The sequence below is a fragment of the Diabrotica virgifera genome, chromosome 2 (assembly GCF_917563875.1).
Source record: "Diabrotica virgifera virgifera chromosome 2, PGI_DIABVI_V3a".
Classification (NCBI taxonomy): domain Eukaryota; kingdom Metazoa; phylum Arthropoda; class Insecta; order Coleoptera; family Chrysomelidae; genus Diabrotica; species Diabrotica virgifera.
Genome location: NC_065444.1, coordinates 280,242,643 through 280,312,930, shown reverse-complemented (window position 1 = coordinate 280,312,930; position 70,288 = coordinate 280,242,643). Strand labels below are relative to the sequence as shown.

The 70,288-nt window shown below is 32.4% G+C and overlaps 2 protein-coding genes and 1 non-coding gene across 4 annotated transcripts; 1 reads left to right on the top strand and 2 right to left on the bottom strand.

Annotated features, from left to right (window-relative positions):
* The first annotated feature begins 4,386 nt into the window (after positions 1 to 4,386).
* On the top strand, positions 4,387 to 23,103 carry LOC114332104 (homeobox protein goosecoid-like). Its single transcript, XM_050644707.1, has 3 exons — positions 4,387 to 4,811; positions 22,391 to 22,635; positions 22,838 to 23,103. The coding sequence occupies exons 1-3, from the start codon at positions 4,472 to 4,474 to the stop codon at positions 22,955 to 22,957; spliced, it is 705 nt and encodes a 234-aa protein (XP_050500664.1). The 5' UTR covers positions 4,387 to 4,471; the 3' UTR covers positions 22,958 to 23,103.
* On the bottom strand, positions 13,103 to 13,174 carry Trnam-cau (transfer RNA methionine (anticodon CAU)). Its single transcript has one exon. It is a non-coding gene; the product is annotated as a tRNA-Met (tRNA).
* A 14,267-nt stretch (positions 23,104 to 37,370) lies between the features above and the next one.
* Positions 37,371 to 64,905, bottom strand: LOC114332105 (elongin-B). Of its 2 annotated transcripts, XM_028281829.2 has the most exons (4): positions 64,742 to 64,905; positions 64,514 to 64,607; positions 59,965 to 60,109; positions 37,371 to 37,990 (listed from the first exon to the last, which is right to left on the bottom strand). In XM_028281829.2, the coding sequence occupies exons 1-4, from the start codon at positions 64,742 to 64,744 to the stop codon at positions 37,879 to 37,881; spliced, it is 354 nt and encodes a 117-aa protein (XP_028137630.1). In that variant the 5' UTR covers positions 64,745 to 64,905; the 3' UTR covers positions 37,371 to 37,878. The 2 variants fall into 2 exon arrangements, with proteins under 2 accessions (XP_028137630.1, XP_050500663.1); XM_050644706.1 differs by lacking the exons at positions 64,514 to 64,607; positions 64,742 to 64,905 and adding an exon at positions 63,642 to 63,769.
* Between the last annotated feature and the right edge of the window lie 5,383 nt (positions 64,906 to 70,288).

The window sequence follows — 70,288 nt, the reverse complement described above, 5'->3', positions numbered from 1 at the left end:
TTCGCATATGATGACACATGGTCTCCGTGGGTAAAAGTTTAAGGTGAATGAATTTCAATACTAACTGTGCTGATAAGCGGGTTCGAACCCCAATGGAAACTTTTATTTTTTTATTTTTTTTTAAATTATACTTCTTTACGATCGGGGGTAAAATTTTATAATTCCCTGGCGCATGCGCAGACACACAGGGTCAGGGACAGGGACAGGGACAGACGCGTTGCTAATCTTTCAAATTATGTATGTATCAGCGCAAATAAGTCATTAAAAGAATATATTAGTGTTATTAATCTTCTTCTTCCTTCTTTTTGGTAAAACCCCCAAATCACTTAAACCCCCCAAACTTTTGTGTACGTTCCAATTAATTCATTATTGTGGTACCATTAGTTAAACACAACTTTTTTAAAACTTTTTTGCCTCTCAGTATTTTTTCGATAAGCGAGTTTTTATCGAGGTGTGGCTTCTTTTTTAATATATTTACATACAAATTTTATGGGAGTTTTGTTCCTTTAAATCCCCCAATGTTTGTGTACGTTCCAATTAAACTATTATTGTGTTACCATTAGTTAAACACAGTGTTTTTAAAACTTCTTTGCCTCTTAGTCTTTTTTTGATAAGTCACCTTTTATCGAGATGTGGCTTCTTTTTCAAAAAATATACCTAAAAATGTAAATTATAAATACATTTTCAGATTATTAACAGGTCTCTATAATCGTACATACAAAATGTGGTGGATTCGACAAATATTCAAAATATCTCGATAAACACTGGCTTATCGAAAAAGTCCTAAGAGGCAAAAATGTTTTAAAAACAGTGTGTTTAACTAATGGTGCCACACTAATAATTAAATTGGAACGTACACAAAAGTTTGGAGGGTTTAAGGGAACAAAATTCCCATAAATTTTTTATGGGGTACACAAATTTCACTTTAATTTTTATTTAAGATGCTGCTGCCATAAGAATACTACATGTCGATTTTCAATGAAAAATATCTAAGATTTTTCGATATATAAAAAAAAATTGATTTTCATTTTGTAACTTCAAAGGGCTGTAACTTTTTTGTGTGCATTATTGTATATAGGTAAGTGAGGTTCAATCAACCTATTTTTGACCCCAGAATCTGTGGTATAATTTATGATCAATCTTTTCGGTATACCCTGTATATGGGGTCCATAGTGTTGATTACTAGCGTTGATTAGTAGTATATTAGGGGCAGTGGCGTAGCTGAAGATTGGGAGCCCCCCCGCGGCAATTTTTGTGGGGCCCCGTATTATAAACAAAACAACTACTAATAACAGTATAATTACCAAAATATGTGAAAATGGCACTATTTGGCCTTTCTTTAATAAGTCTTCATCAATTAGTGTTAATAGATTTTTTGGGAATATACATGAAAACCTATACATGTGTCTTAATCCGACAAACCTATTAGTAAGTTGTTGAAATATTATATCTAAATTTACATTGAAAACATTAAGAGGATGGGTACGTATTTTCGGCTGCAATGCTATTCAAATGAGGATTCATTTTTTTCGAATCCTGAGAAAACTGATAAGTATTTTTGAAAAACTTAAACGAAGAATGAAAGATTACGTTATTAGTGACGGCCGAAAGTCCCTGAGAACTTCTATAATGTTTATTTTAATAAGTTACAGAAGTGAAAAACTAAGAGAAAATTTAGTGTGATTTTTAATTTCAAATATCTCATTCAAAATAAACTTTTTATTTATTCTAAGGGACTTTCGGCCCTCGGTAATAATTTAGTCTTTCATTCTGCGTTTAAATTTTTTTAAAGTATTTATTACTTTTTTCAGGATTCGAAAAAAATGTACACCATGTCCGTGGTAATATTTTCCAAATCTATCTTTGTCTTACAACGCACTCAGTCGAATAGAATATTGTCAGCATATTGTCAGTCAGACAGTGACGATCAGTGACAATTTTAAATATTTGACATTACATCGGGAATATTTTGAGTAGTTGATTAAATAATATTGATATATAGTGTATTTGATAAATAAATGATTTAAGACGTGAACTTAATAAAAAGTTATTTATTGTGTATTATTTGTGGAAGATCCAAGCAGAGAATACATCAGGATAATATATTCTGTGATCCAAGTATTTTGTTGTTAAATATGTTCAAAATTGTAAGCGTTCCATAGTAACAATATATTATTAAAAAATCACTTTAACACTTTTCCTCTTTTCTCGATTGAGTATTAGTTTTTTTTTTGTACTTATAAATTATTACAATCACTGAATACATAGTTAGTGAAAAATTATCACATTTATTAACTGAATTAATAATTTGCAATTATACAAATAACAGTTATCCAAGAACATTCAAAAGCCATCTCTTTAAGTTAATGATGACATTTTCAAGTAGAGTGACATTCTAGTAATGTTTACATTTCCATACCAGTGTGAATTTTACTACACGTAATTTGCCGTGTAAAGACAGAAAAAGTAGGGATAGCCGTAAAATATTTGCGAATTATGTCCCCATAGCCTTAACTTTAAAACTTTTCTAAAGTTATTTTTTCGTCGCAACTGAGCTCATCGTAAATTTTTTTTATACTTACGTTTTATCCGTTTATTTTTAAATTCTGGTATAATACCCCACTACGCTGCTATTCCTGCTGATTCTGCTAAAGTTTCGGAAAATAAATATCTCATTTCTCGAAGATTATCACGAGTTTTTTCAAAAAGTTAAAGAGCGAGCGTTAACTCTGCCGTTTCAGATTACAAATGTTTTGATGTTAGATTAATAAAGTTAAGTATTTTAGATTGAATACTATTGAATAGTAATGTTAACGACAAATTCAAAATTATTCATATGCTCTAATAATGCATTACTAGCTTCTAAATTTTCATCGTTTTTTAGATAGCAATGAAAAGCTCGATGCAAAGTCATAATAGCTTCATGTCTGGATGACCACCGGGTTTCACATATCGTTTTAAGTGTTGGCAAACGCGATGAATTCAAAGTCATAATAGTACCTATATCAAAGACATAGTACCTATATCCCATCTTTTAATACTTGCACTAAAAAACATATAATCTCTTAATTATATCGTAAAAAAACAACTCCTTTACACCAGCAACGGCATTATTCAGCACTAGGTTCAGCTTATGGGATACACAATGAACATAGGAAGCTGTTTTTTCAATGTCAGTTATGCGCCTTTGTACGCCTGAATATACACCACTCATAACGCTTGCCCCTTCATATCCCTTTCTTCTGCAGTTGTGTACGGAAAGGTGCTTTGATTGTATAAGTTTTAAAATTTCATATACAAGACCTTCTGCACTTTGGTCTAATATGTGAATAAATCCCAATAAACTTTCAACAACTTTTGCTTTGTTGAATTAGTTTTATCGCACGTTATTTTTACATACATACCGGAAAATAAAACTAAGCTGATCGTGTTTTGAAATATCTTGAGTAGTATCAAGAATTATTGAATATAACGTTGTGTATTTGGGGGCTCAAGTAATTTGTTTTTAAGTAAGGTAGTTTTTGTCGGTTAATTTGGCTAGAAAATGAACCGCCGCCAAAAAATTACCTTTTTATATTCACTTTCATCCAAACTACCATCACGCCCCGGAAAGAGTAAGAGTTATGGCAATTACCCACTTCATTACTTCCTTCCAAATTCCCTATTTTAATGCTTATTAGGAAAATATGTTTTGGTCCCCAATTTAAAGAACGTAGAAGTATTAAGCTTGAAGGTTTTAAGGGGCCCCTTCTAACGTCGCCCCCCTCCCCACCTTGCGGGCCCTAATATGTTTTGGTTCCCAATTTAAAGAACGTAGAAGTATTAAGCTTTAAGCTAGAAGGCTTTAAGGGGCCCCTCCTAACGTCGCCCCCCTCCGCCATGCGGGACCTGCGGGCCTGTCAGCTACGCCACTGATTAGGGGAAGTCTAGGAGTGGCTCCAATATTGATGCCAAAATGAGAGAGCATAGATTAAGATAACTTAGTCATGTTCAATGTCGAGTGTTAATCATCCAATACGAAGAATTATTGTATTAAGGAAGGAAAAAGTAGGCGAGGAAGACAGAAAATCTGGGGAGAGACGCTTAAGCAGGGCATGCTAGTAAAGGGAATTGTTGCAAAGGCAAAGGGAATTATGAAGATGGATGTAAGTATATCTAATACTTCTGATAAATTGTGCAACAAAAAATAATTAAAATTAAACAATATTGATTGTGATATTATTATTTTGGAAAATTGAAATACCTTTTAAAAATCAAAATTTTATGAAATTATTAAAATAATTTTTTAAGCCCCCCCTGTATAAATTTCTTTAACCACAACAAATAGTTAATTAAAATACCAACTCAACTAATATTTTTCCTATCAAAAAGATAAATCTCCACAATATCGCACACAGGAATACGTCCGTGCCACCGCAAACATGCTTTTAAAGGTTTAGTCGTTGCCCGGACACAATCTAAAGCATCAACCATGTCTTTTTTCATAGACGACATTTTGAGAACCAAAGATTCCTTGGAAAGACTAGATAATAATCATAATAATCATAGTATACATCAAACTAGTGATAGTAGGCAGAATGTACCCTTAAGTTATGAACATAGTTCAAGTTTTACCCCTGTGGAGAAAAGAAGTGATACGGTAAATCTAGGATTTAGTGACCAAAGAAGTATTTTGCATCAGACTCTTATAAACAGACTGAATTCGCCTTATTATAGAACCAGTGACCATAGAGGCCCCCCTATGGAAAACTATCAACATTTTTGCTACGATCCAGGATACCTTAATTACTACAGAACACTTTATGATAGAGGTAAGACATTAATTCTAAATTTCGAAATCTTAGGTATAATATATTATTCTCCATTGGATACTTATGACAGGTTTTGAGTTCAATAGAAAATCTTTTCTTAAGTTATAGAGCAGTCAATGAGGGTATTTGGCTCCGAATTCCATCCTACTACATCGATTTACTTGATACTTTCACAGTAAGTAGGGAATAGCTCAAGAAACAAAGTCTACCCTATGCCGATGTGTGCTTTTATCTTGGGGATGGTTTCCACCCCTTCTCGGGGGTGGAAAATTTTTTGGTTAAAATAAGCACGGAACTTGCTAGATAACCTAATTCTAAGCAAAAACTGTTCCATAATTTTTTTTTGAAAACTCAATACTTTTTGAGTTATTCGTGGTTGAAAATTTACCATTTTCATTGAAAAAATGACAACTTTTCGGACGGTTTTTTGCGAATACCTTAAAAACTATGCATCTAACGAAAAAAATTATATAAAATATTTTTTCCACCTACCTCCACCGAAAGTATACTTTTCCTGACCTGATTGTAGGGAGCAAAGTTGTACTTTTCCTCCCTAGGGAGGAAAATATTTTTCCTCCCTAGGGAGGAAAAGTAAAAGTGACGTCATGATATTTCATTCATGAAATATAACTTATTGACGCCCTGTACAATATTTACTTTCTATTACGTAAGTATTTATACATTTTAACGTTTATTTATAAAACACCCTGTATTTTGCAGAATGGTAACTTTTTATTTTGATTTAATGTTTACATTAATAATTTGACTTATATTTGACAGTTGACAGTTATATTGTACCTACTTGTTAGTTTTAGTTCTAATAAAGTTTGTTGGTTAGTTACATAAATAAATTAAGTAAAAATGAAAAAATGACTTGTTATTTGAGGAAGGTGGAAAAACCATATGTATAACATGGGAGTAAAGTGCCTTTTCCTCCCTTGAATGATTACTGCCCTCCGCTACGCGTCGGGCAGTAAACTTCATTCTCGGGAGGAAAAGTAGCACTTTCCTCCCTTGTTATACAAATAACTATTGTAGCTTATAAAATAACAAAGAGATTCATTCCATCATGAATCTTTTAGTTATAATACAAAACGAGATATGGTAGGTGAGAAAAGTTTGTTTTTTGATGCATGCTCAAATCGGTGCATTTTAGGTGCATAATGCTGAACATACATTTTGTAGTGCTTGAAAAGACCTTTAAAATGAGCAATATTAAATGTCGATTACATTCAAACTAAACGACATATGCTGCAAAAAAATTGATGACTAATGTATTTTAAGAAAAATTGAGAAGTGTATTTAACCCCTCATCCATCAGAATTTTAATGCATCTTTTCCTTCTACAGTACTTTTTATCATAGTGTTATATCTATGTTCAAAAAGTTGGACTGGTTTAAAATGAATATTTATGGAAAAAAATAAGATCAAATTATAGAGCGCATTTTTAAATTTTCTTAAAAATGTTCCTTTTTCTCCATGTAACTCGAAAATGATAAGAGATACGAAAAAAGATACCCCACAAAAATGTAGGGTTTTTTAGATAAAAATTTCGTTTTGCTTTTTAATTATTGTATCTCTTATAATTTTCAAGTTACATGGAGAAAAAGGAAGATTTTTAAGAAAATTTAAAAATGCGCTCTATATTTTATCTTATTTTTTTTCAAAAACCATTTATTTTAATCCCGTCCAACTTTTTGAACATAGAAATACCACTATAATAAAAGGTAATGCGGAAGTAAAACTATGCATTTACATTCGGGTGGATGGGGGTTAAAATTACTTCTCATTTTTTCTTAAAGTACATTATTTATCAATTTTGTTTGCATCAGATCTCGCTTAGTTTGAATGTAATCGACATTTAATATTGCTCATTTTAAAGGTCTTTTCAAGCACTATAAAAGGTATTTGTTGCATTATACACATAAATCGACCTTTTCTCTGTTATTTCAAGTTGAATTCACCAATTTAAGCATGTACCAAAAAAACAAACTCTTTTCATCTACGACATCTCTTTGTGTATTATTACTAGAAGATTTATGAAGGCAAGTGTCTCTTTGTCTTTTTATATGCTACAAAAATGTTTTATATAGTTTTCTTAGTTAGATACATAGTTTTTAGGGTACAGTCGACTCGCGTTAATTCAAACCTGCGATAATTCGAATCTCTCTATAATTCAAAGTTATCACAAGTTCCCTACAAAATCTCTTTATATTTCGAACTAATACATTTTTATACACTTGGTAATTCGAACGAAAAATATCATTACTATATAACAAAAAGACGCGTTAATTCGAACTCATCGGCGTCCAACACTCGACAATTCAAAGTTGGATGATGAAGAACCAGCAATAGAACCATTAGTTGACATCAGCGGTGTGAGTTTTTCTGACTTTGTTCAAGTGGATGAAGATGTTGCTGTCTCAGGTTCACTAACCGATGGCGAAATTTTATCTGCGACAGATACGAATGAAAAAAGTAACGATGAAGATGAGTACGATACATCAGAACCTTTGGCAGAAGTTTCAGTTAAGGAAGCAAGCTCCTCATTTGATACCTTACAAACCTTCTGTCTACAAAACGAAAGTGATGAAAAAGCATTTCAGGCACATCTTCTCTTAAAAAAATTATTGAGCAGTCTGAGCAGCAGCAATGAGCTTTGAAGCAAGCCAGTATAATACAGTTCTTTCCAAAGATTGATTAATTCACATTAGGAATACATACATGTATGTATGCACACGAATGTAATACCTCTAAACTTTTGTCATCGTTATAGAATATGTAACAGTTGATAAATAATCAACACTTAATAATTCGAAGTTTTATTTATTTTCTCTCACAAATTTCGAACCATTTGATATTTCAAACACTCAATAATTCGTAATATTTTAAGAGTCCCTAGAGTTTCGAATTAACGAGAGTCGACTGTATTCGCAAAAAACCGTTCGAAAAAATGTTATGTTTCAATGGAAATGGCCTATTTTCAACCACGAATAACTCAAAAAGTATCGAGTTTTAAAAAAATATATAAAACAGTTCTTGCTTAGAAGTAGGTTCTCTAGCGAATTCCGTGATAATTTTAACCAAAAAATTTTCCACCCCTTCAAATGGGTGGGAACCACCCCCAGGATAAAAGCACACATCGGCATAGGGTAGACTTTGAATAAGGAGATAAGTAGAGGCTATTCCCAAAATTTCATTAAAATCCATGCAGTAGGATAGAATTCGGAGGTAATACCCTATTATTGCTCCCATTGACTGGCGTTAATAATGTAATTTTATTTTTTAACAATATTATTTTTATCTTTAATACCTTTTTTAGTAGCCCAATAAATGACCATTTTGGAGTGTAATTTCCAGGGGCAACTCCGAATTGCATCAAAATTTGGATTTAGGTTATACTTACCCTCCATTTCAAAGTTGAATTTGTGCCGTCGGTTGCTTTTACTTGGGGGGTGACATGTACCCCTTCTTGGGGGGTGAAAAACGCGTGTTTAAAATAAGGCCGGAAATGGATAAATTGGCTTATTTTTAGCACCTTTTGTTCTATAAAGTTTTTTACGTAAGTCAATACTTTTCGAGTTTTCGCGATTTAAAATGTTGATTTTTCGACAAAAAAACTACCTACGTTTTCAGAAGTTTTTTCCCAAATAATTCAGAAAGTAGGTAAATATTTTATCGAAAAAAATATATTTAGCAAAAGTGTAGCCTATAACGAAACGAAAAAAATGGTGCAACAGTAAAGTCTACAAATTGAGTAGAAGCAACGTTGTAGCTCATGAAAAATACGTTCCTATTCGTCTAATTCCAAATCGAATAATTCAACGCCAAATCACCGAAGAAAGAAGCGTTTTTCGGGAAAACCTTATTAATATTTTTAAATTTACGAATAAAACTTATTATTTGTTTTTTACAAACGTTTTCAGCATAAAAAATAAACGAGTTACACTGAAAAAAAAGTTGGCCTTTTTTTTTATTAAAAAAAAAATCGTGAAAACCTCCTTCTATTTAGCACCCTAAATGAAATTAATCGTTTGGCTTCACCATCTATTTTAACTATGTGTGTATTGTTTATATGATCTGTAAGTTTGATTGGTTTGAAGTGCTTATTTTTGAAAACATTTGGTTTTACAGTAAAAAAAAATCTAAGAATTTTTGAAAAATTTCATTTTTTCAAAATAACAAGTATTAGTGATAAGAAAAATCTTAAAGAGTAAAAAAATGTAGGTTTTACTATTATAAATATGCTAGTTTTATTTTGTTTCTCCGTAAGACAAAAATTGGTTAAGATATGGCTGTTCAAAATTTGCATACACTCGTGATTACTGACCCATTCAAGCTTTCTCAATATTATAATCCTTTCAGAAATAAACACTTAAAACCGGTGAGACTGACAGATCACATAAAAAATAGATAGGTAAGTAAATTGTTTGTAAAGCGGTAGCGATTAATTTCATTTGGGGAGCTAAACACTGCGAGATTTTCATGATTTTTTTACAAAAAAAGAGAGGGCCAACTTTATTTTGAGCGTAACTCGCTTATTTTTAATGCTAAAACTTTGGTTAACAATTAAAACAAAGCTCTTTATAAACACTTTAAACAAGTTTAAATGGGCTTTTCCCAAAAAGTGCTTAATTTTTCGGTGATTTCACCTTGAAATATTCAATTTGGAATTAGACGAATAAGAACGTATTTTTCATGAGCTACAACTTTGTTTTTATTTAATTGATAGACTTTATTGATACACCATTTTTTTGGGTTTTTTATAAGCTACACTTTTGCTAATTATATTTTTTTCGATAAAATATTAACTTTTTGAGTTATTTGCGAAAAACCGTCTGAGAACGTAGTTTTTTTGTCGAGAAATCAACATTTTCAATGGCAAATAACTCAAAAAGTATCGACTTACGTAAAAAACTCTATAGAACAAAAGTTGCTTAAAATCAGTCAATTTATTCATTTCCGATTTTATCTTGAACGTATGTTTTTTCATCCCCGAGAAGGGGTGACTGTCACCTCCCAAGTAAAAGCAACCAACGGCACAATTTCAACTTTGAAGTGGAGGGTAAGTAGAACCTAAATCCAAATTTTCATGCAATTCGGAGTTGCCCCTGAAAATTACACGGTATCGCCGAATTTCCCGTTCATTTACTGGGCTATAGGGCAGTATATTGTTTGTTATTGGCTTATTATTGGCAATAAATTGTTTAAAATTTTTGAGTAAAGGAATTGTTTTCCAATTAGGGATGATTGATTAATAATTTTTGTTTAGTTATAGTATTAACGGCACTAAATAATCGTTTTTTAATCGATCATTACGTTCGCAATATTGCTATAAACTTGTCAAGTGGGTATTACAAGTGTGATCAATTGTGCGATATTGTAATAATATGTATATGCACTTTGAGATTAGACGTATTTTATTATGGTAGCAATTACCTATTGCCTGATCAATATTTATTCAGGATTAGAATGACGAATATAACATATTATATTCGGTAGTAGATTCGGAGACCCCAATTTTCAATATCTGTTAAAAAGATACGCAAACTAACGATAAATATAATTATTAAATACATTAATACGAAGAACAAAACCAGAATAAAAGTCGAGAATGAACTAATAACATCGGAAGTAGAAATCAACTAAGGAATCCGACAAGGGGATATAGCTTGAGCCCATTGCTTTTTAATTTAGTAATGGACAAAATCGTAGAAAACTTAACCCGTGTGTCCAGGTAATATTGATAATTTTGTCGCGCAATTGGTAATTACCTACGTTTTCTTTCTTCTTTAAGTATCACCTCCTAATCGGAGATTGGATATCATCATCACTATCTTTACTCTATCTACCGTTGCTTTGAAGAGTTCTATTGAACTGCATTTAAAACAGTCCCTTAAATTTTTCAATCATGGCACTCTCCTTCTTCCTATACTCCTTATAGTCTAAGAGCTAGTGAATCCTCCGACTAACGGTCGTCCTGTAAGGCTAGAAATTTTTCTAGTGATAATTCATAGCACACCAAGGCTAAAAACCATGACCTGGCAGGCCTCAGCGGTGCACGTGTATCTACCAGGTGAATCGAAAAGTGCAAATTTAGGGGGTAAAATAAACTTTCTCCTGTAAGGTTTAAATTTAAGTATGTGTTTGAGTAAGTCATATTAGAAGAAATGTGTATAATGACAGGCGATTCTGAAGAGCATAAGACCTTGCCAGGCGAGGGGAAAGATTAGGGGTTTTTCCTAAAATTATTTTTTTTGCATCGAACAAATTTTTTTTAAGTTTTTTGAATCATTCCAAACAGAAAAGGTCTTTAGTAATTTTTTTCTTAAGTTATTAGTTTTTTGTTATATAAGCGATTGAAAATTTTGAAAATTGCGAAATCGGCCATTTTTAACATTAAATCGGGCATTTATCTAAAAATTCCAAAGTGGCCAAGGTAGGTAGATAGTCTTTAAACATTGATTAGTGAAATCTCAAAGAGTTTTTTGCAATACGATATCGGAAACCCCTTTGTTTTTTAATTGCTAATCACGCGGGCGCGACACTGTTTGAGGACGTTTGAATTGGCATAAATTCATTATCTCGAGAATGGGCAAATTTTAAGAGAAATCCTTAGACAGGTTGATTTTTATTTTTAAATTAGGACTTTTTGGCATATATATAATACTAGTGACGTCATCCATCTAAGCGTGATGAAGTAATTGATGATTTTTTTAAATGAGAGTAGGGGTTGTGTGATAGCTCATTTGAAAGGGTATTTAATTCTCCATTCACTAATATAAACATTAGCATATTATTTATACAGGGTGTACAAAAAAAATTTTTATTAAATTAACTTTGGTTAAATTTGACAAATAGAAGAAATTTGTTTTGTACACCCTGTATAAATAATTATGTTAATGTTTATATTAGTGAATAGAGAATTAAATAACCTTTCAAATGAGCTATCACACAACCCCTACTCTTATTTTTAAAAAAATCATCGATTACGTCATCTCGCCCAGATGGATGACGTCACTAGTATTATATATATGCCAAAAAGTCCTAATTCAAAAATAAAAATCTACCTGTCTGAGGATTTCTCTTGAAATTTGCCCATTCTCGAGATAATGAATTTATGCAAACTCAAACGTCCTCACTTATACCAGTGTCGCGCCCGTTTGATTAGCAATTAAAAAAACAAAGGGGTTTTCGATATTTTATTGCAAAAACCTTTTCGGGATTTTCATCAATCAATGTTTGAAGAATATCTACGTACCTTGGCAACATTGAAATTTTTAGATAAATGTCCGATTTAGGGTTAAAAATGGCCGATTTCGCAATTTTCAAAATTTTCAATCGCTTATATAACAAAAACTGTTAACTTAAGAGAAAAATCACTAAAGACCTTTTTTGTTTGGAATTATTCAAAAAACCTAAATAAAATTTGTTCGATGCAAAAAGAATAATTTTAGGAAAAACCCCTAATCTTTCCCTTCGCCTGGAAAAGGTCTTATGCTCTTCAGAATCGCCTGTCATTGTACACATTTCTTCTAAATGACTTACTCAAACACATACTTAAATTTAAACCTTACAGGAGAAAGTTTATTTTACCCCCTAAATATGCACTTTTCGATTCACCTGGTAGATACACGTGCACCGCTGAGGCCTGCCAGGTCATGGTTTTTAGCCTTGGTGTGCTATGAATTACCACTAGACAAATTTCTAGCCTTACAGGACGACCGTTAGTCGGAGGGTTCACTAGCTCTTATTACTCCTCTTATCTTTCCCTGTAATATTTGTCTGAGCATTAGGTCCAATTCTCGCAATACTTCCGTGTTCATTTTGTTGCAGATAATTATTTTGTCATTTTTCCAAACATTTCTTGCTATTTCTATCCTGGCCCTTATTTCTGTTGTTTCATCATTATTTTCTGAAATCCAGATTCCCAGATATTTGCCTCTATCAACACTTTCTATTGGTAGGTACATTTCTAAAATGTATGCTTGTTTGTATAATTTATTTTTTTAGTTATTATCTTATTATATTTGGACTTTTTTATATTCAGATAATGCCATGATATTATTTTCTTTTTATCTGTGAAAATGGAATTCTGGTGCAGTTTTATTAATCGAAAGGCAAAATAAGTAATTTTTTATAATGATTCACGGATTTTAGGAAAATTATTGTTTTTAGCTACTTCACTTTACATTTATACTTCAAAATTAAAAATCTGAAATAAAACATAAAATGAAATTTTTTTAATGAAAAAATGATTTCTAAAAAATTAAAAGAAAAACAAAAAAGTTTAGCAGAGCGTGGTTTCGATCCACGGACCTCTGGGTTATGGGCCCAGCACGCTTCCACTGCGCCACTCTGCTGTGTACAACGATTTGTGGAATTGTACTAAAATAACGAAACATAGCTAAAACTTTATTTTTAAGATTTTTCTTAACACGTTGAGTGCGTATATAATGAGTTAAGACTTATACTCTTACTCTGAACAGAGTTTTCTTATAGCATGTCTAAATATTGTGTTACTAATATAGGCTTGACTCAATTGATTGCAATGAAAATTAGATTTTAAGTACCTAATGTTAAAACATTTCGATATCCACTCCAGAAATCGTTTTCAAAAAAGATTATCGAAGTGTAAAATGTTAGTTAAAATGAAATTTTCATTATAACCAATAATTGTGGCCTGACCCCTTATATATTAAACACAATATTTATTCTTTTTTATTTTATTTAGTAAAATGTCTTTTATTGGGTACTTTTTTTATTAAGTAAAAATGTGACATATTTTTATTATATTTTAATATCGATAACAGAACTAAAAATATCCACTATTATTGTTGCTAATCCACAATTTTAGTGGACAGTTATGATATTTGTATAGGTACATGCATGTCATCTTTCCTATTTGAACAATCTACAAATTAATTTAGAGAATATGAAAATCTTCAACTCTAACTTTTGATTCATTAATTAGTTCTATTATTTTTCTTCTTCTTCTTCTTGCAGTTCTTTCTCCTGTCGGAGCTTATAGCTATTATCATCACAGATACCCGTATCTTATTGGCAGCTGCTCTGAAAAGATCTACTCGAGCCACAACTATAGCAATCTATTAAGTTTCTCAGCCAGGAAATTGTTCGTCTTCCTGGATCTTTTACCTTTGCGCACCTCTGGTAGTGTTGCGTAAATATACCAGCTTTCTTGTTTTGATGTTCTTTGATGACCTCGCAGTTCTTTTGTAGCCTTCTTAACACTTCGGCTTTTGTAACTCGTTGGATCCATGCTATTTTCAAAATCCTTATATAGCACCACATCTTAAATGCTTCCAACTTCTTTATGTATCCACTTTTAGTGTCCAGCTTTCTATTCCATACAAGAAAATCGAGAACACTTAGCATCTTAAGGCACTTATCCCCTCAGCGCCAAAGGAAGGTCTCGATTAAAAAATATGTTTTTTCATTTTTATAAATGCTTGCCTTGCAATTTCAATACGTGTCCAGATTTATCTACCTTGCTTCCTATTTATTTCCAAGAAGGCTACAAAAGGATTGCAAGGTGATAAAGAACATCAAAACAAGAAAGCTGAAATATTTGGGCCACATTATACTATATATGCTGTGAGCTCGTACGTAGAGGGGATATTTAAAAGTTCGCGAGCGCCAGTAGTGACAAGTCTGTAAACGTTTACTGGAAATTTGATTTAAATGTCAAAGTGATTAATTTAAAATTAAAAATAAAAACATTAATTATAAAAAATATTAGTTGGTCAAAGCTGTGGTATATATTTTTAGCTTAAATATACTTACGTTTTAAATAATGAATTTAAGTTTTTTTAATGTTCCATAATATGTAATTATAAATTAATCTATTAATCTTAGCGCCATCTACACGATAATTGTGAAAGTATCCGAAGTAAGAAATTAATATTTCATCAATAGAACGTCAAAATGATTAGCAAAATCTTAAAAAAATCGATTACAATTTAATTACTTTTTGGCGTTGTAAATATTAAGCGATAACAATTAAATAATAAATTTAAAAATTACCGGTAAAAGTTGCATTACTAATCCGCTAGGAGCGACACCAGCGAGGCTCAGAGCGTATGTTGATTTTTTAACCAAGAGGAGTAAACTAAAAAGACAGATTCATACCCAAAAAAGTTACTAGAAAAGTCACCAAATTCATCTTCTTTTTTCGTTGATCATATCGCTAAATAGTTCTAAAAACAACTGTTATTATATAAAAGTAGACTAAAAATCTAAAAATTAAAGGAATAATGCAGAAAACACAAAAAATCGCCGATATACTTAATTAAGCTATAAAATGACAGAAGTGCCAACATTTCATAAATGTCATTAGTGTCAAAATTTAATAATAGTGGAGTAAACTTGCCTGCGGTTGGACCAATTAGAAACAAGCATTACGGCGCGGTAAACTTGAATCACCCCTCTTGGTTAAAAAACAAACATAGAGGTCCGAAATATGAGATATTAATTATCATATAATGCAGGGCAAAATTAGGGGAAAAAGATCCATAGGTCCATAGGTAGAAGAAGAATTTCCTGGCTGAGAAACTTAAGAGAGTGGTATAGTTGTAGTTCAGTAGATCTTTTCAGAGCAGCCGCCAAAAAGGTACGGATAGCTGTGATGATAGCCAACCTCCGATAGGAGAGGGAACTTGTTTTCCCTCGATATCTACCTTCCTACAGTATGTTGCTTAGAAATAATCATGAACTTGGTTTTCTTAACATTCATATGTAGTCCATGTGCGAAGATGTATAGGTGTTGTTGTCCTTACACTTCGTCCTGGTGCCTTTGTTTCGCGCACTAGTCATAGGTCGCTGGTTTTTCCCCTTGGGAAACTGAATTTTCTTTCCTTAGGGAAATGGTTTTACTTTTTCTATACTTGTGCGAAGGACCACCCAAGGTTTTGGGACAAATGAAATATGCGAAAAGAACGTTTTCACTAAGTCTATTTACTAAAAACAATTACAATATCGAAATTTTGGACGCCGATAGCTTGCTTGCGATAGCTCAATAAACGCACTCTATGAGTACGAAAACATAAAAAAAAGAATTGGCACTAGTTACTCAACACGTATTAAAGAGTCCGGTTTGCGCGGAACCGAGAGCTCCAACTCTTGACCGTCCCGTCTGGCTCTTGCAACTGTCCTCCTTCCGAACACAGGAACACCCCCCAACCCCTTTCGTCGCAACCGTCTTCCGAATTTCTTCAGAATTTCCTTTTTTGGTTAAAGTTTACTTTTCGTCTTTCTCGTGAATTGGGTTGTTTGGGAATTATGGATAACAAAAACTGAGAGATAAGAATTTCTAAATATGTACTGTCATTGTTATAATTCTTAAGAACGCATTAGGATTATGTGTAGAAAGTTAGTTTGCAAGAAGGTGTCGGCATTCGTACAGATAATTGAATTTTAAAAAAAAATTTAAAAGTTTATATCTTAAAACTAATATACCGCGTGAGCGAAATTAAACTAATATTAAACATTGTTGTTTAGCAACAGTCCATATTTTATACTAATTTGATGTAATTATTTTACTAATGCAGTTGCAGTGCTTCTAGGCTGTCTGAAAGAACAGCGGTGTCTTCTGCGAATCTTGTGTCTTAGGAAATCTTGAACAACATAAGATTCGCAGAAGACAGCTTCGCTGTGCAGATTGAATAACAATGGGGACAACTCGCAACCCTGTCTAACACCTCTTCTGATTTCTATAGTTTCTGTTTTGACATTTTCGATTATTTTTCTATGAATCGCTAAACAATTTTCTTTGTTCTTATGTCTTGATATTTAAAAAATACTTATATATTTTTGCACGAAGATAGGCACTTATCATTTAAATCTATTTACCTACCTATCGCACGTCAGACGGATTTCCTCAACACGGTAATACACGATAAATGAAATGATTAATTGTGGCGTTAATCCAAAAATGGCACTTTTGTGGTTCCGTACATTTCTTACCTACAAACCACTTTTTATACATTTAACATCTATTTATACGTACTTTATCACTGATAAGTGCACTATTGTATGTCGCACAATTGTGTTTTTTAATTGTATAGTTATATAATATAATGGCAATTAATTTTAAATCTATGCAGGGACGTAGCGTGTGGAAAATAAATAAGGGATACAATAAAATACTTCTTCTTTTGTGTTTGGTCTCCCAATCGGACGTGGGATATCATCATCACTATCTTTACTCCATCTACTGCTGCTCTGAAGAGTTCTATAGAACTGCATTTAAATCAGTCCCTTAAATTCTTCAAGCAGGACACTCTTCTTTTTCCTATACTCAGTCCGCCTCGCAGGACCGTAACTACGATGTTAGGGGCCCCGTGGCAAAGATGATCTGGGCGCCCCCTGCCGGGGGGTCTGGGTTTCTGGAACCTACATATTGCTATTTTAGTTGACCAACACAAAAAAAAATTGAAATCACCTTATTTTTTATTCGCTTAAAAAAAATTAAAAGAAAAACAACAAAATGAACAGATAGGTAGTAAAACAAAATGAGATAATATAATGAAACAATAAAAAGAAAATTTCTTGAAACTTCAAAACCGAATGAAAAAATATGAAGATATGAAGGTTTATTTAGAGAAAATGCAGGAAGGGGTAAATCGGATTGCTGAGGAGATACAGAAAATTGAAAAGGTGGAAGAAAAGTTCATGAATGTGGTAAAATTCGACATCGAAAAAGTGGAAGAAAAATTTACGAAGATAGGAACATGTCAAAAAGGAGGATACCGTCGGGAAGTAATTGTATACAGCTCTAATGAGAGCAGAATCCTATTTGACGAGGATATTAAAAAACGATATCCGGTACCTTCAGCAGTGACACTCTTGAAGGCGAATACCGTCACTGCTTAGATTTATTATGCTGTGGTACTGGTAGGGCTGATTCCAATGTGCTCATTCCATCTTTACCCTTACCTTTCTTTTCAATATGTGGTACATGTGGTTCCGTTCACGTACCAAGATGTGGTCTGGGGTAAATTGGTTAAGACAAAGTAGCTGGGACCGGGGGCCGCTATTCCGGTTGCATTTGAAGAGTACAGGGGAAAAACAAAGAATGTTACATTTTATACATGTTGAGATAAACGCCAATAAAGGTTTAATTCTTATGATATCTAAAAACTACTTAGGAGATTCTTAGCAGATTCTAGCAATTATTAGTTTATAATCTTAATATAATATTAATCTATATTAACTTATTAATTTAATAATGCACCAAAAAACTGCTAACATTCCATATTTTTGTCCAGTGGCGCGCAGACAATCCTGGTCCTTCGCCTGGAAACAAATCTTTTAAAAATTTATATAGACTAATCTTTCTGGTTATTGTTCTGAATTGATAGTCTAGTCGATAGTACTCAGTTTTTGCTATCACATGGTGAGAAAAGCCAAAATTCATGAAAAACTGACATTCCTTGTTTTTCCCCTGTACTCTTCATTTTAGTTTTTATTTCACCAAAATAACTAATTTCCTCAGTAACAATTTATATCTTAGAAAGGTCTCGGGGGCCCCAGCTTAGATCGGCCCCACTTCCAATGGCATTTAGGTTTTATTACGCCCAAATAACTAATTTCCTGAGTATTAATTTAAATTTTTATGCTAAGGTCTCGGGAGCCCCAGCTCAGCTCAGGCCTCAGGGGCCCCTTCTAAGGGACCTTTTCCAATTGCATTTTAGTCGAAAATACTAATGTCTAAAGTAAAAACTTAAAATTTTATGTTCAGTTCTAGGGTGCCCCTGTAAGGTCTTTTTAAAATTGTGTCATTTGAAAATATTTCGTTGGGATTGGCTTTTAAAATACATATTTTTATTTTCCTCGTTAAACTCTATGCACGGTTAAAAAAGGGGCACCTGCGGGGCTTCGGGGCACCGCTCCAGTTGCCCCAATGGTAGTTACGGCTCTGCCACCTCGTCTTTCCCTGTATTATTAGTCTTAGCAGTTCATATCGCTGTCCCCTCATTACGTGTCCCAGATATTGTAACTTTCTTATTTTTATTGTGTTTATTATTTCATGTTCTTTGCCCATTTCTCGCAATACTTCCGTGTTCGTTTTTTCTGTGTTCATGCTATTCTAAGCATCCTTCTGTAACACCACATTTCAAATGACTGTAACTTATTTATGTTTTCCTGTTTCAATGTCTAGCTTTTAAGTCCATATTGCAGTAATGAGAACACGTAACATCTCAAAGCTCTTACTCTCAGTTCTAATCTAAGGTCTTTGGTGCAGAGAATTGTTTTCATTTTTACAAACTTCTTGCTGTTTCTATATTGGCGATTATTTCTGTTGTTTGATCATTATTGTCTGAAATCCAGGTTCCTAGGTATTTATATTTATCAACCCTTTCTATCGGTACATTTCCCAAATGTATGCATTTTTGTATGTTTGTTTTCTTAGTAATTATCATATATTTGGTCTTTTTCATATTCATTTTCAGTCCATATTCCTCACAGAAACTGTTCGTTTTGTTTAGTAGTAATTGAAGCATTAAATAGTAATGGAGACATAATACACATCCTTCCCTAACACCTCTCCTGATTTCAATTTCTGGACTGGGTTCGTTATTTACAGTCACCGGCACAAAAAACGGGCACCCCAAAAATGGGTCATTTTTGATGTCTCGTACCTCCTAAACCTGTTGCCCGATTTAAGTAATTGTTTTAATATGTTATAGCCCTATTCTTTAACAATATCGCTGTAAGAATATTGTTGCTAGACAGGTAAATTTTCATTGTATACCGGGTGTACCAATCAAACTGGGTTTTTTTCTAAATTTTTACAACACCCTGTGGAATATTCTAGCCTTTATAAAATATTGAAATTAAAACCCAACTATGACCCCAGGTTTTCTTAACATTCTGTTTTTTATTCATTCGCTTATGTTGGATAATAAAAAAGTTAGGGACTAACTAACAACTAGCCATGTTCTTTATCAATACAGGGTGTTTCTAAATAAGTGCGACAAACTTTAAGGGGTAATTCTGCATGAAAAAATAATGACTGTTTGCTTGATAAACCTATGTCCGCAAATGCTTCGTTTACGAGATACGGGATGTTAAATTTTGTCCTACTAATTGACGATTTATTTATTGCTCTAAAACCGGTTGAGATATGCAAATGAAATTTGGTAGGTTTGAAGAGGTAGTTATTCCGCATTTTTTGACATACAATTAAGAATTTATATTCACCATTGGCGTGCATACGGGTCATATTACCCGCATGCACGCCAATGATAAGTATACAAATTTTAGTTGTAGTATGTCAGAAAATGCGCAATAACTACCTCTTAAAACCTGCAAAATTTCATTTGCATATCTCAACCTGTTTTAGAGCAAAAAATAAATGGTTAGTTTGTAAAAAAAAATTCAACATCCCGTATCTCGGAAACGAAGCATTTGCGGACATATGTTTATCAAGCAACGGTCATTATTTTTACATGCAGAATTACCCCTTAAAGTTTGTCAAGAGAAGTTTGTAAAGAACATGGCTAGTTGTTAAACTCCCTAACTTTTTTATTATCAAACATAAGCCAATAAAAAACACAATGTTAAGAAAACCTGGGGCTATATAGTCGAAATTCAATAGGATTGTCAGGGTATCGTCAAAATTGATAGCCTCTGGAGGGGCCTAAGACGAGAGACGAGTGCAGTTTAATGGTGGTGTGAACATTTTTAAAATAAGGGAAAATAAGGACTAATAAACAAATAAATATATGCCACTTGCCATCAAGTATTTACGAAATACAAAATGTCTGCCCTGACAATCCTATTGGATTTGAAGTATAGTTGGATTTTAATTTCAATATTTTATAAAGGCTAGAATATTCATCCACATGTGTGGAAAATTCTGTTTGAAAAGGTGTTGTGAAAATTGAGAAAAAAACCCAGTTTTTGATTGGTACACTCGGTATACAATGACAATTTACCTGTCTAGCAACAATATTATTATAGCGATATTGTTAGAGAATAAGGCTATAGCCTACTAAAAAAATTACTTAAATCGGACAACAGGTTTGGTAGATACGAGACATCAAAAATGACCTATTTTTGGGGTGCCCGTTTTCTGTGCCGGTCAGTGTATTACAATTTGTGCTCTTTGACACTAGCAATTTATTTCTCAACATACCTAATCTCCTTTTATCTTGATATACTTGACCCATCGATGCGCCAACTTCTTTAACCTGTGTGTAATAGCTATTTGTATAACAAGGGAGGAAAGTGCTACTTTTCCTCCCGAGAATGAAGTTTACTGCCCAACGCGTAGCGGAGGGCAGTAATCATTTAAGGGAGGAAAAGGCACTTTACTCCCATGTTATACATATGGTTTTTCCACCTTCCTCAAATAACAATCATTTTTCCATTTTTACTTTATTTATGTAACTAACCAACAAAATTTATTAGAACTAAAACTAACAAGTAGGTACAATATAACTGTCAACTGTCAAATATAAGTCAAATTATTAATGTAAACATTGTTAAATCAGAATAATAATTTACTGTTTTTTACCATTCTGCAAAATACAGAGTGTTATTAAATAAAAGTTAAAATGTATAGATACTTACGTAATAGAAAATAGATATTGTACAGGGCGTCAATAAGTTATATTTCACGAATGAAATACCATGACGTCAGTTTTACTTTTCCTCCCTAGAGAGGAAAAATATTTTCCTCCCTAGGGAGTAAAAGTACAACTTTGCTCCCTACAATCAGGTCCGGAAAAGTATACTTTCGGTAGAGGTAGGTGGAAAAATACGTTTTACACCTACCTCTACCGAAAGTATACTTTTCCGGACCTGATTGTAGGGAGCAAAGTTGTACTTTTCCTCCCTAGGGAGGAAAAGTAAAAGTGACGTCATGGTATTTCATTCATGAAATATAACTTATTGACGCCCTGTACAATATCTATTTTCTATTACGTAAGTATCTATACATTTTAACGTTTATTTATAAAACACTCTGTATTTTGCAGGATGGTAAAAAACGGTAAATTGTTATTTTGATTTAACAATGTTTACATTAATAATTTGACTTATATTTGACAGTTGACAGTTACATTGTACCTACTTATTAGTTTTAGTTCTAATAAATTTTGTTGGTTAGTTACATAAATAAATTAAGTAAAAATGAAAAAATGACTTGTTATTTGAGGAAGGTGGAAAAACCATATGTATAACATGGGAGTAAAGTGCCTTTTCCTCCCTTGAATGATTACTGCCCTCCGCTACGCGTCGGGCAGTAAACTTCATTCTTGGGAGGAAAAGTAGCACTTTCCTCCCTTGTTATACAAATAGCTATTTCTCGAGGTCTGCAAATGGCCAGGTGGCTAAATAGGGAAAATACGATGGATGGGCAACAATTGAAACAGCCGTTTTATCTACTTTTTTGAATAATAGAATTAATTCGCTCGTTCTCCATTCTTACGGTATTTTATTATGTTTTATAATTTTGTTACTTATTGTTGTTAATGATGCTGTCATTGCTGCTCCACGGTCTTACTAAATATTAAAATGTAACTCATTTTTAAATAATTTTATTTGTATTTCAGATTATTGCTCGATAAATCGTCAAAAACCATGGACACCTTCACCGTACGACAATCAAGCCAACAACTATTTATCATATGCGATGCAATATAAATACATGTACAGTCCAAGTAAACGAAAAGGTGGACAAGTACGCTTTACAGCGAACCAAACGGACATACTGGAGAAAAGGTTCTGTTCCAATAAATACCTGAGCCCAGAGGAGAGAAAAGTTTTGGCTGAATCGTTAACTTTATCAGACAGACAGGTAATGTGTTTAAGATCATTCATTCATTCTTCTTCTTAAAGTACCTATTCGTTCCGGATGTTGGCGATTATCATGGCTATCTTGACTTTGTTTACCGCAGCTAGCAACAGTTCAGTCATCTTTTACCATATAAAAAATCGTTTTCAATTTTCAATATACATATAACTCAATATATTTTAACAAAGATTTATTTTTGTTGCAGGTAAAAACGTGGTTTCAGAACAGAAGAGCCAAATGGCGAAGAAGCAATTCTGGTGGTGAGCAATCGCAAGAGAACACAACAGATGATGAAACGAAGAAAACTAACGCAGATAGTAACTAAATGATCTTTCTGTGTCTTATGTCGAAGAGGCTGCTTATTAGCAAACAAGTCACAAGTTGGCGCTATTGTATTTTAACAATATTTTGTGATTTTTATGTAAATAAATATTCGATTTGTATATAAATAAACAATTAAAAACTAAATAATTTATTTCTAATTAAAATGTATTAAACAATTTTAATATTAGTCCAGGGCGCATCTGTTTTGGGATGGACGTTAAGAGGTGACTCAAATTTTTTGCAGAAATTGTTTAAAAATAACTCAAATAATATTTGAATTATCCTCCCACTCAAAAAGGTCCGGAACATTGTTTAAATAATTAAAATGTCAAAATATGAAGGAAAAATTCAATTTTTTTCTTCGTTTTTTGATTATAACTTTAAAAGTATTCATTTTCAAGAAAAGTTTTACTGACATAAAAGTTGCGTAATTAAATTTGCTACAATATAGAATTAGTTGATAATTTAAAAAACAGTCACCCTTGTTGCAAAATAACAATAATTGCGAAAAAAACATAAAAAACAAGTATTCGCATTTTACGTTTTTCAACCATTTATGCCACACCTAGGACCTTCATATTTTACCCAGAAAACCTTTACGATACAGTAAACCAATACTGTAAATTTCATTAAGATCGGTTCAATAGATTTTGCAATCCAGCTTTTGCAAAAAAAATACATGTTGCAGGACTAAAAATAAGGCAGATAGCAAGTTGATTTTTTTTTCATATAGAAGAGTGCTTTTTACTTTTATTTGCAATTTGCAAAATTAAAATCGATTAACTACCACGGCGTCAGAAATTTTTTTAAATAAACATTAATTTTTGAAGCTACGCCCAGGACAACGGTGTTCGATTCACACAAGATGATTTCCACCAAAATTTCTCCCAATCTTTATCTAATATATTATTTTTTTCTTACTCTATATATTGTTGTATTTTAATATTTTAATTTCACAAAAATCAAACTAATTTTATTATTGTTTGTGAAATATTGTTTAAACAAATGCATATGTTTAAAAATAATAAACTTTTATTCTCTAAGTTAAAATCTATGAACAAAGAAAGTTTTTGCTAAAAAAAAGTGTTATTTCAAAGGACAGAGTATGTGTTTTTATTTTGCAATAAACACATTAATTTATTTTTATCGAAATGTACTAAAAATTAAAATGTATCAATCATTATCAAAGGTCATTGGAATGCCCAATCAGAGCAAACTATCCGCTGTCCTGCGCGTAGCACCAATAATTAATGTTTATTTAAAAAAATGTATGATGTCGTGGTAGTTAACTGATTTTAATTTTGAAAATGAAAGGTACAGTATTCTTCTACATGCAAAAAAATTCAACTTGCTGTCTGCTTTAGTTTCAGTCCTGTAACATTTTGAAAAAATGTTTTTTTTTTGCGAAAGCTGGATTGCAAAATTTATTTTGCAAAATCTATTGACTCGTTCTTAATAAAATTCACAGTGTTATTTTATTATATCGTAAAGTTTGTCTGTGTAAAATATGAAGGTCCTAAGTGCAATACCTAAATGGTTGAAAAACGTAAATTGCGAATTATTGTTTTTTTATGATTTTTTCGCAATATTGCTATTTTGCAACAAGGGTAACTATTTTTTAAATTTTTAACCAATTCTATATTGTAGGAAATTTAATTACGCAAATTTTATGGCAATACAACTTTTTTTGGAAATGAATACTTTTAAAGTTATAATCAAAAAACGAAGAACAAGATCGAATTTTCCTTCATTTTTTGAAATTTTGATTATTTAAACAATGTTCCGGACCTTTTTGAGTGGGAGGATAACTCAAATATTTAACTCAAAGCAATTTCTGCAAAAAAATTTGAGTCACCTCTCAACGTCCAAATGTACTAATATTTTTACAGATGCGCCCTGGTCTATATAGTGTATATCCACCACAGAGATTCACAGACGACATCGTCCTTAGAGCCGATCGTATGGTCGATGCAATAATAATGTTGAGCCAATTCGGTGGGTCGGACTAAAGATTAACATCAACAAGACGTAAATAATGACTAATCTGGTGCTAAATCGTAATATTGTTGATGGAATGAATAATGAGCAGACTGCATCTTATAAGTACTTGGGACATTAAATTCGGTTGGGAAGAGATAACCAGACGTGTGAACTCCCACGTCGCATAGAATTGACCTGGGCAGCGTTTGGTAAACTGAACTATGTATTTAAATCGTACTTAAGAAAAGTAAGTTATTGCGTGTCGTTTCCATGATAACCGCATTAAAAATCAAGTTTTAACAGAAAAGTGTGAATATGAAAATACAAAAGTACAATTAATTGTTTGTACATCACTTTTCTAGGGAGGGCGGCATGTTTTGGGTTTATAAATAAAACCAATTTCTTATTAGGTGAATTTATTTACAACTAATCATTTTTTACTGAAATATTTCATGAGAAACTTGCGAAACTAATAGTAATAAATTAGTATTTATTTATGAAAATAATAAATAGTGACGCTTTACACTGATATATCGAACCTCTTAGTAATGACGTCTTAGTCTCAAATGACATTAAGAAAATGTATATATGATGTAATAATTGATAATGTCATATGCATTGTTATACAATTGATCATACACATTTTTACATGAAATATTACGAAAATACCAATCAGCTAATTTTACTAATGATGGTATGAGCCATAAGTTTTCCCTGCTCAATTTTGTCATTTCTAGTAACGTGTAGAGTTTTATCAATCCAGTCACCAGGCGCGGATCCAAGGGTGGTAAATGGAGTCAATTGCCCCCTCCTTGAGACCTCGCCTGGTGTCTACTGACACTGTTTTTAAGAAAGAGATTACGATTGAACATAAATAGTGAATTTTGTGTCCTGTTGCTAACTGAATAACTGAAACATAAATATGGCAGAAATCCTTGAAATCGTAAAGTCTTTGGAACATAATAAATGAAAAAGTCCCACAATAAATCATTTTATTGCCATCTATTCAATTCAATGTCAGAGACCAGATAAAAATAGTAACTGCTGGTGCTATGTTATGGTAATTTGATCATTTAATAAAACCCCCCGAATAAGAGCCGCTTTTAGAAGGATGTCCAAAGTATTATGTAACAGAGACCTAAAATTGACAATAAGGATCCGACTACTTCGCTGCTACATGTTCTCAGTCTTACTGTATGGTGTCGAGTCTTGGACTGTGAATAAAATCGATCTATATGGTCTTGAGGTTCTCGAAATGTGGTGCAATAGAAGAATTTTAAGAGTTTTTTTGGATGGAGAAGATTCGAAACTCCACAATACTAGAATGTCTCAGCAAGACTACTGCGATTATAAAAAGCATCAAGAAGAGATAGCTGGATTCTGACGTTTAATGAGAGGTCTCAAATATAAGAATATAAGTTGCTACAAAATATTATTCAAGTGAAAATAGCAGGCAAACGCAGACCAGGACGAAGAACTTTATGGTTGATTTAGGGTGGCAATAAATAAAATTAAGATACCTATGATGGTAACCAACGTTCTGAAAGGACATGGTAAATGAAGAATAAGAACATAACAGCCCATCCCGAAAAAGAATCCTGCGTACGCCAGTCACGAGAAAATTTGTATTTCATTGCCCCCACCTTGCAAGGTTGCTGGATCCGCCGTTGCCAGTCACAAATGCATTTATACACCTCACTGTAATTATGAAGGCTGTTATGAAAAGTTAGGTGTCCTACCATATAAGAACCTAACCTACCAAACGAATAACTCAGCTACTAATTTGCTAACTGTCCTAGACTCACATATAACTACATTGGATTTTTTTAGCACTTTCCAAACACTTGTTTTCTGGCGCTTAATAATCAGCGTCTATTCCTTAGCTTGCCCAGTAACTACAGTCTTATTTTCCTGTTGTGTCACTTTTTCAAACTATACAAGAGACTCATCCTCGCCAGAATAGAAAAGAAAAATGTCGGCAAACACCTCATCCCACAACAAGGAGGATTCAAACCTGGCAAATCTTGCACCGGTCAATTTCTGACTAGCAGAACACACTGAAGAACAACTTATAGCAGGGGCTACTTTCGTAGATTTGACAGCAGCCTATGACACAGTAAGGCACAAGACATTGCTCCACAAATTGTACAACACTCTCAATGACCATCATCTAGATAAGGTCGTATATTCCTTACGGCAAAACAGACTTTTTTCGTCATGCTGGAGAGCAAAGTGAGTAGGTGGAGAGTTCAAAAGAACGGCCTTCCACGGGGAAGTGTTTTAGCACCAAGATGCTTTACAATATATGTAAAAACGACCAACCCACACTTTCTCTATGCTGAGCCTATCTATTCTCTGAGTCCTAAGCCTTCTAAAACCCAAGGTTACGCCTTCCACCTTCGCACAAAGAAGCCAAAGGAAAACTCTAAATTGCGTGGAGTGGTAATACATTATAACACACAGACTAACCTAGATATATTGGAGTAACTCTGGACCGGTCCCAACATTGCATAAAAGCGAGAGGGAAAGTAACAACTAGGAACCTCTTACTCAGAAAGTTAACGCGATGTAAATGGGGTGTATGTCCTGGAGTCTTAAGATCAACGGCGTAGGCACGGTGTTTTCAACTGCTGAATATTAGTGATGTTGAAAAAGTAACTATTCGTTACAAAGTACTCGTTACTTACGAATACCGAAAGTAACGATTACTATACAGAGAGGCAAATCGTTACTTTGATTACTTCGTACCAATCGTATCAGAGCGAGTACATATTTGAGTATTGTATCTACAATCGGCTGATGTCGGAATCGGACCGGTATTCCACGAGTGTTCGGTATCAGTACAGTTAACTAAAATATTATCTATGAAGGGCTAAGGCTATGAAGAGTTTTACAGGATTACAGGGCGCTGAGAAGTAGCTGAAACAGAGGGAGGTAAATCATTTAACAAAGCATGCACCCAGAAACAGATGTCTATACGATAAAATATGATTTGTCGAGGTAGATAATTCACAGATGTTTGTTCGTTTGAAAATAAAAATGCAACACATTAGATTTTAATAATAAATACACACTATTCTTATCAGGCCTAGAAAAAAAATACCTAGCTTAGATTGACCGGAAAAAATGTAGAAATGATAATATTTCTAGACTGTGATCATCAACTTTAATTTTACATGTAGGTATGGCATTGTTTTTATGAGACCAGGGCATTTAACACTAAAAACACAGGAATAAATATATTTTTAAATATAGTAGGTACAGTTACGGACAGTGAATAGTTTACAGGCTGGCTTATCTAGGAGCCGATTTTTAAAATTTTTACCTCGGTTAAACGCACCACTTGCGTCAAAGTGACGTTGCAAGTTGCCAGATTAAATTTAAAAAATCAAAATAATAAAAATAAATTTTACAAAATTTATCAAAATGGAAAATATAGAAAGAAGTTTTTTTGAATAAAATGGATTATGGTCTTAATATGGTTTAGTTTCTTATTTTATTTTTCAACTCACGAAATTTTTGACAAGCATTGCCTTTTTGAGATTTTTTTACTTTGACATTTATCAAATCCGTACGACACTGCAATTTTACAGTATTACAATATAAAAATTAAAGTGTAAACTATTCAGTGACCGTAACTGTACCTAGAGACTTGCAACTTTTTGCATTATATTTAGGATTAGGATGACGCCTGGAAACAAGTCTACAATAGAAAAATGGGTGGAAATGCATTATTACATTTTAAAGTGTATAAAACGCATCGAAAAATGCATAAACATGTTAAAATCAGTATATTAAAGGCCAGATTTTCTTATTTCGAGGTATTTGGGGTCACTGAACACGAATATGCAATCAGAACCGACCTCCGAAGCACCTGGGTGCCCAGGGTTACTGCTAAGGTACGTCATCTAGAGTTTCGAGGGCTTGTTTTTGGCACTCAATTGATGCAAACAGATTATTCGAGATTTCTGATATTGTGGAGCAGCAATGACAGAACAATTAACAACATTAATTAACAAAATCATAAAACACAATAAAATACCGGAAGAATGGAGAACAAGCGAACTAATTCTACTATTCAAGGGAGGAGATAAAAAGCAGCCAGAAAACCACAGAGGTATCAACTTGTTAAATACTACCCCAAAAACTTACAACTAAATTTTTACAAGACCTAATGAATCAGAGGATACGTTTAGCAGATGAACAACAGGGTTTTCGTACTGGAAGATCGTGTAACGATGCAATATTCGTCAGAAAGAAAATTACGTAGAAATATGGAATGTTATGGAAATATTCCATAACAACAAAATGGAAGTCAGAATAGATGGACAACTTACAGAATCTATAGATATAGGTAGCGGAATAAGACAGGGAGACTCATTGAGTCCTATGCTCTTCAATTTAATCATGGATGAATGTTTATGTACTTTTGGATGCATTTTATACTGCAATTATGCATTTCCACCCATTTTTCTATTGAAAATTTTTTCCTGTTTCACTATTTCCCTAAAAATCATTTATTTTTTCCTAAATGCCTTGGTCTATGTGTATTTTATTGTTATGATCCAAAAATCTAAAATAATATCTGCCGGGCCAAAAAATTAGTAGAATTTATAAAAAAAATCATTTTTAATTATTAATTAGTCTGGACAAAATTATGTCGGGAATCCCTTGCGTTTAATAATTTTTAACATAATAGATTACATCTCATTTAATTTCTATCCATTAAATAGATCGGTGAAGGTCGTTGTTATATCGGATCTTATACTTATACTAAATACTGAGAAATGCGATTCTCGATATGATTACCGGTACTCAAATACAAAAGTAATCAAAGTAATCGAAGTAACGAATACTGTAAATGATTACTTTATACAAAAGTAATGATTTGTAACGATTACTCGAAAGTAACTATAATCAACATCACTCCTGAATATGCATGTCCCGTTTGGGGCAGATCTGCCACACCATACAAGTTGATACTGCGCTAAATGAGACATGCAGGATAGTAACGGGGTGCATGAAACCAACGCCACTCTCAAATCTATATAATGCAGCGGGTTTTGCAGAACCCTCAATGTGCAGAGGCGTTGCAGAGAAAATTAAACAGATCGTGGACGAGCGGCATGTCCTATACAAAGCTCAAACACCACGAAAGCGACTAAAATCGAAGAAATGCTTCCTAGGAACAGTGCAGCATGAACCGCTCGAGTATTTTTATCTTCCCCAGGTTCAATGGACCGGTCAATAGCTAGACTTAAAACGTGAAAACGGGGAATCGGATTAGAACGGGGCATTGCTTCAGTAAAATCAAGCATAAACTAGGTAGGAAAATAGACCAAGAGGATGTGAACTGTGACTGTTAAGAAATACAAAATATGGAACATCTTCTTACATGCAGAAACTGTCCTCATCAGTGTACCCTCGAAGATTGGTGGCTCGCCATCAAAGATGGAACCGACGTAGCCCGATGCTGTCCCGAAGTAATATGAATATCATGTCCGGACACGATAAAGTAAAGTAAGTCTAAACTCTACTAGTAAGATAATTGCTGTATGTATCCGACTCACGTCTTTACTAAAAGGTTAACACTTAAATATATGGAAACTGTTATTTAGAACATTTTTTATTCTTTACTCATATGTATAATACTTTATATATTTTTGAAGCTAATAATCAAGAGGTTTATATTCGCTTGAATAATAGCAGTGAAATTTTGGAAACAGTGGAAATACAATATGTCGTAAGGTAGAGTGCTCAAAATAATCAACGAAACACTAATTATGACTACAATTTTATATGTAACCTTATACAATACGTTATTAAGTATCTCTTAGTTAGGGTTTAATGGTAAAATAAAAAGAACATTTCATTTCTAAAGGTGGTACGTTCTTTTATTTGAAAACTGTAATACATGTTAATGTCATATCTTCTCTTATTTACGTGGGGAAGATAAAGAACATAAATGCGTTTTTGGTTAACATTAGATGGGCATATCCTGATTTATCTTAAGCAAAAAATTCTCAATTTAAAATTGGGACTAACATATTGAAGTTTTGACAGTCTATTTTATGCAAACTTATCATTAAATCTTATAGGATTGTTGAAATATTCCATGTATATAAGATATAAACTGTTACTGACGGGGAGCTGTACTATAATATTATATCTCATATATTACACCTCATATTGCTCATTATAGTAATGAGTGAGCCGTCATACACAGAACCACATAATATATTTTATGGTTCCGTTATGAGAATAAAATGAAACGCGCTACAAGAAATTTGATCCGTTGTAACATGCTACGTTAACCCTTAGCATTGAACAGAACTTCTACGAAACAAAATATAATATCGCTTATATTAGGGTACATATGATCGGTATTGACCGCTAGTAAACCTTGCATGTTGTGATTTAGTATTGTATATACAGGGTGTTTCTAAATTCATGCGACAAACTTCAGGAGGTGATTGCTCGTATGAAATTAATATGAATTCTTCCTATAACAAAATTTCCTCAGCCCAACCCTTAAGGGTGATATCACCCATAAAAGGTGGTAACTAAAATTGAGTTTTTATTTTTTTTTTTTAATTTCAGTAAAGCTAGAAACTTGAAATTCTGTAATTTTCGTGCACTCGCAAAGGACTAACCACGTGTATTTTTTCAATATTCCTGTTACATTATACGGGGGTGAAATTAGCAACCCTTACTTTATTTCATATCAAAACTTTTTTTTCGAGACGAAGTTGTATGAAATAAAATTTAACTTAAAATCCTTGTTTTATTTAAAACTTTTTTTTATTCTTAAATTTTTTTCCCAAAACTAATAGCTGCAGAGAAAAAAAAATAAACATAATTTATAATTTTTTTAATAAATTGAGTGGAAAAACAGTAAAGATGTAAAATGTGATACGATTCATAATAAATGCTGGAAATGACAACCTCTACCTTAATGTTTTTAATTACAAAGTTTTAGAATAGTAGGCTGCTGTCACTTCGACATTTACCGTGTTTACTTAATGTTTATTCAAATTTTAGTAGACTGATGTCAAACACTGTTGTTGGTAGTTACCAATAGAAGTTTACTTGTAAGTTTGTAGGTTGTTATTTTTGCATTATCTGTGTATTGTTTATTTTATAACATGTATACAAACGCTGAAATGGCCGACATGCATTTTGTGTATGGTATGGCAAATGGTAATTGTCGACAAGCTAGACGTCTTTATGCTGAAAAATATCCGCAACGAATAACGCCTCATCATTCCGTATTTGCACGTATTCACAACCGCTTATCCGAAACTGGAATGTTAAAAAGAAATTCAAACAGTACTGGTCGTTTCCGGACAGTTAGAAATGTAATGGTAGAACAAGCAATTTTAGATGAAATTGATGTACACCCGGAAACAAGCACTAGAATAATTGCCAACACCTTAAATATCAGCCATTCATCTGTGTGGCGAGTTTTAAAAGAGCAGCAGTTATATCCTTACCACATCCAACGGGTTCAAGCTCTTTTACCTAGAGATTTTCCTCAACGAGCTAGATTTTGTGAATGGTTAACACACGAAATGCGACAAAATCCTCAATTTTTAAATAATGTATTGTTTACGGACGAGGCATATTTTTCAAGAGTAGCTATCATAAATTTTCACAATAATCACGTATGGGCAGACGAGAATCCCCATGAGATTATAGAGCACCATTTTCAAAATGTTTTTTCAGTGAACGTATGGATTGGTATACTAGGGGATAACTTAATTGGGCCACATTTTCTGGCTCAGCCATTAAATGGAATTTCTTACACCAGTTTTCTACAAAATGATCTCCCTGAACTACTTGAAGACATCGCACTGAATATCAGACAAAACATGTGGTTCATGCACGATGGTGCTCCAGTACACTTCTGTCGAACTGCTAGGCAACATTTAGATGTAACATATCCCAACCGTTGGATTGGCCGAGGAGGGCCCCAACATTGGCCTCCTCGATCTCCAGAGTTAAATCCTTGTGATTTCTCTGTTTTTGGGGTTACCTTAAATCATTAGTCTACACGACACCCATAGTTGATATTAACGATTTGAAGAATCGTATTCAAATAGCGTGTGACACCATAAGAAATACACCTCAAATCTTTGAACGTGTACGGCAATCCATGACACGTAGGCTACGTTCATGTATTTTGGCTAGAGGTGGTCATTTCCAGCATTTATTATGAATCGTATTACATTTTACGTCTTTACTGTTTTCCACTCAATTTATTAAAAAAATTATAAATTATGATGTTTATTTTTTTTCTCTGCAGCTATTATGATGTTTATTTTTTTTCTCTGCAGCTATTGGTTTTGGGAAAAAAAATTTAAGAATAAAAAAAAGTTTTAAATAAAACAAGGATTTTAAATTAAATTTTATTTCATACAACTTCGTCTCGAAAAAAAAGTTTTGATATGAAATAAAGTGAGGGTTGCTAATTTCACCCCCGTATAATGTAACAGGAATATTGAAAAAATACACGTGGTTAGTCCTTTGCGAGTGCACGAAAATTACAGAATTTCAAGTTTCTAGCTTTACTGAAATTAAAAAAAAAAAAAAAAAAAAAAAAAAAAAAAAAAAAAAAAAAAAAAAAAAAAACTCAATTTTAGTTACCACCTTTTATGGGTGATATCACCCTTAAGGGTTGGGCTGAGGAAATTTTGTTATAGGAAGAACCCATATTAATTTCATACGAGCAATCACCTCCTGAAGTTTGTCGCATGAATTTAGAAACACCCTGTATAAACCGACAAGAAGACGCGACGATTCATTGATATCCATTGCTAGTAATTCGATGAAGAAATAATACACTAGTCGTGACATTGTTATTACATATTTACCGTTGTTATGGTTAAATGAACACTGTGAAGTTCAAATATAATTATAGTGAAAATGAAGGTATTTTATTATACATCCAATGAATCCCGGACTTAGGGCACTATAGCTCAGCCACCAGACGTATTACCGGTTCACCGCGATGAGTGTCTTCAGTAACCTTACGTAGCGAAGGACTTATCTAACATGCTATCGGTCAGAGGCTGGGAGTTTCACATACATCAATTTTTCGTATTATTCAACGATTTAGAGAAATGAACGAGAACGACTACAGCAGACGTCCCGGGCAAGGTAGACCTCAAGTTACTACGGTCGTTCAAGACCGTTTTATTATGCGCTTTAAGAGAACGATTTACCACGTCAAGGAATCAACCCAGCATTGATACCGTGAGGAAGCGTCTTCTCGAACATGACTTGCGTATTCAAAGACCAGCTACAGACATAACTGCAAACCACTGAAGAGCTAGATTGCAATTTGCCAGAGCACATGTAAACTGAAATAATGATGACTGAGAAAACATTCTGTTTACAGATGAATCCAGATTTCACCTCTATAGTTCCGATCGAGGTTTAGTAATCCGAGACCAAATAAGCGTTATGTACAGTAAAACATATAGAACCTTTTTTTTAATGGAGGGTCTATAATGGTTTGCGGAGGAATTTCTTTAACAGCAAGGACAGATCTTGTTCCTTAACGTGGAAGTTCTTTAAATAGTGAAAAGTACTTACAGTCGGAAAATATAAAAGATTACTTACCCATGAACGATCATATCAATCACATATTATTCAGATTATTAATAATCTATCTCTCTCCCGTTTGTTATTTATGGAAAAAGACAGCAAAAAAGGTAATCTAAAAAGACAGCAAAAAAGGTAATCTTTCATTTTTCCGACTGTAACTGATATTTTATCTGAGCATGTTGTACCTTTCGCTCCTTATATTGGTTACAACTTTTTGCTAATGCAAGACTTTATGTTGCATGAACTGTAATCGAATATTTACAACAGGTAAATCTTAGGACTTTGAATTGGCCACCGCATAGTCCAGGTCTTAACACGATCGAACATTTTTGTGGGACATAACTGGCAGAAGACTACGACAGCGTTTGCCACCTCCTAAAACCGTAGCTCTAAGAGGTATAAGCAATAACTCTAGAGATTTGGAATGATATTGATCATGACCAAATAGCAAACCTCATTTAGAGTACATATGTTTCGTCGGTGTGACGCCGTCATTAGAGGTAGAGGCGGAAACACACGCTACTGACGCGTATTGTATTGGTTTATTGTTTTCACCCAATTTTGAAAAAATGTGAAAACTTTGAATTATCCACGTCCGTCTGCCCGTGAACACAACTCCTCCGTCATTGTACCTGGTAGAATGACGAATGAGGTGTCAAATGAAAGCTTATAATCCAAGGGTGGTACTAATGTGAGATTGACCTAGGACTTCCGGATTTAGAAATGCGACCAGAAGTACTGTTTTAAAGTCACCGGAATAGTACAATTGATATGATCAACGCGCCTTCGCAAAACGGGAACAAATCGTTCCTACGTCTCTACCGTTTCCAACTATCGAATGTGAAAAATCGGGTTTTCAGATTCGATACCTTGTCCTCACATTATACGTGATACATCTTGTGGCAAATTCTCGTTAGTGTAACTGGATTAGGAGCGCGGGAAATATGCTGTTTAAACCATCGAATATGAAAATTTTTTCATTTGGTTGACTGCAAACTGACGAAAATGGTTATATTCGATACTTTTGTTTTTTATAAATATGTATAACTAAAAGTATATTTGTACAACGCTAAATGTCGAATATGTCACATTCGTTAGTTTGTGTTGTAATTTATTCAACAGTTATTCAATTATAATCTGTAAACTGTCGAAAATGCTAAACTGTTGAGAAGAATAAAATGCACGTGTTTACAATTTGTGCGAATTTTGTTTCAATATCGCTTCCAAAAAATTCTTGTAAGGCAGTTTATGATTTCATTTTAACGGATTTTCATTATTGGATTATACAGTGATTTTTTGGAAAGAAAAAAATGATAAGCAGTTTAAATTTGTTATCAATCTAACAAGGATTAAACATTACATACAAAAAATATAAAAATTTTCCCATTTGTCAATGCGCTGATTTAGGAGTCTTTAAAAAAGAGTTATTTTGCTCTCCTGAAAAGTACCACTTTTCACATTCGATAGTTGTAAATGACAGGGACGAAATATATTATACTTCCGGTTTCATAACTGTCTGTCCGTCCGTCTACGAATACAACTCCTCCGTTATTAATACATATAACGTGTGATCCAAAATTATTGTCACCATAGGTGGCTCTGAACGACAGAGATAGCTATACAGTGCATGTCTATTCTTAATTCAGATATACTTTCCAATTTACGTCAACTTTGCAGTGTACGTCAACTAAACAAGAAAAGTTAGGTTATGTAGAGATGTTGATGGTGGACATATACAACATCTTGTTTGATTTTATTTATAATTGTTACTTATAATTTTGTTAATTCTTTTTATTTTTGATTAAAGTTTTGTGTTAAAGGTTTTGACTGATTTTTTATGTTTTATAATGTTAATCAAAATTAATTGATAAACCAATGATATAAATTCAGATTAAAACAAGACATACGTAATTTTTTGCACGGCTAGCTTTGATCCCAATAATTGTGGATCACTCGTTATAATGACAAATGAGGTGTCGAATGAAAGCTTATAAGCCAAGGATGGTATTAAAGATATGACATTTGACATCGAACTTCCGGTTTTACAGCTGCAACCAGAAGTACTGTTTTAAAATCACCGAAATAGTATAAGCGATATATCATTCGACGAGCCTTAGCAAGATGAGAACAAATGTAAAATTTTGGTTTCCCTGGGGAGAAATAGTACATGTAACACATCAATCGAAGCGTATTGAAAAGTTGAGTTTAAATCTTTAGTTCTGGTTTTGAAGTCATTTCTGGTTAAACAATGATGACCCAAAGTATAGTAAAAATGACTCAAAATTAGTAAAATCGTATATCAATCGACGCAAAGTTACAAGAAGGGTTCAAATACCGACGTCCAGTTCTGCTGTCATTACTTTGGGTGAAAACCTAGAACTTACGAAGTCCAATTACTTGTTTTTGTTAATTAAATGATGTTATAACCTGTACTTCTTACGATATGCTAATAAAAACGTTTCGTAAGTGTTCCTAACTTTGAGAAAAAACACAGTATCATTGTTACACTCGGTATACAATGACAATTACCGTCTAGAAACAACATTATTACAGTGACATTCGTAAAGAATAATGCTTACATATTAAAAAAAATCGAAAAGTGTAGTTTGCGCATATCTGCTCTACAAGATGGGAAACTATACACACCTATATTCAAAGAATTGCTATATTATACTAATAAAACATTTAATTTTGATATGTTTTCATTTATATTTCAAAATATGTATGTATAAAAATTAAAATAAATTAAAAATTACCTGAGCCAAGGGGAACTAACTTATATATTAGTAAAGTACTTGTATAGTGTTACAATAAAAGACTAGATGTAATTATTTTGAGCAGTGTATTGTTAAATAAAAGTAAATGGTTGGCAGTTAAAACATGTGTAACTAGTTTGAAAGACTGGCAACAGAGACTTATATCACAAATGGATGATTTTATTTAAATAAATGACACATTGTTTGTCAAACCATCAGCAAGATTAAAATTTCAGATGCATCTACATATTACAATTATCAATAATATTTTTTAAATGGTACAAATCAATATTTTACAAAAAAAAAACAATAATCCTCGCCATCATATATCACTAACCAAAAAAATTGTACAAAATAACACACACATATCTTCTTACCTGAAGGGCACTTGAAAAAATTACATTTTGAAAACTAGTCTTCAAAAGTGAATGACTTCAAAAGCACTAAAAAATAATAATCTCTAGTTTAAAAAGTTTAACGATCCAACAGTGGATAAGACGGAAAGAAAATTAAATATTGATCATTCGATGTGTGAAAAGAAAACAAAGTAAAAAAAATGAGGTTATATACAAATAGTTCAAGACGATTGTTCCTGGCCGTTGTTTTCTTGTGATTTCATAACGTCTGGTAGATCTGGAGGGGCTGAATATGGTATTAAATCGAGTGGTTCAAAATCGCCTTTAACATCTCTGTAATATACAAAAAAATATATCTAATTAGTAGGTACACTGCATATTATACAGGGTGTAACAAAAATACAGGTCATAAATTAAAGTACATATTTTGGGACAAAAATAGTTCGAATGAACCTAACTTACCTTAGTACAAATATGCACATAAAAAAAGTTACAGCCCTTTGAAGTTACAAAATGAAAATCGATTTTCTCGAATATATCGAAAACTATTAGATTTTTAATTGAAAATAGACATGTGGCATTCTTATGGCAGGAACATCTTAAAGAAAAATTATAGTGAAATTAGTGCACCCCCTAAAAATTTTATGGGATTTTGTTCCCTTAAACCCCCCAAGCTTTTGTGTACGTGCTAATTAAATTATTATTGTGGTACATTAGTTAAATTCAATATTTTCAAAACTTTTTTGTCTTAGTATTTTTTCAATAAGGCAGTTTTTATCGAGATGTGGCTTCTTTTTTAATAAGTTTATATACAAAATTTATGGGGGTTTTGTACCTTTAAACCCCTCAAATATTTGTGTACGTTCCAATGAAACTATTACTGCGGTACCATTATTTAAACACAGTGTTTTTAAAACTTTTTTGCCTCTTTGTATTTTTCCGATAAGGCACCTATTATCGAGATGTGGCTTCTTTTTTAATATGGTTCAAAATATACCTAAAAATGTAAACCATAAATAAATGTTCATATTATTTCAAAGTCTCCATAATCGTACTTAACCATATACAAATATGTGGTGGATTTGACAAATATTCAACATATCTCGATAAAAACTAATTTTTCGAAAAAGTACTAAGAGGCAAAAAAGTTTTCAAAACATTGTGTTTAACTAATGGTACTACAATAATAATTAAATTGGAACGTACACAAAAGTTTAGGGGGGTTTAAAGGAACAAAACCCCCATAAAATTTTTAAGGGGTGTCCAAATTTCACTATAATTTTTTCTTTAGATACTACTGCCGTAAGAATGGCACATGTCCATTTTCAATAAAAAATCTCTAATAGTTTTCGATATATTGAAAAAAATCGATTTTCATTTTGTAACTTCAAAGAGCTGTAACATTTTTTATGTGCATATTTGTACTAAGGTGTTAGGTTCAATCGAACTATTTTTGGTCCCAGAATGTGATTAAATTTATGACCTGTAAGTTACACCCTGTATACCGGGTGGTGAATTGGAAAACGGGTCATAGGAAACTCAATGTAAAATTTTAAACTGTTGAATTCCTGCTTCCCTAATTATTTTACTTCAAAAGACACGAGAAACTATTTGTAGAGGATTGAAATTTGTATTGAAAACAACTGTTAAAATTGTTCCACGAATTAAACGTATTCCAAAATTTTGTAAAAATGTAATTCATTTTTCAGTCTCGCGCCAAAGTTAGGCCACACACAGTGCAATCATGTGTGACGGTTGCGTTCAGTCACAATGAAGTTATTATATTATAGTTATTAAGGTACCAAAGGTATTATAAGGATAATAACGCTTGAGGTCAATGGTCCGAGGTATATACGTTGACCGAAAGCGTTATTATAATACCCGTGGTGCCTTCAACGTTTAAAGACCGACTAAATTATTCTTTATATACGAAAAATTTGAATGAATTTTGAATTAATTAGTTTTCAAATAAGTACATTTACCAGTAACAGCAGTAACGTAATTGTGGTAACCATAGTTGTACTTAGGTTGATATTTGTCAAATTGACAGTATCTAAGTCGTTATTTAAATTTAATAGGCCCTAGGACGTTATTTTTCAATAACACGCCCTTGGACGTTATATCGTACTTAAGGTACTAGTACACTTTAGAAGACAAAAAATAAGCATTTTTTCAAGATTTTTTTTCTCAGAACTTTTATTAAAAATGAACATAAAACTTTTTACATATTATTATATAACTCTCACATAATACAAAAAATATATCTTTCTTCATTTATGCACGTACACTAATATTGTAGAGGACGCCAAAGTCGAGGCCTCGGAAAAAAGTAGTTCCGATGGCGGACAGTTAATCTCGGGATTGGGATCTCTGAAACAAAAAACCCGACGGCTTTTGAAAATGGAAGGTTTCTTACGTCACAATTTACCACCATTAGTGAAAAAATCCGCAAAAAAAAGATTTTACGGAAATTTGAAAAATTTTTGTGAAAAAATCGCCCGTTTTTCTTCAGAGTTTCATGGTTAAAAAATATTTAGTTTTTATTTTTTGGTCAAATTGTGGTACATTGTCACGTAAGAAACCTTTATTTATCAAATGCAGTACAATTTTTTTGTTTCAGATATCCCAATCCTGAGATTAACTGTCTGCCATTATTTTTCGAGGCCCCGACTTTTGCGCCCTCTACAATATTAGTGTACGTGCATAAATGAAAAAAGATATATTTTTTGTACTCTCTAAGAGTAAGGTATTAATATGTAAAAAGTTTTATGTTCATTTTTAATAAACGTTTTGAGAAAAAAAATTCTTGAAAAAAATGATTATTTTTGGACTTCTAAAGTGTAGTAGTATCTTAAGGCTATGGGTACATAATTCGCAAATATTTTACGTGTATCCCTACTTTTTCTGTCTTTACACGGCAAATTACGTGTAGTAAAATTCACACTGGTGTGGATATGTAAACATTACTAGAATTCATTCTACTTGAAAATGTCATAATTAATTTAAAGAGATGGCTTTTGAATGTTCTTGGATAACTGTTATTTTTATAATTGCAAATTATTAATTCAGTTAATAAATGTGATAATTTTTTCACTAACTATGTTTTCAGCGATTGTAATAATTTATTTGTACAACAAAAACTAATAATCAATCGAGAAAAGAGGAAAAGTGTTAAAGTGATTTTTTAATAATATGTTGTTATTTTGGAACGCTTACAATTTTGAACATCTCTAACAACAAAATACTTGGATCACAGGATAAATCTGATGTATTCTCTGCTTGGATCTTCCACAAATAATACACAATAAATAACTTTTTATTAAGTTCACGTCTTAAATCAATTATTTATCAAATACACTATATATCAATAATATTTAATCAATTTCTCAAAATATTCCCGATGCAATGTCAAATATTTAAAATTGTCACTGATTGTCAGTGTCTGACTGACAATATATGCTGACAATATTATATTCGGTTGAGTGCGTTGTAAGACAAAGACAGATTTGGAAAATATTACCACGGCATTGTGTTCATTTTTTTCAAATCCTGAAAAAACCAATAAATATTTTTGAAAAATTTAAACGCAGAATGAAAGACTAAATTATTACCGAGGGCCGAAAGTCCCTTAGAATAAATAAAAAGTTTATTTTGAATGAGATATTTGAAATTAAAAATCACACTAAATTTTCTCTTAGTTTTTTCACCCCTGTAACTTATTAAAATAAACATTGTAGAAGTTCTCAGGGACTTTCGGCCCTCGCTAATAACGTAATCTTTCAGTCTGCGTTTAAATTTTTCAAAAATACTTATTAGTTTTCTCAGGATTTGAAAAAAATGAATCCCCATTTGAATAGCATTGCAGCCGAAAATACGTACCGATCCTCTTAACAGACTTCGAAATAATGTCATTATTTGTCAAATAATAGACCAGTCGGACATTAACCATATTTTAAATTGTTATTATTTTTATTTTATCATTTATTGTTTAAAAAACAACAGAGTTAATAAGATACCCTCAGTTGAAGAGAAAGTATTAATAATAATAGTATATTATTCAACGAGCATGTAATGATGGCTATTACTCACGATGATGAAGTTTGCGACACGAGCCGTAGGCGAGTGTCGTAATTCATCAGAGTGAGTAATAGCCATTACATGCAAGTAGAATACTATACTTTTTCTACGACTTTGTTTATTTTAATTAGTAAAAAAATATAATTATCAACTACTCGAGATTAAAATTATAATTTACAAAAATAAATTTTGTTTACCAATAGTACACGGCTGAATACCTAATTGGTTGCTTACTATTAATTAGCAATGCTGTCTTTATATGTACCTATTGTAAAAGACACAACAAGAAATAAATGGTCAATTCAAGTTATATTCATTTCCGAAAAATTACGAGTATAAATTTGTACCTCCTGTCACTGTAATAAACAGGAAATGGCTATTGTCGGTGGACGTATTTAAAAAGTTATAATGCACATTTATATTTAACTATATATAATATAAGAATATTACTATATAAATAATATATTATACTTAAAATATATATCAGAAGATAACTTTAAAAAATAAACACAATATAAGTTTTAAATTCCAATAAACACAGCAAATAAGCTAACGTCACTGTCATTGAGAACATAGAAAAAAGTGTTGTGTGATTTGGTAGAATGCGATCTTACTCTTTAAAAAACATGTCACGTATTTCAGCGCCATCTCAGCACCTGTAAATGGAAGGATATTACAAATCTGGCCTCCACATAAGTGGTCTGTAGCTTCGACATGATAGGTGTGAAATTTTAAACGTTCTTGTTGTTGATTGGATAGGAAGGGTGCCATAATCTAGCCTCCATGCTAGGTACATAGCCTCCATACGGTACTTCCAATATTTAATATTTTATTCAAGTGGACAATAAAGTTAAAACAAAAACAACTTTTGTTTCTTACTTATTTATTTATAAAATGTGACATTTTACATAGAAATATGAGTATATAATTTGGATTAAATAAATGTTTACTTGTTGAACTTTTCCACCGTCTGCACACAACAGCTGAACGGAGCCATTAGACCTAACAACAAAACGCGAAATAAAGTGTGTATTTTAAAACTGTTGGATAAACAGTACCTACAATCAGAAAATCTCTACCTTACAATCTGAAAAACTTACCTTTAAAAAGGTACTCGATTACCAAATATCAAAAAACACGACTGAATATCAGCTTTTTATGGTGACACAAACACATCACATAACCGACCTTATAAAATAACTGAACGACAACGAACACGAACACTGAACACAGATTCACAGATAGCGCAGGATTTGTCAAAAGTCATGTTCCACCAATCACAATGCCGACATCAGCGCCTCTGACAAAATGGAAGGAAAATAAATACAATTACATGTTATTTATTAGAGTGCGCGGGGCATGCTTGAGAATGGTAAACGTCAAAATTCATAATAGTAAACAAAGTATAAAACTAAAAAATATACGGACGCATTGTTACAGTTAAAAATCCTTTAAAAAATTGTTGAAGTTAATTATTGATATAAATAATTACAATAATTATTTTGTTAAATAAACAAGTAATTTTATTGTAAGTAATTTTATTTGCAGTTTATATAAGACTAATATTAAAAGTGATATTCGCCACTTGAACCTAACTTCAGCCCGTGAGTAACTTCAGCCCGTGAGTAATGAACTATTACTCACGGGTAAAGTAATAGGTGTTATTATCTATTTAAAAATAGCGAATAATGAGCACATTACTAAACGGTCGTAGAAAAAGATGTTTTATTCAAACAATAGTGTACGCACTGTCAAGTTAGTCACGTGTGGCCTAACTTTTACACACATACCTACTGTGGCAAATTACATTTTTCAACATTTTGGAATGTTTTTAAATCGTAGAACAGTTTTAACTTTTGTTTTTAATACAGATTTAAATCCTCTACAAATATTTTCCTGTGACTTTTGATGTAAAATAATTAGGGAAGCAGGAATTCAACAGTTTAAAATTTTACATTGAGTTTCCTATGGCCCGTTTTAGGATTCACCACCCGGTATAAATTATTTTTTACAAACTAAACAATGATTCCCTACTGCTGACATGAGGCACAAAAGAAGACTACCACGGAAGGAAACGATCGTGAAACCCTGTCAGTTGACTTGCCGGAATGATAAGTGTCTTTAAGTCTCGTGTACAGTATTGGTGTACACTAGGTATAGCCCTGTCAAAACCAAGACTTCATACTTTGTATATGTACCTTAGTACCACCTGCTCTGAGTTTTCACTTTAGTTATAATGAGTTTCAAGTACATCATTTCACATCTTAGTAGTATTCAAGAACCTTCTGCTTCTGCTTCTACTTTTTCCAATTTTCCAAGATTATTTTTGTTGTATTACATGTAGTCCATTTTTGACCTGTTAATCTTCTTAAGGGGCTATCCTAGTGTAAAAGTATGAAATTTATATACTTTTTGGGAATTCATATATATGTTACAGTTCAAGTTGATTCTCAGTTAGAGTTGACTCCAACTAGTTGCAGTCAATTCCAACTGAAACGAGCAGTAAAAGTTGATTTTAAAAATTTAAATCAACTTTTACTAGTTGGAGTTGACTCTTCCTGGATCGATTCAGTAAATGTTGATTATACGAGAATCTCAAGTGCATTTTTGATGAGTGTGCGTTTCTTTGTTTTGACCGTTTCAACTACTTATTAGTATAGTCTGTAACGTCGCCCCCGTTAGGTAAATTATTCTGATTCGATTTTTTGCACAAACTTACTCAAAGAAATACATCCGTATAACAATCCTTATAACAAATACACAGGGTGTCACGCGGTACTGCGGTCGAAAAATTGTTTAACCAATTTTTGTTAACCAAATTCACAAAAATAATTTTTATCTACTCTATCTCATATTATGTAAAGCAGCGGTTCTCAATCTGTGGTACATGTACCACCGGTGGTACATATCATTATTTGCGGTGGTACACAAAACACACAAAAACTTAAAATAGTAGTACATAGTAAGTCTTGATTATACAATCTAAAAATATAAAAATATAATAAAAGAAACTTTAGATGGTACATGACTCAAAAAGATTGAGAACCGCTGGTAAAGGTTTTATTGTGTTAAAATTGTAAATATAGATAGCAGTACATGAAGGGTTTAAAGTGTGTCTGAAGTAACAATCTATTTTATATGAATATAATTGCGAAACACTACAGAATTTTACTTTTTGACATAAATTTTATTAATAATAAAATAAATTTTGTTCAATCTTTTTAATAATTAAAGTAAATAAATTTTAATTTCACTCAAATAAATAATCGATTGCTGCCATTGACCACTTACATTCAATCTCGGTTAATTTGATTAATAATCGCGGCAGGTAAAGTAACATTCTTCTTTCAATACAACAAAGTGTTACTTTACTGCCGAAAATGAGGGCAAATGAGTACAATAATGAATGATTTTAGTGAAGTCAGAAACTAAAAAAAATCAAAGATTAAAGTTAGCTACCTCTATTTTATAAGATCCTGAAGAAATTTTTGTCATTATTTCAGTAATAAGATATTATTTTTAATTATCAACAATGAGCGCTAAGCGTGTATTGAGACGGCCGTCAATGTGAGTGCGAGTGAGATTCACCATTGGATGGCCAGAATGGTGCATCTCTTTAGCACTCACCATTGACGGCCGCCTAATACGCACTTAGCGCTCATTGTTAATAATTATAGATAAAGCTTAGTAATAAAATAGTGACAAAAAATTTCTGCTGGATCTTGTAGAAGGGGCTATAAACTTTGATTTGGCCACTTTCTGACTTTCATAATAATGGATTTTAACTGAGTTATTAAGCCTTGAAAATGGCTATTTTCGCATTTTTCAAATTTTAAATCGCGTATAACTCGACAACAATCAATTTTAGAGAAAAATCACAAAATACCTTTTTTTGCTCAGAATAACCCAAATAAACTAAAAAATTACTCGAAGTGAAAAAATTATTTTTGTGAATTTGTCTAAAAAAATTGTTTAAACAATTTATCGATCAAGGTACTGCCTGGCACCCAGTAGATTTGTTATAAGGACCTCTTTTTTAGTAAGTTTGTGCAAAAAATTCGAATCGGAGTAATTTACCTAACGGGGGCGACGATACAGCCTAGAATAATTTGAACATATTCAGTAACATTTAATTTCTAGAATCGGCTGTTTATGTGAATCAGAATCAACTTTTACTAAATGGCATTGGGAAGAGTATACTTTTCCTAGTTGGAGTCTACTTTTACTAGTAAATGTTGAATATAAATCTTCATTTTATATTTATAATCAGCTTCTACTGAAACCAGCCGTTAGAGTTGACTCCAACTAGTTGGAGTCAACTCCAACTGGATAATCAACTTGAACTGTAACATATATATTTGGTAATTTCTAAAATAAAATTTACTGTACCAATTGTTTTGAAAGTTTGCATGAGCATTTATTATAAAAAGACGTATATGTGAAACAATTTTCATAAAAAAATATTGAAAATTAAACGATTTAAGCGCCATCTACTAGCACCCTGAAAATAAAAACATAGCTCCACTGCTGCAGTAATTGAGACTAATATAGATCCTGAAACATAAAATTTCAAAGTTATTATTGGAACATAAGTTATTTCCTATACAGTAAGTAAAAATATAAGTAAAAATATTAAAATTTGGAAAAATGACGAAGTGTTTAAAATTTTTTTTAAAATCAGCTAAAATATTTTTAGTTTCAAAAACCGCCAAATTAACATTTTTTATCCGATCAAAAAACCCCTAGTTGATGGTATAGAAAATAACTTATATTTCAATAATCACTTTGAAATTTTATGTTTCAGGATCTACATATATTAGTCCCAATCACTGCAGCAGTAGAGCTATGTTTTTATTTTCACGGTGCCAGTAGATGGCACATAAATCGTTTAATTTTCAATATTTTTTGTGAAAATTGTTTTACATGTACTTCTTCTTATAATAAATGCTTATACAAATTTTCAAAACAATGGTACCTACAGTACTTTTTATTTTAGAAATTCCCAAAAAATTATATGAATTTCGTACTTTTGCACTAGGATAGCTCTTTAAGTCTTCAACCTAAGTTGGATTTCGCTATGACTTAGGCACCTGAGAGGCTCTATTCGCTGTCCAAGTGCTTATGCAGAGGTGCAGGGATGTCAAGTATGAAGTGTATATTTGTAGAGTAAAACATGATAACATATTATAAGGTAGAAGTGGGCTTAGATGAAAAACACTTTACGAGTCATAATTTATATTTATATTACAACCAAACTGCCAACTTAAAGTGGATGATCATTTGACAGAGGCAGTCTCCATAGGTGAAGGACAGACAACAATGCATTCTGTCCCCTGTGTTATTTAATGTGTATGCTGTATGCTGAACATATATTATTTTCGACTGAGCACTGGGAAATCTACAGAACTACAGGAAAATTAGTCAACAGAGTGTGCACACAACATTATATATTAGTCCAGGAACCGAAGCATTTCACCTCGCAATTTTTACAGAATGGATCGATTTGCTTGAAAATTTGAGAATAAGTAGTGGATAGTTCAAGGATCAAAATCTATGATGCCGAAAGGCGCTTTTACCATGGGGTCGGTTGCCACCCCATCTTAGGGGTGGAAATTTTTTATTATATTTTGACTGCAAAAGTTGATAAAAACGTTCATTCTAAGCAAAAAATGTTCTATACATTGTTTTGATAAAATTAATACTTTTCGATTTATTCGCTATCGAAAGTGTTAGTTTTATATAGAAAAAATCAGTGTTTTTCGATATATACTCATTTACCATTTACTCAATTTTTGCCGTAGAAAAAATTTTTTCAAACCAAGTTCTTGGGAATTAAATAACCTACAATTTCATATAAAAACATTTTTTCGTATATCTGATGCTAATCTTTCTATTTTGAAGAAAATAGCATTTTTTACCAAACTACAAAAAGTCGTTATTCGCTTTTAACTCTAGTTTTTTAAAAACTAATCATTCTAAGCCAGTCAAACTTTTAAAATCTATTAATAATACATAAAAAAAAGAAGAATTAATAAGGCGAATGACTAAAAGCAAAGCTAAGCTTACATTATTATGCTTCCAATTGGATTTCTTTTTTTTTTTTTTTTTTTTTTTGAAAAAAATATATTGATTTTTTAACTGTAACCTTTTTAATTTTTATCTTAGAAAGTTTGTTAAAAAATAATTTTGTAGGTTTTTACAAGATCTGTAAGACTATTAATACCAAATCCTTTTTAAATCCTCAGTCACAAAAAGTGGTGACTTTGAAAGGGTTGATAAAGGTGATTTTTGCATGTTATTACAAGTTTTAATTGTCAATAACTCACTCAATTTTTACCGTAGAGAAAATTTTTGCAAACAAGTTCTTGGGAATTAAATTAGCTACAATTTTATATTTAAATATTTTTTTGTATCTCTGATGATAATCTTTCTATTCTGAAGAAAAGGGAATTTTTTACCAAACTTCAAAAATTCGATATTTGCTTTTACTCCATTTTTTTAAAAACTAATCATTCTAAGCCAGTTAAACTTCTAGAACCTATTAATAATACATAAGTAAAGAAGACGAAATAAGGTCAATGACTAATTTTAATCGGGGTGGTGATTAGGGGTTTGCTTTCAATCACTTTTTCGCTGAAAAATATAGGGTCTGACATTCTTTTCATTATAGGCCACCTAATTTTTGAGCTAAAGAGTTTTTTTATTTCTGAAGATAGATATTTTTAAATACTTCAAATTAGTTTAAACAAGTGATCCTCGAAAAATGCATAGTTTTCCCGTCTTTTGACTTTGAAACTACAATATTTAGCATTTGCCGAAGAAGACCTAACATATAATAAAGTATAGCTCGATTACTATTGGTCTTAAAGAAAATTTAAAAAATCGGTTTTGTTGATTTTTTCAAAAGGTACATTTTTGTTAAGCAAAGTTGTTTTGATAAAACAAAAACTTTTTGAGTTATTTGCAGAAAACTGATTAAAAACATTAATTTTTTTAATATAAAACTAACACTTTCGATAGCGAATAAATAGAAAACTATTAATTTTATCAAAAAAATGTATAGAACACTTTTTGCTTAGAATGAATGTGTTTATAATACCAACTTTTGCGGTCAAAACATAATAAAAAATTTTCACCCCCGACATGGGGTGGCAACCACCCCCATGGTAAAAGCGCCTTTTGGCATCATATAGATTTTGATCTTTGGACTATCCACTACTTATTCTCAAATTTTCAAGCAAATCGATCCATTCTGTAAAAATTGCGAGGTTTTGTCCTATTTTAAGCTTCATTACTTGGATTATATGCCAATGACACAACAGTTAAAAACGCAAAGAAAGTTAAAAAAAAATCATTTTCATAGGCAAAAATCTAGGACTGATAGGTAAAAAGTAGGGATGAGATAAACCAGCATTGTTTGTAAGTTAAAATTGAGGCTGAAATGAAGATTAGTCAGACCATTTTAAGGGGAACCTAATAATTCAATAGTTCAAAAATATGAAAAAACTTCAAATATAGAAGTTTCTGTATTTCTGGATCTAATCAATGAAAAAATTAATATTTTTATTATATTTTAATTGATTTTCATAGGGTATTTGAGGGTATAATAAAACTTTATAATTTAATACAGTTGGAAAAATTAAAGAATAGCCCTGAACGATCATTTCAATCACATATTGTTAAGATAATTAATAATATATCTCTCTCGTTTGTTATTTATAGAAAAAAAAACATCAAATAAAAAATATGTGATTGTATGTGTGTACAATAAATATATTATACACGGCTCACTAAAATAATTAGTTACGCCCCTGTACTACTGATTACTTAAAATTCAAGTAGTATTTATGTAACCTTTCTGGAAACTCCAGGTTATTGTTGAGACTCGCATTTGAACCCCTCGCCGGAGCAGATCGTCAAAAGCTTCCTAACGAGAATCATCTCTAATCTATCGACGCTCCCGCTATTCGTAAAAAGGCCGCATTTTACCGGCTTTTTTTGCTATCGTTTTATACCGCTCAGATAATTCAATCTGCTCAGTATTATCGACGATGATTTATTTAGCGTATTAGTGAGTGCCTTACAAATGAACCAAATGGATTATGGAATTCAATCAGAGCTCTGATGTGACACGTCATCAAGGAATAAAACTGTAAGTACTCTACATGTATGTGAACATAACTTATTAGTCGTGATACTGTATGCATTTTGAACCATATACCTCTCGTAGCAAATATTCTTTGTGCCATTTATGCAGATAATACTTTAAATTACATATGAAAAATCGTTATCTACTCTTAACCAGCTTACCTATGGGAATATACTCTATAACCGTACAATAAGTATAGGTTACTATTGTTAAGGATACTTTACGTATTGCCTAAACATTTCTGTTCCATCGAGCCGTATCATATTAATTATTTATTAATTAAATCCTCAAGGTCCTTCGTATTTGCATATTTTGATAATCTCTATTCTGAGAATAACGGTTTTTCATTTATAGTGTCTTTCTGTTGCATTTGGAAATTTCCAAGCCACGCCGCCCCGGCACAAAAATAAAATATTCCTCTCTTTCTGCACTCAAATTCTCAGTATTTAACCCAGCACGTCTCTACAATAGCTGGTAGGTTGTTAAGCCCGGTCTACACGTGCAATTTCAGAAACTACTTGCTTTGTTCAAATAAAGGAGTCGTTTTGTTTGTATGAAAAAATATTTGCATATATTACATTATTTTATTTTCGTAAATATATTTTTCTGTTTATAGTATACAAAAAGTGTACTCATTTCTTGGCTGATAGTACGGGTGTTATAATTTTAACATTGTTTGTTCAACCTTTTGATTTAAATTAAATTTATAATTTTGAATCCGATTAAGCCTGGTTCACAGGTTACAAAAATTATTAAAAATAATTTTGTTTTCTTGCATAAATTGTAAGTTTTTGCTACATTTAGCTTCGCTTAAGCTCATTTTACACTTCTAGAAAACTATAGAAAATAAATAATTGTTTTTTCCTTCAATTTAATTAATTTAAATACTTGTTAAGGGTGTCTCACACTTGCTGAAAAATACCCATTTTGGAAAATTGCATATATTTTGAAATTTTATAGTTTTGCATTTCATATACTAATCTGCGCTCATACAGGGTGATACTATTAAGCCAATCTCACACTATTAAACGTGTAATATATAATATATTGTACATATTCTCTCATTTTCGCATCGATTTATAGGTTTAGACATTTGCAAATAATCTATCTAATCTCACATTCTCGCAACATGGCTGACCGATCAAAATATAACCGACAGAGGCTCACCGCAAAACTTGATATAACCAAGTTGGCTGATTCGGTTCCCACAACTCTTAATTCTCTAAACAAATATAAAATTCGTGAAATAATTTCACAACTCAAACATTCTTACGGACTTTTCCGCGATGCTCAAAATGTGCTGGAGACGATCCCCGAGGAACCTACCCCCTCTACTGATTCCTCTGTGGTTTTTGATAAATATTTGGATACAATTTCTCTATTGGAAGAAAGGTTAGAGGTCATTGAAAGTTCTAATGTGACTGCTACCCCCTCCCTCCAATTTGACCCTAATTCTTCTCTAACCTCACAGTCTATGGCTAGGCAACGAACAGTAAACCTCCCTCGTATTCAGTTAAAACCATTTAGTGGCTTAGTTACTGAATACAATTCATTCATTGAGACCTTTGATACAATAATAGGATCTGATACTACATTAAGTGATCTGGAAAAACTCATTTACCTCAAAAGTTTTCTAACTTCCGAGCCTTTGACGCTTCTCGAGCATATCCCACTCACAGGTGACAATTACAAAATAGCCCGGGATAACCTGACACAAAGGTACGCCAACTCTAAATCGCTTATCAAAACTCTCATCTCTCAAATTCTTGATGCGCCTCCTATTTCTGGAAACGCAAATCACTCACAATTAAGAAATTTTCATACGGTCATGTCAAATAATTTCAAGGCCCTATTGAACTTGAATAGGCCCCCTTCAGATCTCTTGCATTTACTTCTCATACATATCGCTACTCAGAAACTCGACGCACCTACCATTAGGGCTCTTGAGTTCCAATCCGGTGGTAGCCAAGCTACCCCTGATTTTGTCCATTTTCTAGGGGAAATCGAGACACGCGTTGTTCATCTTGAGAATATTCAATCTCAATCAAAACCAAAATCGACTACTACTTCCAGACACTCTTTACACCTAGCCTCAGACACTTCTACCAGTAACCTTTCGCCTCGCTTAGGTCCTAAGAAATGTTCCTATTGCAACGACTCTCACTCGATCTACTCTTGTCCTCAGTTCAAGCAGTTGAATTCTAAAGAACGTTTTAGTTTTGTCAAACAAAATAAATTTTGTATTAATTGTCTTGGGTCTCACATGCTCGATCAGTGTAAATCCAAATTCTCTTGCATAGTTTGTAAATCTCGTCATCACACGTTGCTCCATTTCGACAAAACGGGTCATAGTAACCCTTCCGCGGCTGTTGGCCAACACAACTCAAATAATCATAATAAAACCGCTATCTCAAATAACTCCCATACACAGGGTAATTCACAACAGGGGCCCTCACATGTTAGAGCTCCTGAAACGGAAGTTAATCTTCAAAATTCGACTCCACATTCAATGGCTCTATCTGCAGCCTCGCTTGATAATCATTTGGTGTTATTAAGCACACTCCAGGTCTATCTTGTCGCTCCTAGCGGCAAGAGGGTCTTCGCAAAGGCACTTTTAGACTCGGCCTCACAGGTTTCATTTATTAGTGCTGACCTCGTAAAGGAACTGTCACTCACCACTAGAGATGGAAAATTACGGATCAATGGAATTAACTCCACCTCATCCTCGTCTCAATCTATTGTAGATACAACAATTTTCGCTGTCGCTAACGACGTTCCTTTTGACATCTCGTGCTCTGTACTCCCAAAGATAACAAATCCGCTTCCTCAAATTTCTATTTCGGCGAGCAAACTAAACATACCCTCAGAGATACCATTAGGTGATCCGATGTTCCATGTAACATCCCCAATTGGTATCCTGCTCGGTGCAGACCTGTATAACGATATCATTCAACCTGAAATAATTCGTTTGGGAAAAGGTCTTCCCGTTCTTCAACGCACTCTACTCGGGTACACGATATCAGGGTCAGTTCCAGACTTTGCTCTTAAGTCGAAAAATACTAAAAAGGCTTTGGAATTTTATTCAAACTCTCTCGTTACTTGTTGTTCTCATAACACTCCTTCCGCCGTAAATGAGCCGGTAGTGTCCAACGAGGAACTATCCGATCATTTACAAAAATTCTGGGAGCTGGAAGAAGCCGCTCCTCAGAACACCGATCTCATTAATGATCACCCCGCTGAAATTAATTTTGTAAAACATGTTAATGTTCTCCCCAATGGACGATATGAGTCCACACTCAATCTCAAACTCCCTATCGAAGATATAGACATGGGAAATTCGTTTCTCTCGGCAAAAAGACGTTTTCTCAGTCTCGAGAAACGTTTTCAACTCAACCCTGATTTATTGGAAAAATATCAGGACATTATATCGGAATATCTCAATAACGGACAAATAATTCAAGTGCCGTTAAAAATGCTAAATGACTCAGGTAAACCTAATTACTTTCTCCCTCACTTTCCCGTTTTCAAATCCAACTCTACTACTTCCACTCGTATAGTTTTCGATCCAAACAATAAATCGTCTACGGGAATCTCCCTCAGTGACGTCATAGACAAAGGTTATGTCGTCCAACATGAACTTTTTGACATTCTCGCTAAGTTTCGTCAGTTTAAATTCGCACTAGTAGGCGACATCAAGGCTATGTTCCTACAAATCGCCATTTGTCCCACTGAAACATTTCTGTTAAATTTTCTCTTTAGGGACAATATTCAGCAGCCTTTACGGTGCTATCAATTTCAAAGATTACCCTTCGGGCTCCCAAGTAGCCCATTTATCGCTCAAAGAGTTATCAAGCACATCGCTGACAACAACAAACATACCCACGAACTTGCTACTAGTGTTCTGCAAGAATCTATCTATATGGATGACCTGATCAGCGGTGCTGACAGTCTTCATGAATTAAGTTGTCTTTTCGAACAATTAACTTCTTTGCTAGAAACCCATGGTTTCCTCCTCCACAAGTGGAACTGCAGTTCTTCAGAATTTCTGTCTCAACACAATTTAAATCCCGTCTCTGAAGTCAGTCTTAACTTCACGGGATCTGATAAAGTCTTAGGCATATTCTGGGATTCAGAACGCGACCACTTTTCGTTTAAAACTCCTATCTTCAAATTGGCTAATGTTGTTACTAAACGTACTATTCTCTCCTACATTGCTACTTTGTATGACCCGCTAGGATGGTTATCCCCTGTCCTTGTGAACGCTAAGCTCTTGATACAGGAAATATGGTCCCAGAAATTGGACTGGGATCAACCCATTGACTCACCCATCATTATGAAAAATTGGCAAAACCTCTTATCGACATTCAAAACTATAGAAGAGGTCAAGGTACCTCGATGCTTACTTTTACAAAAGAAAGTTGTTGATGTTCAATTAATTATTTTCACCGACGCATCGGAAAAAATATACAGCACTTGTGTGTATCTCAAAGCGACATACTCAGACTTTTCTGTATCGTCGCGGCTTATCGCTTCTAAAAACAAAATTTCTCCGCTAAAAAATAAACTCACCATCCCCAAATTGGAACTTTGTGGAATAGTGTTGGGAGTCACTCTGGCTCATAGACTTTTTCACATCTTCAAGAAAAATTTGAGTATATCTTCATCTCATCTCTTTGCTGACTCTACAATTGCCTTGTCTTGGATACTTTCTAAAAAACACATTTGGAACATTTTTGTACAAAACAGAATTCAAAAGGTCAATTCCTTGTTGGAAACTTTTCCTTGTGATTTCCATTTCGTCAGAAGTCACGAAAACATCGCTGACCCCGCTTCCAGAGGGATAAATGTCTTTGATAATCCCCAGACCACCGAAGACTGGTTATGCGGACCTAGCTTTATTAGAGACAATCCCATCGATTTTTCTCTTCATCAAATTCCTCATTTTCAGGATGATCTTCCTGAATTAAGGAAGTTAGTTGTCTCAAACATAGCAACAAATCACGAACTCAACGACACCTTTGAAAATCTATTCGCTAAATCTTCTTCTTTTCGTAAAATTCAAAGAATTGTCGCTTATCTTTTTAGATTCATCAGTAATATTAAAAAGAAAATAAATAACTCTCCACGAGATACGGATATATTGACGCCACCCGAAATGGAGATCGCTGATCACGCGATCATCAGGTATATCCAAAGTATCTACTTTAAAAAAGAGATTCTTGAATTGAAAAATGCTAAACTCGTGACCAATAAAGCCATTCGTAAACTCAACCCCTTCCTACAACATAATGATGGGCTGATTCGTGTGGGAGGACGTCTCCGACACGCCCCCATATCGTATAATCAAAAACACCCCATTCTACTTCCTTCTAAATGTCGAGTTGTAGAACTAATCTTGACTCAAGCTCATCATAAGTTATTACATTCAGGCGCGCAAACAGTACTTTCGTATGTCAAAATGAAGTACTGGCCAATTGACGGATTAAGACAGATTAAACGCTTAATTCGTAAGTGTGTAAACTGTTTCCGATTCATGACACCCAATTCTGTTCAACAGATGGCAGATATGCATCCCGATCGTGTACTCCCCACTAGACCCTTCCAAGTCGTCTCAGTGGACTATGGGGGGTTCTTCTTAATTAAGTCCTCACATTTGAGGAAGGCACCGCTTTACAAAGCATACGTAGCCTATTTCATTTGCATGAGCACTAAATGTGTTCATATCGAACTCGTCACAGGATTAAGCGCAGAAGCCTATATTCTTACTCTGAAAAGGTTTATTGCCAGAAGATCCACGCCCAGTATTATTTGGAGCGACAATGCCACAAATTTCCATGGGGCAAAAAATGAAATGCGCGAATTCTATGATTTTTTCTTAAATCAAAATAATTCGGAACAGATTAAGGAATTCTGTACTCAAAACTCCATAACTTTCAAGATGGGTGTTCCCCGCAACCCCCATCAATTCGGCCTCCATGAGGTAGGAATAAAGAGTGTGAAGTATCACCTCTATCGAATTATAGGAAATTCCCACTTCACCTTTGAAGTGTTTAACACAGTATTATGCCAAATCGAGGCTATTCTAAATTCGAGACCCATCACTAGGATGTCGTCTGACGCCAATGACTTCGCTTTCCTATCTCCAGCTCACTTCCTAGTTCAAAGAAGTTTAACCGCGCCCCCTGAACCAAGTGTTTCAGAGATACCTGAAAATAGGTTGAATCTTTTTCAGCGTATTAGTAAAATTCAACAGCAATTTTGGAAATTGTGGAAAAAAGACTATCTTTGCCTCCTGCAGCAAAGAAATAAATGGACCGACCCTACTGACCCTGTCAAGATCGGGGATTTGGTTCTGTTGAAGGAGGATGGTACTCCTCCACTCTTATGGCCAACTGCCAGGGTAATAGATGTATTGCCTGGTAAGGATGGTCTAGTTCGTACTGTCAAGATTCACACTACTCACGGTGATTTTCTTCGTGGTATTACGAAAATCGCTGTGATTCCCCTGGAAGATTAAAATCTATCCCTAGGGGGAAAACTTATCGTTTCCTCCATTTTATCGTTGTTACCCCTTGTGTATATAAACTCTAATTTCTTCAAACATTTCTTATCGTTGTGCACATCTTTGCCAATCCCCTCTCTTCGAGGTGATATAGGCCATCTCTCTCGCCTGTCGCCCCCGGCAATATGTACAATAAATATATTATACACGGCTCACTAAAATAATTAGTTACGCCCCTGTACTACTGATTACTTAAAATTCAAGTAGTATTTATGTAACCTTTCTGGAAACTCCAGGTTATTGTTGAGACTCGCATTTGAACCCCTCGCCGGAGCAGATCGTCAAAAGCTTCCTAACGAGAATCATCTCTAATCTATCGACGCTCCCGCTATTCGTAAAAAGGCCGCATTTTACCGGCTTTTTTTGCTATCGTTTTATACCGCTCAGATAATTCAATCTGCTCAGTATTATCGACGATGATTTATTTAGCGTATTAGTGAGTGCCTTACAAATGAACCAAATGGATTATGGAATTCAATCAGAGCTCTGATGTGACACGTCATCAAGGAATAAAACTGTAAGTACTCTACATGTATGTGAACATAACTTATTAGTCGTGATACTGTATGCATTTTGAACCATATACCTCTCGTAGCAAATATTCTTTGTGCCATTTATGCAGATAATACTTTAAATTACATATGAAAAATCGTTATCTACTCTTAACCAGCTTACCTATGGGAATATACTCTATAACCGTACAATAAGTATAGGTTACTATTGTTAAGGATACTTTACGTATTGCCTAAACAATGTGATTGATATGATCGTTCATGGGTATTCTTTCATTTTTTCGACTGTAACTTACTTTAAATTTTAAAGTATCAAAACCAATTAATTTTCCTATTATAAATAATTTAAGCTGAGATTTAAACAAATAATTCCTATTTTTAATCTAATCCTCCCGGAATAACTTTCTATTTCAAAAATGAATAACCATTTTCATCAAAAATGAATAACCATTTTCAATTTCGTTGCAAAACCAAACTAGAGCCGCATCATATTCTAGTTCAATCAGAGAGTGCAGCAAGCACCTCTACCGGTTTCGAAACTTATTAGTCTCTCATCAGGAGGCACATATGCTGCTCTCTCTGGCCCAACCAGGACAAACCCTGGCGTGCAGTTATGGATTGCAACGAACGAAATGGCAGGGATGCCCTACTTAGTCTTTAACTTTCTATTTCTTTCAAATTTGTGTAAAAATTATCAGATTTTCAAATGTGTAAAAATGTTTTATCTATGAGTAACAGTTTAAAGGTTATTCTAATTGTTTATATGTTAAAAGTAACAGTAACTTTACAAAAGGACGAAAACGAAGAATATGGATTGATGATGTGGAAGAAGACCTACAGATTCTAGGAGTCAGAAGATGGAGGGAAGTTGTCGGCAATCGACAGGAGTAACAACTTTTTTGCGAGCAGGCCCAGATCCACAACGAATTGTCAAGCCACTTATGATGATGAACTTTGCAAAACAATTTTTGATTATAAAATTGATTTTTTTTTGGTGTTAGTGTATGATATAGCGTTCTGAATTTTAAACAGTTAAAAAACAATAAATACATGTTACAGAAAAGGGAGTGCTTTTTATTTGGTAGTCCATAAAATTTTAGGATTTACATGTCAAGTCAAGTCATTTATTCATGTTAATATACAAAGTACTGACATACGTCAAAAAATAGTGTACAACTTTGGTTCACAGATATAAAATACAAATATAAAAACACAAGGCATAATATGAAATAATACATACATCAATTAAGACAAACACTTTCTGGGTTCCTAAGAATGAACAAAGTACAACTCAACAATTCACAACCCAGTTCCAAACATTAGAGTTAAAATTTAAAAATTCATCACTGCTGTAAAATGCCTGACTTATGAGAAAATTTTTTAGTTGTTTTCTAAATTTTAAAATTGGCAATTCAGTAATTTCAGTATTCAACTTGTTGTAGAATGTTACACCATAAGAGTTTGGTCCGTCTCTACTTCTTTGGAGCCTGGTGTAGGGCAATATTAAGGCAAGCTTATTTCTGGTTTCATATCGGTGTACATCCTCATGTCTTTGATGACAATCTATATTTTGTTTCACATGAACAAGAATCTCTAGAATAAATAGCAAAGGCAGAATTAGTATGTGCAGTGCAACAAATGCTTGCCGACATTCTTTCTGATAGGACAGGCCAGTAATTATCCTTACTATTCTTCTCTGAATACGAAAGACATCTTTGGCTCCAGCACTGTGACCCCATGCCAAAATTGCATAGCTGATGTGTGAATGACACAGTGCAAAATAGGCCTGTTGTAAAGTGAACAGACATACACACTCAAAAAGTCTTCTAATCAGAAAAGTTGCAGTTCCTAACTTAGCAACAAGGGACCGTGTATGAGCTTTCCAACATAGTCCTGCATCCAAGTAAACCCCCAAAAATTTTATTTGTTTGTCTGCATCTCCGGATGGAAGCTGTCTTGTTGAAAAAATCAAAGACTGGGTTTTATTGATGTTTAGAAGCAACATATTTGTTCATAGAACATATTGTTCTGCCTTATCTTGTGCTTGTTTTGATGCCTCTATTGCTGCATTACAATCCCAATCCTTGCAGGTAATAGTAGTATCATCAGCAAAAAGAGTAAATGAACTGGTAAGGTCTGTCTGTGAAAGATCATTAATATAAATTAGAATAAAAGTGGTCTCAATATTGACCCTTGAGGTAATCCGATATTTATAGCTCTCTCTGCCGACCTCACTCTAAGCAGTGATTTATAAGTGTAGTTAATGGACCAGCAATGAGATGTTTCGCTCCTTTTATTATGTTAACCGAGAATCCGAAGTAGTCTCTACTTTTCTTGTTCACCATATTTGTTAAAATGTCTCTGATTTCAATGAGAGAAACATTTTGGATTACATGGTTAATAAGATGGTGTTAGTTTTATCCCATTTAACAAAGACTTAAAAGAGTCCTATAAATTAATTTAGTTCCCAAGTTATTTTATAATACATAATTAGTATCCAAATGAAACCAATATGAAGAATAATTGCTGACTGTTAAGTTTCCGAAGGTACCGAAGGACAAAGAAGAGACGGTAGACTATTAATATTGATATTTTAACATTGATGATTAGTTAACCCTTAGTCTCCCACCACATTTAGATTTTTTTTTTGACAGTTACTTACCAATGGCACTTTTAAGTCCACTTTATTTTTTAAGTCATACCTTTTTAAAATACCCTAAACACATCGTTTTTTTTTCCAATGATCCTTTAGAGTACCTACATATTTTATCATATTGTGTATTTAAAATAAAATCATTTGAATTACATTTGAAGTATTAAACATCAGCTGATAATAGATGCTATTTAAGAGAACATTCTCAAATTAGATCTACTTCAATAAGTGGAATATAAAGGTATCAGAATTTGGTGGTACTCAAAAGTACAGTGGGAAGACTAAGGGTTAAGTTGACCTTCATAGGGATAAATGCAAAATAAATGTAAATAAATAAAACAAAGAAGAGCTTACTTTATAGCAAGTCCAACTGTAGCAGGGCTCTGGGCTTTGGCAGTTGTAGAAGTGAGACCGTAATCTGATAATAGCATTGAGTCTTCCATAATTGTATTGTCTTTATTAAATAGTTGCTGGTTTTGTGGAGGAACCTTCAATATACCTAAAACACACAAAATATAATACAATTGGCAAAGAAATTAAAAACATTCCAAATTTATTGTAATCACTGTACACACCACCAAATTAATATGGAATTACCACGTATTTCAAACCAACATTTATTTCTTTTGAAAAATCTTTATATTGTTGTGAAGAATAAAGGTTTTTAATGAAAATAAACAAAGCAATAAAGCAATCAGATAACACAGCTTGGTTGTTATATATTATTTACTTTAGTTGTAAATTGAATGAAAATAAATAAACTAACTTTTATATTAAAATCCAAATAAACAAATTTATATTTGATACTAAAATCCAAATAAACAAATAACAAATGGCAATTAACTAAATAACTACAGTTACAAAGTTAGATCATAAAGGATGGACCTAGTTCTAAACAGACCCCAAACTTAAAAATATACAGTTTGAACTCAAACCATCACCTAGACATTAATGTATACTTCATGATTTATCAAAGAAATGAATAATTTGTAGACAGATGAGAGCTCAATGCTTAAAATTACACATAATGTAAACATATAGCAACAAATTATGTAATAGAGACCGAAATGACCCCGTTCAGTCCTTTGAAGGTTAAAACAAATAGTATCAATTTAGTCCAGAGAAATAAGATTTTTCTCGTGACACATACCCCTCCAGGCCGAAACCAAATTTTTTGAGTAGTATGGACATCTATATTAATAACCTATATGTTTCCTGCAGCCGATTTTGATGATATACATAGTTATAAACAAATGAAGATCAAAAAACGGTAAATTTTCGCTTTTTTCGTCTATTACTAAAAAGCGAAGCATTCTAAACAAATTTGAGAATAAGAAACTGATAAATCATACAAAAAACTTCAATATGGTGTTCGCTCAATATGTCTATCCTTATTTGTTGCTTACAAAATTGCAAAATAAGCAAAATAAATTTTGATATTTTATAAATGTTCATAACCTATGTAAAAATTAAGTTAAACCTTCTTATTACAAGGAATGCTGAGACTTCTTGTGCTTAAATTATATCTTAAATTTCAAAGCAATTGGTCAAATAGTTTAAAAGTTATTTAATTTGTTTATCCCAATTTCATTTTTTTTTTGCAACACTATAAGTCAGAAAATTATGAGGTTACAGTAATACTTCGGACAGTTTATGAAAGAAGAACATTTATTCTATTGACATAATTAAAAAAAATGACAAAAAGTAATTTTAAACAGTGTAAAATTATTTTGCAAAAACATGTCGATTTTTTGCTCACTTATAAACAATTAGAATAACTTTTTAACCGTTACCCATAGAAAAATTATTTTTTCATATCTAGAAAGACTGAATTTTTATACACATTGAGAAAGAAAAACAATTGTCCTAGGAGAATTAGGGACGAAGTTAGCCCCCTCCCCCTTTTTAATTCACATGTTCTTGCAAAATAATTATGCAATATTTAGAATAATTTTTTGTAATTTTTTTTAATTAAATTAATAGTGTAAAACTTCTTCTTGCATAAACTATCGAAAGTATTACTCTAACTTCATCATTTTCTGACTTATAGTGTTGCAAAAAAATTAATTTGGAATAAACAAATTAAATAACTTTTAAACTATTTTACCAATTGCTTTGAAATTTAGGGTATGATCTAAGCACCAGAATTCTCAGCATTCCGTGTAATAAGAAGGTTCTAAGTTAATTTTTCGCTGTGTCTAGGTACACGCTAACGTGTACGCAAATAAAAAAGTTAGGTACACGCGAAACGTCATCAAGTCAGTGACGTCACTATTTAGCGTGCACTGTTACTGGTTTTTTGCGTACACGCTAACTTGAGTGTCAGTCAGAGTGAGGTTCAATTTGTCTAATCGCGTTGTGTTTGTGTTTACATTTTAATATTGATTAGTAAAGAGATTTCTTATTTTAATTTGTTTGTTTTTTTTTATTTTATTTTAGTGTTTGTTTTTAAATTAATTATGGAGTGTGGCCATTATTTAGTTCTTTTAATGAGTTTAACAGTATTTTAAAACAGTATGAAAAAGATAAGAGACAAAAATTCGTGATTAAGGGTAGCGGAAGTATTAAGATAAAATATACACGGCGATTGATTAGTATGATAAAGCTAAGTAGATCCGCTATAGTTATAGATAGCAATAAAAGTTAGTAACAAAAATTGTAGCAAACTTTGAGCTTCATATTACAAAATTAATTAGAATGTTACAGGGCGTTTGATAACATAATGGCAGACCAAACTTATGTTTTTTTTAAATGGAACACCCTATATTTTATTTTATGTTCGAAATCTTCTTAATTTCCCCATCACGAAAATATAAAGGTTTATTATGTTATACAGGGTATTTACAAAGTTTTAACCAATTTTCTATGAAAATCGTAACAAGTTCAACTCCCTGTATAAATAGAAATAAACACAACAGCATTGGTTTATAAACTGTTATAATTAACTTACGTATAAAAATTATTTTAACAGTATTTTGTACATACATGCCATGTCAACTGAATATTTATTTTGATAACCTAAATATAAATATTAATATATAATATATGATTATAATAATATATAATAGTACTTATATTATACTTTTATACAATATAGGTACACATTGATTTATTACAATTAAGTTTGAAATATCTGAATAGTTCTGCTTCCCTTCCCTTAATAACCAATATTTTTCTATCAGACAAACACTAAACTTATCAAAATAGCGTGTACCAAAGTATACAGTCACTGCGCACGCTAAATAATGACGTCACTAGCTTGATGAAGTTTAATTCGCGTGTACCTAACTTTCTTATTTGCGTACACGTTAGCGTGTACCTAGACACAGCGTTAATTTTTACATAAGTGATGAATATTTATAAAAACTCAAAATTTATGATTTATTTTGCAATTTTCTAAGCAATCAATAAGGATAGGCATATTCAGCGAACGCCATATTGAAGTTTTTTATACGATTTATGAGTTTCTTACTCTCAAATGTATTTAAAATGCTTAACTTTCTGGTAATAGACAAAAAAGCGAAAATTTACCGTTTTTTTATCTTCATTTTTTTATAACTATGTATATCATCAAAATCGGCTGCAGGAAACATATAGGTTATTATTATAGATGTCCATACTAGTCAAAAAATTTGGTTTCGGCCTGAAGGGGGTTGTGTCACCAACAGGATATTTTTTTCCTTATTTCTCTGAACTAATTTATTATCTTAAGACTTTATTGTTTTCTTTAATGTGCTGATGACTAGATTGCTTTAAAATAAATTTTGTTTGACTTCTTATCTAGTTTATTTTAATTTGCTTGAAATAATAAGAAATATCAGATGATTCCATATAAGTTGGGTGTGTGTATTATTGATATCTATTTTATATCTTTTTTATATAAAGTCACACATTTAGACTAAAGTAAAACAGTTAATAATTCTGTATATCATCGTCGAATGATGTGATAAGACAGTTATAACATCTATAGTTAAAAGCTGAAGCACATAGATCATAACATTGTCCACTTCTGAAATTTGATAGTTTTTTACCTTCAATAATTTTTTTAAGTTCTAAAACCATGGTCGTATCATTAGCATCAGAGAAAATCGTTAGCTTTTTTCTTCTTATCATCAAGAAGACAGGGGTCTAGACAGACCCCAACTAAAAAATAGACAGTTTGAATTCAAACCAGCTCCTAGACCAGTGGTGGGCCTCAAACCAGCTCCTAGACCAGTGGTGGCCAAACTTTTTTAATGGGGGGCCACAAAATTTAAGAAACTCCAGGGGAGGGCCAGAATTATAGAAAAAATGCATTTTGTGTTAAAGTGGGCCATATACTATATATGTCAATGGACCCTCGGCGGGCTGGGTTAAGTACTTTTGCAGGCCGGAGTTGGCCCGCAGGCCATACTTTGCTCATCACTATCCTTGACATTAATGTTTACTTCATAATTTATCAAAGAAATGAATAATTGGAGATAGATAAAAGGTCAATGCTTAAACTTACACATACGTAAAGATATGGCAACAAAATATGTAATAGGGTCCGAAAAGACCCCATTCAGTCCTATGAAGGTTAAAACAAATAATAGTTTCAATTTAGTATCTTAGACTTTGTCTTCTTTAATTTTTATGTACTGACGATTAACTTGCTTTAAAATAAATATTGTTTGACTTCTTATCTTGTTCTTTTTTTAATTCCCTTGAAATAATAAGAAATATCAGATGATTCCATATAAGTTTGGTGTGTGTATTATTGATATCTAGAAACATTTTTTATATAAAGCCGCACATTTAGACAGTTTAAAATTCTGCACATCATCGTTGAATGATGCGATAAGACAGTTAGAACATCTATATTTAAAAGCTCAAGCACATAGATCATAACATTGTCCATTTCTGAAATTTGATAGTTGTTTACCTTCAATAATTTTTTTGAGTTCTAAAACCGTGGTCGTATCCTTAGCATCGGTGAAAATCGTTAGCTTTTTTCTTCTTATCATCAAGAAGACATCCTAAAAATGATAAAACAAAAACTGAAATCATCCTGAGCTGGTGGTTTTTCGGTTTTAGGTTAAGGATTACAAGAGGGGTACAATTTGAAACGCAACTATTTCAAGTGTACGTGAATGTGGCTAAAATTACTTACCATTTTGTGGAGTTGGTTTTTGTATTTATTTTGGGACAAAATATGTTTTGTTTATTGCAGTCATTAATTTATTTAACCTAAACAAGTCAACGAGATGATGGGATATAAATGCGCGGCACAGGATGACAGAATTTATTAGGACCGGCCACAGAACATGACAGTTGTCATTAGACCTAACGAATTTTAATAAAAAAAAATTTATTCCTTGAAGAATTTCTAAAGAATCTCTTCTAATAAATTAAGAAAAATGAAACAAATATAAAACCGATCAAAAGTGTGTTATATCTAATACATTTAAATAATATTTATGTCTAAAACTTCACAGAACAGATGTCACGAATCACTGTCTAATAGTTATAGTTATTCTTCACAAGATGGCACGTGATGACAGAATTCATTAGACATTACAAATTTTATTAAAAATACATTTTATTTCTACAAAAATTTCCAAATTATTTCTTCTACTGAAATTTAGAAAAATAAAAGAAATATAATAATGGTTCAAGAACAGTTTATATCTAATACAATTTAATAATATTAATTTCTAACAACCTCACAGATCAGTTATGTCATTAAATCACTGTTTATAGTTATAGTTATTCTTCGCTAGGTGGCGTTAATCCAATTTAAATATGAATAATTTTAATTTTATTTAAAATTTAAAAATGATGAACATTTTTAATATATTATATTTTATTTTCTTTTTACTTATTATATTACTTTTATTATTTGTAGGTATTCATATTGACCTAATTAATTTAATAAATCTAATTTACGATTTCTTTACAAAAAGGTTTAGGTATTTGTCGAATATTTAACATCAAGGTCTAAATTAAGCTTTTGAGTAATGGTTGAAGATTATAATTATAATATACCTATAATTATTTGTGATAATAAAAATTACACGTATAAGCGGAATGTGTATCAAAAAATAAAAATGCCATTAGTGTAATTATGAGTTTGCGTTTCTAATTAATTGAAAAATTGATGCTCCTGAAAACAAGGAACAAATTGGAGGAAACAGCATCAATTACAAAGTTACTTTTTTGTTGATTCATTACTTAAAAAAACAGTGGTGTAACAAAAAAAAAGAATGTGTGTGTACTTTGTACGCACGTAAGAAGTTATACTTCTATTAGTGCGGCAGATTCGTGCAAATATTATTGTAAGAATTGCACATTTAATGATACAAGCATATAATTTGGTCCACATATACTGCAAATATAATGGTTCAAATTTAGATATGAGGCCATCTCAGATTTTGCCTTTTACAAAAATGGCGGTCATTCAAAATGGGCGACTATACATATGTGACTAATAGCACGATATCTTTTGAATGAAAAGTCCGATTTCAACCAAATTTGGTACATAGGTTCTTTTTGTGATTTACAAGATCGATGTCATGAACTGGAAGAATCGGTTTACCAGAAGTTGTGTTTTTCCTGGTTTTTTATGTAAAACTATTTTATATTATGTAAATAATTTGTTTTAAATTTTTTCACCCTGTATGTATTAATTTTTCAAAATGGTAATACCACCATTGAAAAGAGCGTAAGAATATGTTTTATAGGAATATTTTGAACTTTTTAGTTATGTTAATTACCGTTTAATAAATGCATAACGTATCTTCACATGTACCAGATGTGTGACAGATTTCTTGCAAATATTATAAGAATTATTGTGCATTTAACAGTAGAAGCATATAATTTGGACCACATATTCGACACATACAAACGTTCAAATTTAGATATGAGGTCATCTCAGATTTTGTATTTTACAAAAATGGCGAGCATTCAAAATGGCGGCTATACATACGTGACTAAATAGTACGATAACTTTTGAACGAAAAGTCCAATTTCAGCCAAATTTGGCATCAAGGTTATTTTTTTGATGAATAAGATCGAGGTCTTGAACCGGAAGAGTCAGTATACCAGAAGTTGTGTTTTTCCTGTTTTTTATGTAAAAATATGTTGTTTTTTTTTCAATTCTTTCACCCTGTATATATTAATTTTTCAAAAAAATAATACCGCCATTGAAAAGAGTGTAAAAATATTTTTTAGAAAAGACTTTCAACTTTTTAGTTATGTCAATAACCGTTTAATAAATGCATAACGTATCTTCACATGTACCTATGTGCGACAGATTCATTTTGAATCCCGCCATTTTTGTAAAAGACAAAATCTGAGATGGCCTCATATCTAAATTTGAATCTTTGTATGTGTAGTGTGTGTGGTCCAAATTATATGCTTTTACCATTAAATGCACAATAATTCTTATATTATTTGCACGAATCTGTCGCACGTAGTTTCATAGGTACATATGAAGATATATTATGCATTTATTAATTGGTAATTAACATAACTAAAGAGTTCAAAATATTTCCTGAAAAATTTTTTTACGCTTTTTTCAACATCGGTATTAACTTTATGAAAAATTAATATATACAGGTTGAAAGAATTGGTAAAAAAACAACATGTTTATACATAAAAATCATGAGTCTTCCGGTTCAAGACCTTGGCCTTACACATCAAAAAAATAACCTATATACCAAATTTGGTTGAAATCGGACTTTTCGTTCAAAAGTTATAGTGCTATAAGTCACATATGTATAGTCGCCATTTTAAATGCCCGCCATTTTTGTAAGAGGTAAAATCTAAGATGGCCTTATACCTAAATTTAGACCTTAATGTGTGTAGTATATGTGGTCCAAATTATAGGCTTCTACCATTAAATGCACAATAAGTCTTATAATATTTGCACGAATCTGCCACACCTAGGTACATGTCAAGATACGTTATGCATGTATTAAATGGTAATTAACATCACTAAAAAGTTCAAAATATTTTCTACAAAATATTTTTACGCTCTTTTCATTTGCGGTATTATTTTTTTGAAAAATTAATATATACAGAGGGAAAAAATTGGAAAAAAAAACATATTTTTCCATAAACAAGCAGTAAAAACACAACTTCTAATAAACCGATTCTTCTGGTTCACCACATTCATCTTGTAAATCAAAAAAAGAAACTATATACCAAATTTGGTTGAAATCGGACTTTTCGTTCAAAAGTTATGGTACTATTAAACACATATGTATAGCCGCCATTTTAAATGCCCGCCATTTTTGTAAAAGGCAAAATCTGAGATGGCCTCATATCTAAATTTGAACCTTTATATGTGTAGTTTATGTGGTCCAAATTATATGCTTGTATCATTAAATGTGCAATTGTTTCACATATCGGCCGCACTATATTATAAAAGATTTCAACGAAATGAATATATACTTTAAACAGTTTATTTATATTTTATTTAAATATTAAACTAATTTTAATACTTACTACGTTCCAAAGCTTTTTATTAAAACAATACCAAAAACTAAAAAAAAAGAAATGTGTGTGGACTTTGTACGCACATAAGAAGTTATACTTCTATTATAATATAATCTAACTTTTCATATTATGATTTCAACGAAATCAATATATCTATATACTTTAAACAGTTTTTTGAATTGTATTTAAATATTAAACTAATTTTAGAAAGAACTAAAAGAATACCAAAAATTAAAAAAAAGAAAAAAATAGGACTTTGTCCGGATTTGAACGGGGGACCTCTCGATCCGTATGCGAATGCTCTACCGATGAGCTACCACCGTTGTGTATACATACGATCATTTCTCGGACATAATTACAATCACGGTGACAGATAGATTAATTGAAAATAAACATTTTCAATAATACTTATTACGAGGAATACAAATCCCCAGACACAAAAATTATAATAAATATATTTACTAAAAATACTAATAATATTTATATTCTTTTCACGCACACCTTATTTGCGCTACATAACTTAAAAGATGTAGCGACTAATACCATACTGTCGGTGTGCGCATGCGCCCAGAAAAATAAAAATTCACCCTCGTGTCTAAAGAAGTATAACTTCAAAAAATAAAGGAATAAAACAAACAGAAACACATTGAAAAATGCCACAAAAAGAAATGATTTCTGAACAATTGTTGGCAAAAATGTTAGGTACATTCCATGTCAAATCACTCAGGCAAAAAATTTTGGATCTCCGATTTGTCTGAAAATTGGTATATAGCTTCTGCGGGACGTAAAAATAAGATATTTAAGGTCAAAAAATCTTCTTCTTCTTTTTTTCTCAAAATGTTATTTTATGCGATTTTACAGTGATTCAGTGGCGCACCCGGGGGGGGGGGGGTTGTGGGGGTTAAAACCCCTCCCAGGGCATATAAAGGATAGTAGGAAAATGTATTTTTCTTTAACAAACTGTACAAAAAAATTTCTGTAACCAAACCCCCCCCCCCCCCCAGAGGAAACCAAACCCCCCAGAGGAAAATTCTAGTTGCGCCACTGCAGTGATTTGGTGTTTATTTAAACAAATTTGCATTTTCTGTCGTAAAGTATCGATGAAAAACATAATATTTTAATAGAAAGGACTCAAAAATGTCATTATATGACATTATAACAAGTTATTTTGAATCAAAACAAGTTTTTTATCAAATTTTATAGTGTAAAAAACGTTAAAATACAGTTTTTTGCATTTTCCTCCATTCCCAAAATACATTAACATCGATTTGGCTGAAAATTTGCCCACAGATAGCCAAAAGATAGGACTTTAAGTGGTTAGAAGGATTTGAATTATATTACAATACCAAAAAAGTTACATGCAGTAATATCAGACTCAAAAGTATATATTAGTCCAGTCGGGATAGCATTTGACCTTGAATGCCGAGCTGCCCAAAATTTTATTTTTCTGATCTTTAGGGGAGTCAATAGTAGCTTAAATTTAAAATCACGAATGAATTCCTCCGTTACGTTAGCAGCCATCTTGATTTTAAAGGAGAACCTGTTTTGCTCAATATCTACGCCATTTTTAAATTTTCGACAAAAATGGTAGGAACTGAAATTGTTCCAAATAAATCGTATTTACAATTATTACAATTTCTTTTTAACAATTTTTGTCGTGAGGTCGATATTTTCGAGTTAATTGTACTTACAGTAGACGCCTATATTCTTGACTATAATATTGCATGTAACTTTTTTGGTATTGTAATATAATTCAAATCCTTCTCACCACTTAAAGTCCTATGTTTTGTCTATCCGTGAGCAAATTTTCAGCCAAATCGATTATGATGTATTTTGGGAATGGAGAAAAATGTAAAAAACGGTATTTTAACGTTTTCTACACTATAAAATTTGATCAAAAGCTTGTTTTGAATCAAAGTAACTTGTTATAATGCCATATAATGACATTTTTGAGTCCCTTCTATTAAAATATTATGTTTTCCATTGATACTTTACGATATAAAATGCAAATTTGTATAAATAAACACCAAATCACTGTAACATCGCATAAAATAACATTTTGAGAAAAAAGAAGAAGAAAATTTTTTGACCTTAAATATCTTATTTTTACGTCCCGTAGAAGCTATATACCAATTTTCAGACAAATCGGAGGTCCAAAATTTTTTTTGCTCCAAAATTGAGTGATTTGAAATGGAATGGCCCGTTAACTAAATACGTA

Excerpts from the sequence above, each read along its gene's own strand:
- LOC114332105 (XM_028281829.2), bottom strand. Across the intron at positions 60,110-64,513 it reads ACTCAAAAAAATTATTGAAG|GTATATTGAAGGTTCCTCCA; the intron begins GTAAACAACTAT and ends TGTGTGTTTTAG. Across the intron at positions 37,991-59,964 it reads ACAGTTGGACTTGCTATAAA|AGATGTTAAAGGCGATTTTG; the intron begins GTAAGCTCTTCT and ends TGTATATTACAG.
- LOC114332104 (XM_050644707.1), top strand. The coding sequence starts at position 4,472 with ATGTCTTTTTTCATAGACGACATTTTGAGAACCAAAGATTCCTTGGAA. Across the intron at positions 4,812-22,390 it reads CAGAACACTTTATGATAGAG|ATTATTGCTCGATAAATCGT; the intron begins GTAAGACATTAA and ends TTTGTATTTCAG. Across the intron at positions 22,636-22,837 it reads TAACTTTATCAGACAGACAG|GTAAAAACGTGGTTTCAGAA; the intron begins GTAATGTGTTTA and ends TTTTTGTTGCAG.